Genomic DNA, 72089 nt, shown 5'->3' with positions numbered 1-72089 from the left:
CATTGTCTCAAAGAGGGGCAAAATGTACACACCTAAAATTGTCATGTCTAATTAAATAAATATTTTATTTATTTAATTATCTAAGCTTAATTCTTCTATTAATTAAATAAATATTTTATTTATTTAATTAATTAATTTATCCTCTTCTAGCCTTATTTCTAATTTAAATAAATACATTTATTTATTTAAATTATCATTTTCCTAAATTAAGTAAATATCTTATTTATTTAATTATCCCACTTCTTCTATTAATTAAATAAATCTTTATTTATTTAATATATTCATTAACCTTTTCTACCTATGACACATGTCATTCATCTCTTAATTCATACACTACCTACCCCTTTCATTATTTTATTATTTCTTTTACCTACCCTCAAATCATAGCCAACCTCCTTTTACGCCTCTCAATCTTATCCCTCCATTTCATATAGTGTCTTCTATATAAGGAGATGCTTCCTCCATTATCAAACCCTAATGAACTAATGACTTGATCAATTGACTACACTACGATCCTACTTGCAACCACATTCCGTTCTTTGTTGAGCTCTTGTGCACATAAAATCTGAGAGCAAATATATATCAAGTAAGATCAATGGAGATAGGAAGAATGAAGATTCAAACCCTATTGGACATGTGATGGTATAATCTTTGTGATTTCATTTGATTTGCATAGTCTTAGGTAATCTTCATATGTTATGGTGGATCTTTGTTGTTGTTAGGCTAGGGTTTTGTGGTTGAATTCATTTAGCCTTTCAATATTGTTATCATTGTTATCCATTTTCACCATATACAGTATGATTTAAAAGAGTATAAAGATGTCGGTAAAAGACACGGGAAAGAATATGATGAATAAGGGGATGAATTAAGGTATTCAATGGACAACTACTACCAAGTCAGACAATGATGAGATCATGATGTTTAGATTGTTTTAACATCATACATATGTTGTAAATTGTAAAGGTTAATACTATACTATGTTACCAAGCAAAGAACCTAGTCGGTAAACCCTAAGGTTATCGCTATCGGTTAATGGAGGCGGAATGTCTACTGAGTGAAGTTTAGTATTCACTGAGTTATAACTGAGTTGCTACCGAGTTGTAACTGAGCTATAACAGAACGCATTAAATGTTTGCATGCATTATTTAATGAAGGAAGCTGATGAGCTGGAACTGATTAAATGATTGGTGAGCCGTGGATGAAGTTTGTTAACGAATCTAAGGCAATGGAAAGTCAACATGAAGATCTACAGCACAGATTGAACCGCAATACCCTGGCACAAGTTCCAAGAAATGTATGCAAGTTCCAAGGCAGGGTAAAACATTTTCAGATCGAAAGATGCATTGAGCCTGGACAAGATTGAAGATCTGATGGCTATGATTGATCATGGGAAATGTGATCAAGGAGATTAAGCGGTTATCTAATTGTTTATAAATAAAAAACTGTTGATTAACAAGGGATGCGGGCAAGTGTATGCACAGGGATGCTACATAGTGATTAGCGAGCACAGAAGCTTGAAGACCTGTTAGAATAACAGAGTATAGAAGCCCAACATATAGACAAGATTAGTTCTATGTCTAGATTGTATTGAACAAATAGAAATCTGCTTTAACATTTTAGATGTGATGTTGCAGATAGATTTGTATTGCTGTTATTTTGTGAAAGTGACATAAAATCTCTTAACCGAGTGGACTTAACAGTCTTATTTGTAAAACCCTTTAGCAAGGTGACATTCTGATTGAGTGTTTGAAATCCTTTAATAAGGTCACTTCTAACAAGGTGAAGATCCTAACAGATCTGAGGGAAATCTCTTAACCAGGTCACATCTAGCAATGTGTTTGTAATCTTTAACAAGATTTTCTTTTAACCGAACATACTCTAGAAGAGTATATTTCTTAGTGGGTCCGAAGTCCCACAGTGGTTTTTCCCTATTTGGGTTTCCACGTTAAATCTGGTGTTATAAGGTTTATGATGTTTATATGCTTTTGAGTTTGCATGTTTACATGTTTGACAGTTTTGGTTATATTACTATAGTATATGTTACTGAGGTTAAATCTGATGTTTTAATGGAAGATTAAGTTTGTATGATTCACCAGCCCCCCTCTCATCTTATTGGCTATTGGATCTATACTTATATTAAGTATCAGAACTATCACATAGTGTTGTGGTGTTTGACCTGTGATATGTCAAACATGTAAACTTTATTACATTGTGAGTTGATAAAGATATGGGTGATTAGTAAATTTATACGTACCTATTTATCTATTAAACCATATGCTAAATCAATTTCCCTTTGCGTAACGTTGGAATCTCTATTACAATGTGCTTCTTTAACCAATGAAGCCACACCTTCCCATGTTAATGTGCGTCCAAAATGTTGACAACGTTCAATCCATACCATCATCCAATCAAGATTGTTTGCAATATACAAATGTAGTGCATCCCACTCTCAACCAACTGTACAAAAAATAAATAGACATCTTACAATTGATTTATTTTGAAGATTAAGAATTAATTAACTACAATAACATCTTATAATTACCTCTCACTTTCCTCAATCTACCTTTCCCCGTCAAGTACTCCCCTTCGAATTTGTTAATGGTGTTGGGATCCCAAATGCGATCCACTTGGATCTTTGCTACAAACTTATGAAGATATTCGGAAATGTACACCATAGTCTGGTATACCATATATCCCTCCACCATAGAACCCTCAGGATGTGCTCTGAAAAAAGCCTTCAAAAATTTCAAATGCCTCTCAACCATCCACATTCACCTAGTGTGTATAGGTCCACACAATTCAATCTCCTCAACTTGGTGTATGAGGTAGTGTTCTTGTGCATTGAAAAAAGCTGGAGGTAGACACTTTTGCATTTCACATATTGAATGAGGAATTTTTCTCTTCCAATATTTTATATCGTCTTTATGGATTTCTTTACATGACAACCACCTACAAGGTATTCAAGACGCAAAAAAATATATTACATAAGAAGTAAAACAAATCACAAATATAATATCTATACAACGAACTAAACAAATATCACTACTTACCTCATGTATTTTCCAAGATCATACATGACTTGCTTGACATCATTGTCGAAGTCGTCTGGGAGAGATAGAGGTAGAACGTACTGCAACAATTATAAAATTATCTTTTCATTTTTTTGTAACATAATGAAAAGTACACATACGCTCAGTACTTAAATACATACTAAAAACAAAAGAACATGAATTACCTTAATGAAGGTATGCCAATCATGCATTTTCATCCCTGGCCCAAATTCACTTTTCTTTGATATGAGATTGTTTATGTTCGCAGCAAATCCTATGGGAAATTGAATTTTTCGTATGACTTCTTTTATAGCATTGCTTTGCTGGTTCGTTAATAACCAAGGAAGCTCACTTATATTAATCTAGTCTCCGTGGCTATTTGATTGAATGACATTTATCATTGCATGATTGGAATCCTGAATGTCACTACATATTTTGACAATTTTTTCTTTGTCACGCCTTCCATCCAATATTTTCCACAATGTCTCTGTTATATTCTTTCCAATATGCATACTATCAAACAAATGAACAATTTGTAACTGCTCGTAGTAGGGCAACCTACTAAATTATCGGGGATAACTTTTTATTCCCTTAGGAAGGTGGTCATTTATGCCTTCACGACCTTCATGATCATCAATCACATCATCAGTAAACAAAACAAAATAGAAAAAATGTTTTATGACAAACCAATAGATGGAATGGCATTACCTTGATGATTAATTCTATCATATTCCAACTTCCACAGGTGAGGTGTCATTCTTCGTGGCTTTGATGTATTCTCTTCTTTCCCATTGAATAGATGTTTTTCAGTATTTTGATACTTATGATTTTTGTGGAGAAAGTGCCTATACTCATCAAACACCTGCTTTCTTAAACTTTTTGAATGACGAGATTTCATCTTTGGACCACAAACAGGACATGCAAATTTTCCCTTTGTTTGAAGACCTACAAGATACTGTATAATTGGATTAAATATGATAATTTTTTGAATTATAATGTTCATGCACAACTTAAACACTATAACATACCACAAAAATGTGTTAGCCCGGGGGCATCGTCTATTGTCCATAGAAGCATCACATAGAATTGAAATTGTCTTTGTCCTATTGGTCTAGAGACGTCATACATAGTGACACCATTCCATAACTCTAGCAACTCATCGATAAGAGGCTCGATATATACATTCATATCTTTAACTTGGCACTTACCTAATCGAATGAACAAAAACATTACATAATTATTATGACCATTTTACTGCAATATTTATAATTAAATTTAGACGACTATATTTAAATGATAAAATACCTGGAACAATCATTGCCAACATTATGTGCTCCCTCTTTATTGACATCCATGGAGGAAAGTTATAGTTGATAACAAAAACAGACCACATAGAGTAAACATATCTCATCTCTCCAAATGGATTGACATCGTTTGCTGCCAATGAAAGCCTAAGATTACGAGGTTCTTCTTTAAAGTGTGACCACTTTTCCTCTATGTCCATAAATGCTGAAACATCCGCAGGCATTCGAATAATGTCATCTCGACTTCTATTGCATGCATGGTAATCCATAAATTGTGCCAAGCTAGTGCACTTGAATAATCGTTGCATACGTGGAATAATGGGAATATAGCGAAGAATCTTGCGAGGAACCCTTTTTGTTATTTGATCTATTCAATATCTACTGATATGACATTCAGGGCATTCAGTTCAAAATTCATGTTGTTTGTGATGTATAATATGATCATTGGGACAAGCATATATTGCTTGATACTCCATTCCAATATCTTTCATAATGGCAGATAATTCTCGGTATGAGTGAGGTAGAATATTTGATGGTGGTAACAAAAACTCACCTATCAATCTACAACAACAAAATATAATTTGTTATAATAAAGAATATTAATGGTACAACATGATTCACAGTTTACTATGACATATATGACATGCCTTAACATATGTGACATTGTTCTGTTGGATAAACCATTCATAACCTTCAAGTTCACCAACAATAATACATTAGAGAGAAGAGTTACCTGCGAGCCTTCATAAAGGGCCTTAGATGCCTTCTCAAGTAGAGGGACATCATGAACAACATCAAGGTCATCTTCATCATCATGATCAACTGTGCGAGTACTAAATGAGTCATGGATCAATGTATTTGTACCATCATCTTCAATTGTGTTTTTTGGCTCATGATCGTCATCTTCCATGGGAGCATTATCTTCAGCTTTGATATTCACACCTCCATGTTCGTCCACTTCGAAAACCATATTCTCAGGGTTGTGTTGATCCATACCATGTGCTCTGGGGTGCTCAACCTATATAAAATTGATATACATAAATAAACTGTAATCATGATCTCATCATCGCGTGATTTATTATGTATATAAATTGTCAAAATGATATAATGAAAAACTTACCAATGGATGATAATCATGTCCACCTTCAATGTGACCATGCAGCCTACAATATTTCTTCATTGTTTTGATTAGAAGTCTTCTAGTCTTTAACCCCTTACAAATTTTGCACAGACAATAACATTTTCCATCACCTTTTCTTTTCAAGTTAGACCACAATCTAGCAATTGTCTCCTTATTTTGTTGTTCGTTGATATTGTCTGACATGGTCTTTCTTCATAGGCAAGAAAATAGAAATTATTGTCTGACATGGTCTTTCCCTCAGGAGCTGACAAATCTTGCTTCCATACTTTAATTCTATTTTCTCAAAGGACAATCCTAAAAATCCATGCATTGCAAACAACTTTTTACACCTTTGTTGGTTGTGGTGGCGTCACAGAGAGTTTACATCAATAAATGAAGAACATGCCAATGCTTTTAATGCAGCAGTGGAAGTCTATCTCTTATTCAATATCTCTAGTGAAACCCCCATGATCTTTTGTTGGAGTAGAATTTTTTATATTCTAGAAAAGGTCTTGTCCTTTGTTGATGGGATATTCATCTACCTCAAGAAATAACTGTTCTTTCTCCAACAAGAAGTGGAACTAAATGAAGATCTAGCACCATGAAATGAATCCTCAAAAGGATTACTATAGTTAGTTTTGGTAGATAATGATCTGGGTAAAATACTAATGTGGCTTTACGAAACATTATGTACTAGCTTAGCATACTCTAACAACTTTGGTGCGACATGCTACATCCAATTAAGTCTCCATCGGTATCTCTATTGTGTTTGTGGATTGGGATTCAATGTGCTCTTTTTATATACAGATTTTACTTTCAACTAAGGAGGTTTGTATGTACTTACTTGTCTTTCGATTATATCCCTATTTCAAGAATTTCTTCTATCAACAAATCATTTGTTGTAAGTTGTACAAGTGGAAGCTTGAACATGCCTTCCATGCTAGCCTTGTTGATATGTTCAACACCATCTTGTGCAACAAATCTTTAGAACTCCATTTTTCCGAATTGAAGAGTGAGTAGTAGGGACAATCTAGGACACTTGCAGAGGTTTTGCAAGAGAGATAAATACACCTAAATATTATGGCTTAATAATGATCAATAGGTAAACAGATAAGAAACTCTCAATATCAAAACCACTTTCTCGATTGTCTTTAGTAAAAATGGATAAATCTGCTAATAATGGCTTTATGACTGTATGTCAACTTTAGACTCAATCCAAGAAGAGCTATAACTAATATGCGATATCTAGATTTATGATCTCTATAATATAACAATCCCATAATTATGTTTCCATGCATCTATACCACAACACAAACATCATGCTAGTGTTCAGCCATAACAATTGATATCCTACTTATAGAATGTGAAATATGCACATAACTATGAATAAAGATTAAGAAAAACAAAGAAAGATGCTTATTGCAAACATAAATGACTAATGGACAAGAATTGAATTAATTGTAGATAGTTTTGAATATCAAATTCACTTATTTCTGTGCATTTAGTAACTCATGTACTTGTGGCCAACCATTTATCTCTTTCATAAATTAAACACTTATTAATAACATTAAATGGCTGAGTAATTATGTTTTAGTTGAAATTGAAAATAAAATATTTTATTTCAGGACAGCTCACACTATTCCCTATCATATTTTAGACTCTCGGTTTTGTTAGTAGTGGTTTGATGTCTTTGGAGATGATCATTGCATTTCTTTAGTTACGTTTGCCAACCTATTCCTAGCCTGTGCCAAAATGGGAGCTTTGGAACAGGGTATGGACATCCATCAAAGCATAAAAGATAGAGGAATTTTGTCAGATGTAGTTGCAACTGCACAAAATGGATTTGTTGAGAAGGCTTTAGAAACTTTCAAGCAAATGCAATCGACAGGTGTAAAGCCAAATTCCATGACCATTGCTACTATCCTCCCTACCTGTGCCAAAATGGGAGATTTGGAACAGGATATGGACATTCATCGAAGCATAAAGGATAGAGAAATTTTGTTAGATGTTGTAGTTGTAATTGCCTTGGTAGACATGTATGAAAAATGTGGAAGCATAAACAAGGCACATGAACTATTTGATAGAATGCCTGAAAGAAATGTTGTCTCGTGGACTGCAACGATTGCTGGATATGCACAAAATGGATTTGTCGAAAAGGCTTTAGACGCTTTCAAGCAAATGAAATTGGAAGGCATAAAGCCAAATTCCACAACCTTTGCCAGCATCCTCCCTGCCTGTGCAAAAATGGGAGCTTTGGAATAGGGTATGGACATCCATCAAAGCACAACGGATGGAGAAATTTTGTTAGGTGTTGTACTTGCAAATGCCTTGCTTGATATGAATGCAAAATGTGGAAACATGGACAAGGCTCGTGAATTGTTTGATACGATGCCGCAAAGAGATGTGATCTCATGTGAACAATCAACACGCGCGTATACAGGAGGAAGGGATTGCTGATACAAAATTGAACGCTCACTCCTCAATCACAGTTCTATGGTTTTACGAGATTAAACTAGGACAATTAACCACCTCATGTATATTTTTTGCAACATGAAATTAAAAACTAGGGCAATTTGAATCTACCTCCTGCGTGGGATTGCCTTCGACACGGGTTTGATGTTCTTGGGGGTTGAAGTTGCCACAGATGCCTACGTGGGATTGCAATTCACAAATGAATTCCCTGCCTCTTTTTTTATTTTGTAATGGCCACTGTCGTCGGATTACGACGAACTCGAGCACTTTTTTGAAAAAAAGAAAATTCTCATTGCTAATGCCTTCTTCGTCGAAACCAAATGGGTAATTTCCGTCGGAATTACGACGAATGCGGGCATTTTTTCAAAAAAAAATCAAATTTGGCCACAATATACCTTCTTCGTCGAAAACCTCAGTCGGAAATCTAGTCCAAATGTATTAGTGAAGGAAATATTTTTGGTTGATGCAAGATTGCTCATTGACCGGGGATGCTCTTGCATCACTTATATAATATATATATATATATATATATATATATATATAAGTGATGCAAGAACATCCCCGGTCAATGAGCAATCTTGCATCAACCAAAAATATTTCTTTCACTAATACATTTGGATTAGATTTCCGATTGAGGTTATCGACGAAGAAGGTATATTGTGGCCAAATTTGATTTTTTTGTTGAATATATATATATATATATATATATATATATATATATATATAAGTGATGTAAGAGCATCCCCGGTCAATGAGCAATCTTGCATGAACCAAAAATATTTCTTTCACTAATACATTTGGACTAGATTTCCGATTGAGGTTTTTGACGAAGAAGGTGGCCAAATTTGATTTTTTTGTTGAATATATATATATATATATATATATGTATGTATGTATGTATGTATGTATGTATGTATGTATGTATGTATTTTTTATCCATGCACACACACACACACACATCTATTTGTCATATAACACACATATGTATATATACATACGTAATTATATATTATCCTATTTTATTTATACATAAATATTCATGTATTATTTTTCTTGGCAAAAAGAATAAAATAAAGATTCATGATTTTTTATTTGAGTATTTTTAATTATTAAGAAACTTGAGTCTCTATAAAAACCTTAACAACTAGACCGATCATCTAGGGTAGCTAGTATAAGTACTTAGTTTACGACATCACACCCTAAAACCTAACTCAACATAACATAACTACAACTTACATGCCTTTGGTTTTAGATAGCATTAGATCCTTCATCTATTTACCTCTTGTTCTCGATGATACTTTCCCTCCCTTCTCGGAGGATAATGAATTCCCTGCATCCACTAGGTCAAAACAATGTAGTTAGTCTAGAATCTCATCATTAAATTTAACACGTTTAAACATGATTAAATAGCTCATTTAAACAATGATTTTACACAAAATCATTCACATATGCATTTTGAATCACTATTCAATAGTATAGAACATTATATATCAATGCATTAAAACATATCAAAATATTAGGGCACAAGAGGGATGTAACACATTGCATCCAGTTGATTTATGTATTTGTTTCATGTTGTTATTTGTGACTCCTCCATGTTGGACTCTTGCACACTAGAGCTAAATTTTCCTTTGAACCCTCATGGTTAACCACCATTTTTCTCTCTCTTGTGCTTTCTACCAATTTAAAAGGAGATATGCAAAACTTAAATAAGTGGAGACAAAAAGAAAATGAAACAAAGAAACTCGTGTGGCACACCTGTTCTTGTCAAATAACAGTTTGGGTTTGACAAAGACCTTGTATATTTAAACTCTTGTAGTTTCCATAGTTCATAATGTTTAGTAGTAATTTTTTGGATTGAGCCATGTATAGATTTTTCTCATCAACATTTCAGATCATACTACATGATTAATCATCAAGATGAAATGAAAACAAAGCATAATTATGAGAGTAGTTGTAGTCCAAGAAGACTAAAAAGATGGAGGAATAAGGTTCTAAAACAAGGTAGTGAGAAAGGAAAAGAAAAAAGAAAGAAAAAACCAAAAGGGAGAGAAAACAAAATCAAAAAGGACTACATGATAAAAAACAATATATAGTAGTCTTCGGACGTGTAGTGTTGCAGCTAAAACACTTTGTTGGTGAAGCGGCCACCAAGGTTCAAATCCTTATTGGGCCATTGAGCTTGCATGCCTTGTGCTTTTGTTGGGCCATTGTGCTCACAAGTTTGATCAAGTGAAGTGTGGGTCCCCTGTTTGTGGCCTCAAGCGTTTCACGTGGCGCTGGAGGACGTGTCATGCTAGCATCACCAGTCACATTAAAAAGTTTACCATGCATATTTCTTTTTTAAAAATAACACATAGTAAGATATATCTACAACTATACTATGTGTATATGAGAGCAATTATAAATATAAGAATATAAAAACAAAATTGGGATATATAATGTATATGATTGCACATATTCATCAAAATATATGAATTAACTTAGAAAAAAGTAAACATAATTAAGAAAAGAGAATAACAGAGAACAAAAGAAATATGTAACTATTAAAGGAAAACTAAATGAATATAAATAATTTATAATAAGAAAATAAATATATAGAATAAGAAAACAAACAAACTAAAAAGAACTATATGAATAAAGAATAAATAAAAATACTATAAAAGAACGTAATTATAGAGTAAGATATAAATGATTTGTAATTGAATTGAGAAATGTGAATAAAAGATATATAGTAAGATATAAAGAAGAACAATTCAGTCTTCGGACAGGTAGTGTCACAGTTAAAACACTTCGTTGGTGAAGCGGCCACCAAGGTTCAAACCCCTGCTGGGCCATTTTCATTGGACCATTGTGCTCGCGGGTTTGAACAAGTGAAGTGTGGGGATGAGGTCCCCTGATTGTGGCCTCATCGGTTCACAGCTCCGGGTCAAAAGCGTTTCATGTGGAGTCGGAGGGCATGTCATGCTAGCGTCGTCGGGTCACGTAAAAAAGTTTACCAGACATTATTTAAAAAAAAAAGAAGAACAATTCAATTAAACGAATCAAAAGGAACAATTAAATAAAAGGACTAAAAAACAAACAAAGGGACTAGAGAACATAGAGGAAAGAGAAGAAAATTAAGAACAAAACAACTAAAAGAAAGGACAACACCCATCTGGTTTTTTCCTTGCTTTGTCTTCTCTTTCTCGACTTGATGTCTTCCTCTTCCCCCTTGTCTATCTTCTTGTCCTTTTTTTTGATATTTTCTTTTAGTTGTTTTTGTTCTTAATTTGCTTCTCTTTCTTGTGTGTTCTCTAGTCCCTTTGTTTTTTAGTCCTTTTTATTTAATTGTTCCTTTAGCCTTTCTAGTTTTGTTCCTTTTAATTTGTTTAATTGATTTCCCCTCTCTCTCTCTCTCTCTCTCTCTCTCTCTCTCTCTATATATATATATATATATATATATATATATATATATATCCTTTCCAATATTTTTTATTCTCTTTTGTTTTTATTTAACTTTTCTCCGATTTCTATCAATTCTAAATACTCTTTCTATATATTCTTTTTAATATTTATTTTTATAATTTTGTTTATATATATTTTCCCTTATTTATTTATTTGCCCTATTTTAATTTTTAATTTCATTGATCTTTTTCTTCTATTTTACATCTTATATACATATACATATAGAATTTGTATATCTTAATTCGGTTTCAATTGTAGATTCAATTTTATTGTTTATTTTTTGTTATGAAAAATAAATTTTAATTTTAATTTTACTATTTATAAGTTTTCTTTCTATTATTTTCTTTTCATCTTACTGTATATTTACATTCTTGTATAGTATTTTTATTTATTCTTATTCTTTGAATTCATTTTAGTTTGTTTTCTTATTCTATTTATTTATTTTTTCATATTAAATATTTATATTCATGTAGTTTCTCTTTAATAGTTACATATTTCTTTTCTTCCCTATTATCCTTTTTCTTAACTATGCCTACTTTTTCACACACACACACACACACATGTGTGTGTGTGTGTGTGCGCGCGCGTGTGTATATACATATTTACAACTACTCTTATATACATAAAAAATATTTATATTTCTTAGTTCAATAATAGATTCAATTTTATTGATTATTTTTTATTATAAAAAATAATTTAAATTTTTATTTTATTTTTAATAACTTTTCTTTCTATTACTTTCTTTTCATCTTACTTTATATTTACATTCTTTTATAGTATTTTTACTCTATATTTACATTCTTTTATAGTATTTTTATTTATTCTTTATTCTTTATTCTTTGAGTTCATTTTAGTTTGTTTTCTTATTTTCTTATTTTTATATTTTCCTATTCATTTAGTTTTTCTCTAATAGTTACATATTTTTTTTCTTCTCTATTATCCTCTTTTCTTAGTTATGTTTACTTTTTTCTAATTATATATATTTTATATTTTATATTTACTACTCTCATATACATATAACATAGTTATGGATATATCTTAGTATGCATTTTTTATATTTTTTTTGCTCTTTTTGGTTTTTTCTTTCTTTCTTTCTTCTTTTCCTTTCTCCCTAACTTGTTTAAGAACATTCCAAAACGTTGATGAGAAAAATCTATACATAGCTCAATCAGAAAATGGTTCTATCCCCTACATGTTGGAAATTAGATCCCTTTGGAAGCTAAGCTTCATTTTGGAAACCTTCACAGTTGGGCCCCTCTTGAAACTAAATCTAGAAAATGGGGAAAACTTGTTCCCCTAGCTGGGTCCTTCTGGAGTTAAAACTTGGCAAGCCTGTTCTAGCCTTGAAAACTTGTATGTTGGCTAACAACCTTTTTGAGATTAAGTTTTGAAGCACCGTGGAGGAGTTGAAGATGAGAACATGCTAATTTTACAATAAAGATGTAGTGGAGATAAAATTGTAGTATATCATGAAACACATGGCCTACAACAACATCCATATCAATTATACATAAAAACAATCTAAAATATCTTATTTGAGAAAGCCAATGTAAACTTTTTTTTATTGAAATCGACTACAAAACATATACCATTAAAAAGAATTTACAAACCTTATAAAACTTTAACATCCTTACATCTTAGACTAGACTTACATACTATTCTTGATTTCATAAACTATTTTAATCTCGTAAACATTGATTAAAATATTTCATTCATTTATTAAATGACACTTAATCTCGTAAACATTGATTAAAATATTTCATTCATTTATTAAATGACACTTAATCTCATAAACATTAATTAAAATATTTCATTCATTTATTAAATGACACTTAATCTCGTAAACATTAATTAAAATATTTCATTCATTTATTAAATGACACTTATCAATCCTGAAAACTATTTATATAACCGCGTTAACACTATAGTCACCTCCAAAACAAAAGTACTTTTCTTTTACAATTTTATGTCTGAGGAGCTCGTTCGTTTGCCTTAATTTAGAGTTTGTTTAATTTAATTTGGGCCGCGTTACAACGTGGAGAAGTATTTGATCGACGGGGATTCCCAGGCAATCTTTCAAGGTGGTTGGGAATCTGGAAAGAAGGTAAGATGCTTCGGAATTTATCGCGCTGATCGCCCGGATTCAATCGCCATGGAAATCTTTTTTTAACATTTTCTCTCGTCTAAAATGGTGATTGCTGCTCATCAAACATAAGTGTTTCTGTAAGCTAATGGTTTCTAGCTGAGCAAGGGTTCGATTCGCAGAAAGTGTTTTCATGTTAGTTGCTGGATTTATTATCGCTTTGTTTTGCTATAGATTTTGTTTTATAATTCTTCACAATTCATAGCTTTCAGGGCATTTGTATGAGAGTGTGGCAGATGTAGGCTACAAAGGTTTAAACAATATTTTTAAAGAATATTTTCTTTTAACCTTCTGAATGTTGGTTAAAGTCGAAACCCGTTTGAGGTACAGGTCTGCTACTTTGCTCCTTGGGGTAACTTTTCTTTAGTAGTAAAGAGGGATTGTTGTTGGTTGGATGGTTTCCAACTGTTGTTTGTTTTTCTGTTTCAAAGACTGCGTATATTGCTCCTGATTTCGGTGGTTTTCTAATGTTTATTTTGATACATATGATTCTGTTAAGAAGACATTTCCATTTTTGTTTGGCAATGGGTATAGTTGAGGTACATTCTTTTTGGAGGTTGTGAGATTTAGGTTTTCCCACTAGCTTTGACAAGAAGTGAAAGTTTGTAACCCAATAGTTGAACTGTGCCAAAACTAACTAAAGTTGAAAAAAAAACAAAAAACACAACTCCTATTTCTGGTTGTTTCCTATTTATTTGTTGACCATGGTTCTTCTGCTACAGATTTTGATCAAGTAAGTTATCTGTTCTTCTTTGAACAAAGCTGTTAAATATTCTATTTTTAGAGTATTGGCATAATTGGTTCATATGTCCTCGTATGCCATACATTATATGATGTGATGCCATTCTGTTTCTACTGATCTTGGGGTGCAGAGATGGCAAACCCTGTCAGCACACTCGTGTTAGGGTGTTTTGTACCTTCCAGTTTCACACTTGAGATGGTGTGAGCTAGTTCTCAACTGGGCTATCAACATTTAGCTTTCCATTTTATATCTGTCCCTATATAGTGCTTTTGCTCGTGGTTACAAGTGGGATTAAATTGCTTGATATAATATTTGTGTTTTTGCCTGAGTTGTTTGTGCACATGCTTGTTTTGGTTTTTTCTCTCATATACCTTTTGATTTCCACATTTGCCTTAGGACACTCGTGCATGTTAATTCCCATTTATTCATCCACATGGAGATTTGCTACATCTACGTTTTCTTTCTTCTATTTGACTTTCCCCCGTTGTTGTTTTGGGCCAGCGGTGTCTTTCTGTGTTATCTTTTCTCTTCAAATATCCTAGCAGCCGTTTTATCACTGCCGCTTCAACTGGAAAAGCTTCAGTTTTGGCTAAGATGATATTGTATGGGATTATGGCTCTTATTTTGGAACTGTTTCTGATTAAATGTCTTTGTAACCTTTCTGTTTGTCTCCATTTCAATTTTGACATGCTGCTTCCACAAGCTTCACATCCATACGACACCACTGATGTAACAAGCAGCCCAAATAATATCTTCTTTTTATTCCAATCCCATATCTCAGCCAATTTGCATCTGTTTTGAAGCATCTATAGAGCTTTCCATCCTCCTTGTATCCTTTTGTCCTACAAGTCTCCTAAATGAGGTTGCTCTGAAAGTCGGCCTAGGTATTTGTATTCATTTACCACTTGCAAGGGGGTTCTTTCGAATTGTAAAGTCATTTGCTTCTTTTTTCTTCTCAAGGTAAAGATGATGACCTTAGTTTTGCCAATTTTCACTTGCATTCCCACCTCTTGACAGAATAGCTCTAGGGCTCTAAGGTGTTCATGCAGACAATGTGCTGTTTTTGCTGTTAGGATGAGGCCATCTGCATAGAATATTATCTTTATCACTAATGTGGCATGCGTGACACCCCCACCTCTTGACTTGTCTATCTTCTCCTCTAACTTGTTTGTGTATAGCCCAAACAAAGTGGGGGACAGTGCGCACCTCTGTTTGACACTGATGTTGCTCCCAAAATATTCTAATAGGCCTTTCTTTGTTCTGATTTTGACTTGGACCATGATCATAAAGCTCATGGATTGCAGCCCTATATTTTTCTGGTATTTCCAACTCTTCCATCCTGCCTCAAAGTTTACTTCTAGGCACCTTGTCAAATGCCTTTTTGAAATAAACACGAGAAAAAATCTCTGGTATTCTCAACTTTTTGTTTTTGTTTTTAGAAATATCCATTTTCTTCTTTTTCGTTGATGTATTTCTTTTAAATGATATGGGCTTGTAAGGCGGTTCTATTCAGAGTGACATACAGCAAAGTGGGTTTGATTTAGTTTTCAGGTTTTTTATGATGATTTTTGTGTATATATACATTCTAGTAAAACTGTCTCATCTTAGAAGCCATAGATGCTTCTGTTTTTGTTGGCCTCGTAGCTAGCTATTCACTGTTTTTCATTGGGGGATTGTTAATAGGGCAATTCTACGCATAACAAGAACAGCTAAACTTTTTCCTGGGTTTTGTTTCTCTTTCAGACCATAGATCTGGTCAGTGGTCTCAATACAAATTTTTATTGCCTATGCGATTATGGATGTACTGTCAAACAATGCTATTTTGTGATCTTTTCCAGGTATTTTTCCTTTGCTGATCCTCCCTCTCAAGGGAAAAGTACAGTGCTGTGGGCAATTTGGTTTTTTGGCTCTTGTAATGGAAGTGATTTCATATTTACTTTACTTTTTTGGTTCCGGGGCATTGTTTTAAGCCTGGGTTGAGTGTTTAGCTGTACAATTGATTTGTTTTTCATCCAGGTAATTTTGTTAGCATCTTCACAGAGCAGCAAATAGCAGAGTTAGTCTCTTCCCTAGATATCAAGCTGTCTGATGCTGGATGTTCTTTAGAATGCTGTGATGGGGGTTTGATCATCTACAGTTCTAAATCTCCTACCTCTCTTGTTAATGCCTTGATGGGTTTTAATGATTAGCCATATTGAACATGTTTCTCTCTTGATTTTCTCCAGGGATTGCAGGATTGCTTTTTAGGACCTTTGACCTTAACATCTTCAAAGCCTTGAGTTGCCTTAAGATCATCAGTTAACCTTGTGGTTCCATGCACCTGCATTGCTAATATATTTTAACTGGTGCTGGTGAGATAATCCTAGCGCTATTAGTTAGAATTTAGAAACTTAGAAGTATTTCCAGAGTTTCTACAAACAAGGTGTTGTCAATGTAGAGAAAGATGAATTCTTTATTTTTTATATGTTCGCAGATATAAAACTAGGCCTCTATATGGAAGATATGAAACTAGGGACTATGGAACCGTAGCGTAAGCCCCTGCCTTTACTGTCCTTGTCCTAGCTCATGCCTTTGCTGCTATTACTGATGCTGGTAGTGGATTAATGTCTTTAAGGTTTCGGAGTCTACTTTGATAGCTCCTTACGGTTTGTTTGTTCGCAGTAGAATCCTGCAAAATTGGAGACTCTAGATATCCTACATTCAACTCATTTTCCAGGTTTGGAATGAGAGTAACACTAAGGAACATACAACTGCCCAAATACTAATTTTGATTTTTTTTTGTGTAAATCTCTTACTTAACCAACTAAAGATGGATCTCTTCTTGTTAACAATCAACATAGTACAATTCTTAGTCTTGTCATCTTATCTAAAAATTGATGATGAAATTCATGACCAAATACAATTTGTTTGCCTTGGAGCATTCCTAATATTTCAGAATGAGTAGGTTTGAGTATTTCGAGGCTGTGAAAGTTTGTATGCATGATGGTAGTTTTTGTGGAATATTAATTTGTGTTTTGTATTTTGTTTGCTGAAATTGTTTCATAAAACCATAGGTGAGATCAAATTTATTCCTTTTAACTTTCCATATATTATGTTAAATAGTAAAATATCAAATCAAGTCTTTGGGAAATGCAAGGAATTTTATTCTCGTTGACACTCGATGAAATTTGCTCCCTTAAAATACAAAGTTTATGATTTCCTTTTCAACTTTTAAAATTTGCTTTGTATTTAATAACAAACATCATCTTGAACGTTTCATATTATCCTACTTCCCAAGTCATTGTTTTGTCATTTGTGTGCAAATAAACATAAAGATACTCAAATATAACTATTCTTCATTGTATCAATATTGCACTCTAACCCTCACATCTATGCAAAACAATCTCTATCGACTATTGTTGAACTCTTGGTCATGTCAAAACCTAGGGATCTCTAAAGACACATTAGCATACTAAAAGATTAGAATATGTAAGAGCTTAGGAGATAGAGATTTCAATTCCCTTTGGGTTGTTACTTAGGAAAAATTCAATAATGTCCAATGTGACCTCTGGATCAGGCAATGGCCCTGAGGTGAGAACCGATCTTTCATTATACCATATTTCCAAACTGCAGAACAAAGACACAAATATTGAATAAATTGCCATGAAACAAAGAACCCATTAAACAAATCAGTGAAGGGCTAGAAAAGCGGTTTACTTCTGTGTATGATTAGGCCACAAATTAGAAGACTGTAAGATAAAGTACTCTCCAATTGGACAAAGTTTAGCAACCATTTAAGCTTCATAGAGAGAATTATATGCATGCTAATGAAATTAAGTTCTCCATGACCTTTTCTATGGCACACCCATTTCTTTTGTTAGGTGTACACAATGATTTTATATGATTGGTCATTTTTGCAACATGTGCCATAGCCATCATGCTGTTGAGAATCTTGCTTGGAAGCTCCCTATTCATTGAAGATTTTTAATCCTTTGTTCTTTTACTTGTTTCATATGTTTTTACTCGGTTTATATCTTCTTTGACAAAGAAAATATAATATTTCTTGTTGCTGTCTAGAAGCTACTCCAAATTTGAAGGAGTTGATAATTTACTCGTCAAACTCCTTTGACAAGACTCAAGTCTTTTGACTTTTTAATAAACTGCCGAGTCTTCCATGACCTCACATAAATGGGAGACCTTTACTTGCAATGCAGAAAGACAACACTTGCTGCAACTAGCAAATCTTCAAATGTATAAAAATATGAAGTGTTGTTTGAATGCCAACTTGTTAGTTTAATCTTTGTGAGCATCACGTAGTGATGCAACAATTTGAATTTTGGTTGAAAGAGCAAGTCTTATGTCATGTGAGGAGCATTGTTCTTTTGATTCTCCCTATACCAAACATTTGTATCAAACACACACACACACACACACTATATAAATGAAAGTTTGATTATTCCATGCTCCTTGTCTTATAGTTACTTCTGATATCACTGAAATTGCTATTATCTTGTTTTGTAGAATTCAGCAGTAAACACAATCAACTTTCCACTAAAGGTAGGCATAGTGTTTTTTTAACTTTTCTTTCTCATTTGTAGTTGATTCTTTTCTAGATGTACATTTGAATAAGTTTCATTTGTAGGATTGTTGACATCACAATGGCTTCAAATTCTTGCAAATTTTGAACTTTTAGCATTCACTTCCTTTGATTTGGCTGCTCCTTGGGCCTTTGTAGAGGAAGGCAGACTATCTACCCCAAGGTAGTGAGTCATAGATCATGCCTCTCCAATATTCAAGGATTTGGAGGGAAATACAAGACTCCATTGAACTTCATGAAAACCTTCTCATCCTACACATCTTTGTTCATTTGGACAACCCTTCTTCAAAAGCCACTAGTGTATACCTACACACTTTGCTTGTCTTTCTATTTCAAAAATTGCTCCTTCATAGATTTTTCTTCTCTATGGCATATTGGGTGATGAGTGACAACTTCCACAATCAAACAAATGCAAACTATCTCTGCCTCCAAAGGCGACAGGAACTCAGAATGAAAACAGTTAAAGTGACAGGAAGATCGATGACATTAACTTCTAAGTGTGATAGAAACTAAAACAGAGCAATGCAGCATATCATTTTATTATCTGACCAAAGAACCAATCAGCAAGCTAGAAGAACAGAAAGAACAATCTATTTCTGCATTATAAATAACATTGATTACAAACTTCGATTGGCTGTGAACTTATCTCAATCGTGGCAATCCAACCAGAACTTCTCATTCTTCCTTCCCCGAAATCGATGCCACTTCTCACCACTTGAATACCAGTCCCAAAACCTCCTTTCTGTGTACCCTGTTCTGTCAGTCTTGTCTTTACCCGATTCCTTGACTATCATTTCTACCTCCCTTACTTTCTTCAGTCCGATTCCTTACCAAATTGATGCTTCTTCCTTCATTCCATTCTGCCCAAAACGACACCCTGTTTGGTCATCCTCCTCCGATCATTAACTCCCTCACTCGATGTCCGATTAGTTTCTTTTCTCCCCTTTCCAACTGTTTCACCATTTTTCCTGTGGACAGTTTCCCCAACGGACAAAACTGCCACCAATCGAATTGTAACTCGATGCTCCTGCATCAGGCTCCCCCAGAGACAAAAGGAATCATATGCTCCTGCACATGGAGTCATCAATGGAATGACATGATATATTTCTGTCAAGGGGTTCTCTCTCATTGACTCCCTAGGTATGCACATTTGATTGCCATTGAATAGGAAAGGGTCCAACAACACAAAAATAGTCCAGGGTCCGCTATCTTTGCTGATAGAACTGCTGCAAGCTTCATATGCATCTGTGAAATCGGGATCATCCACATATAACTCCTTGAAACTATCAACCCCAACACTATTAGCTTGAATCTTATGAAACAACAAACTGTTTCAACACAATGTATCACCAATTTCACTTGCTTGCCAACTTAAATAATTCATCAAGTTTTCCGTTCTTGGAATAGAGAATCTATATCTGATAACAATTTGATTAATGTCATTGGAATCCATACACATGCTCACCGTAGGAACAGCATAAGGGCGAAGACTCTCTTTTATCATTCCTTCCTCAAATTCTTCAACCTCTAACTCTTGAATCTCAACTTTATTAGTTGCTGCAATCTTTTCAACTGCTCCAATCTCATTCTTTGCTTCTTCATTTTCAGCCACTTATGCATTTATCTCCTCATCTTCATTCGTTTGTTTCATGCCTTCCAAGTGACATGTCCCTGTTGCAAGCTTCTTAGTTTCTACTTCTTTTCCATTTCCTGCAAGCATTCCATTATCAGGAAAATAATTCTTTTCCAAGGCATGCATTCTACTTTCAATCCTTGCCAGTTCTTCACAAAGCTTTCTAGTCTCCATTTTGTCCCAATGCTCGTCCCAAAATGGGATTATTACGGATCTCTTCATGACCCATCGTATCTTTCCCTTCGAATTCATTCTCTTACTCAGAGACTCTCACATCCCTCACAAACAAACTTTCTCTCACAATCTTATGCAATCTTTTGTGCCTCCTCCTCTCTCCTCTGCAGTTACAGGTCTTCTCTCACCTGCAACAAATCTTTCTAGGACTTAAATCCTTTACAATTACAAAATCCGCCTCCACAACAAACTCCTTCTAGGGTTTTCTTGAGACACCTTCAAGATTCTTCTTCTCATAGGTCCTAGTGGATTCTCTCCACTCTCAGGATCTTGTGCTCTGATACCAAAATGATAGCAGCCTTCTTGAACTTATGTCGACAAGAATTTTAAAGTCAAGACGGTAATAATTTTAGTGACAGAAAGTTTAGTAATATGATAGGAACTTTACAAATCAAAACAAACACTGCAACGTGCGACAGTAACTTAAAACACTGACAGGCTCAAACAGGGAATTTAATTAGTAAAACCATATGAGCATTTTATTCCATGTTCTATCAAGTTTAGCAATATTACAAAGAAACATCATACCAAAATTTCTTTGCCCAAATGGTCGAATACAACTTCAAGTCAGACCATCCAATCCTCGGCCTGATTTCTTTCCTGTCATTATCATTGGCTTTCCTTCTTTTTCCCCAATTCTTTTGGCTCCAACCAACCCCCATTCTCTGCCCTTCACAGGCTATATTTCCTCTACCTCCTGTGTTCTGGCCGCTCAATCGGGGTCTCTGTTTCACTGTTGCAAGCATAGGACTTCCTAACCGATGCCGCCTGTCTACAACGTCCATAACCACCTGCCCACAACTGAATCCTGCAATGAGGAAACCAAATGATTGGGGATTCCAGATCCTCCTCCATTCTTTCCACCAATGAAAATCTCCTCAAACCTAGGTGACAGAAAGAGGACTCAGACAAAAACAAAGAAAACAAAAAAATAATTGGGAGCGATGCCCCTGCATCGTTGGGTGAAAACATTTCTTAATCATTTTTTAAATTGTTCCTTTGAACTAATTGAAGCTTACTTTTTTTAAAACCAAGGAATGTAAGACACTTTCAAACCAAGTTAAAGCATGCTTTGCCATTCTTAATCTAGCAAAGAAAATGTTTTGTTCCACTGTAAGGATATTCTTGCTTAAATAAACCTACGAATCTGCCAACATATGGTCAAGCTTTTCCACATCTACGTCACCCTCAAATGATGGAATTTTGATTTTCACTTCATTGTTGAATTGGAGTGTCTTTGTTTGATCTGTTGTGCCATGGGATTGCTCTTCTTCCTTGTGGGATTCCCCTTTGGTCTTGGTGTCTTCCAATGAGCACAACTTTTCTATGATGATTTTCAACATCTCCATTGAATTCGATATGCTTGGTATATCTACTTCTAGCTTGAGAAAACTTGCTTACGCATCAAGAGGTTTTGCATCTGTTTCCATGCTTCTCAACTCTTTCTTCCAACTATAGGATTCAAAATTTATTTGAAAAGGCAACAACTGTTTCCCACTTTATCTTGTTGTGGGCAGCAATCTTCAAAGGATACAATCCAATAGAGATGCAACCGTTTGATTTATAACCCCCCGAATAGTGAACGAGGACAAATATTTCATAGATAGCTTGTCAAAGACAATTTTAATAAGAGGAATGAAAGTATTGCAAGATTTAGTTAATCGATTGAACATGAAGGAACAAGAGCAAGCCAAATAAGAATGGAAGACAAAAGGATTTACCATGGAGAATCCGAATTTCGAGAGACTACTCTAGCAAGAGTGAGGTCTCATAACAGTTCACCATCTTCAATCCAAATGCAATCTTAAGCCCCACTTAGGTATACAATGAGGAAAAAGAAACGACATTTTGCCCCTAATAATTTGAAACACACAAGAAACCTAACTTGAAGAGCAGACTGCTGATGCAAAATCAGCATTGGGAGTGAATTCATCTTTCTTACCTTTGTCGAGCTGCTCATATAGCTCTTCAAAATCCTTGTTATGCTCATAATCCTCTGCATAAACTCTTTTGCAGAGGGTTCAAGAAGAGATTTAAGTAATGACCATGCTGTCAAGGATGGCGGCCTTGACAACAAATCAACAAGCTTAGTTGTTAGTGTTACATGTCTCTTATATTTTATGACCAAGTGGAATTGTTGAAGAAACCCCATCCACTTGTAATGGTATGTTTGCTGGAGCCTCAATTGTGCTTGCAATTATTGCAAAATGGTTGGTGGCTTGTGTTTATGATGGTCTCTTTGGCCAACAAATAATGCTTCCACTTTTTCGCTGCATGCAGCAACACACAAATCTCTTTTCTTGCAATGTCCAAGAACAAATCACTTTAAATTCCAAATAATAGCATACCTGCTTACCTCCTTGCATTAGGACAATTCCCATGGCATAGTGCACCAACTCAGACTCCACCCACGAGGAATTCTAGAAGAAACCCCATCCACTTGTAATAGTGTGTTTGCTGAAGCCTCAGTTGTGCTTGCAAATATTGCAAAATGGTTGGGGGCCTGTGTTTATGATGGTCTATTTGGCCAACAAATAATGCTTACACTTTTTCACCACGCGTAGCAATGCACAAATTTCTATCCATAAGTGCAATGTCCAATAACAAATTACTAAAAATTCCAAATGATAGCATACCTGCTTACCTCCTTGCATTAGGACAACTCCCATGCTATAGTGACTAACATCCATCTCCACCTCAAAAAATTGTTGCAAATTTGGAAGAGCCATCATGGCTGTATTTCTAATTTTCTTCTTCAACACCTCAAAGGCTTGATGTTGCATACCACCCCATTTGAAGCTCTTTCCATGACCTATTATTGCATTTAAAGGTGCTGCTATAGAACATGACTTAACAATCTTCCTTAAGTATTGAGCTGCCCCAATAAAGCTTTTTGTTTCAGTGATGCTTGTGGGCTTGGGTCAATTCACTATGGCCTCCATTTTTGCTGGGTCTATATGAATGATGTAAACTTTGCTTTGCAGATTCACACTTCTTATTATTCAACCCAAGCTTGTTCTCTTTCGAAATTAGAAACTCTCTCTAATCATGCAAGATGTTCCTCATTTGTTTAGCTGAAAGCAAGAACACCATCCAAGTATCTTGTTATGCTCAAAATGAAAGAGAATCATGTTTTATTTTGGGTTGAACTCCAATTGACTGTTTGAGATTGATCAGGGCAACACTAAGCTAGGGTTTTTGGTAGTTGAAAGTTGGGATCAATCAAAATTCATTTAGACTCTAGCGTGTCTAGTACCCAGATGTAATTGTCCTGAAATTTTCAGAATTGGTTTTAGGGTGTGAAAGGGGTCTGGCAGTCACTACTATAAATCAGTTCAAAACTTGGGATAAGGGTTCTAATCAAGGCAAATGGTTCTAGAGAGTACCTAGGGGAGTGGTCACTAGAACAAATGATCATGGCTACATCTTCTTCCAACTCGCCGAACCTCACTTCTCCTTCATCTATAACTTTGTCCCCTTCTCGTGCCATTCTGCTTTGCGCTCTATTGCTCTCTTGGGTACCTATTGTAGGCTCAGAAGTGCTCGAATTTTCACTTTCACTAGATTTTGCAGTGGGCATTTTGTCTCACTAAATGATTGTATTTGATCAAGTTTCAGTTGTCATGAACTTGCTTTGAAACCAATCTGATCCATAAATTGAGTAGGATACTCCTAAACAACTCATCAAGAATTGATTCTGAACTCTGAGTTTTCATAATATGCCCATAACATATATTCTTAGTGCTATTGGTTGTATACACTCAACATATATTACGAATCTAAATTCATACAACATCACACAGAGCACGGATACATTAAACGGCAGTAAGCAACTGCGTGACACTGATTGAACAACAGTTTTGACCTGGGGAAATCCAAAACAAGGGAAAAACTCCAACAAGAGGGGGCAAAAACTCCTCATCTCCACTATTGAAAAGTCAAATTATATTATAGTAAGGTCATACATCGGCCAACCAAGCTCCACTCCCATGAGCAAGAGCTTTTACAACCTACAAAATACTGTGCAACTCCAGGAACCTTGCTCAACAATGACAGTGACTTGCAAAAATCTTTGTTTTAAGAGGAAAACATGGGTGTCAACCTTCGCTCCATGCTCCAATCCGCTTCTAATAGACTCCTTTACATCCCTTTGGAGTACAAGCAGGAAAACTAATGCCAAGAAGTTGAAATGAATAGTCAAACCCCTTCGCATTCCAACCCCTACCTATCTTGAAATAAATTCAATGGTTCTGCTAAAGGGGGAACACATTTTCTGCAGTCTAGTCAAGTTTGCTAGGATGTTAGTAGAGTTTGTTGTGATAGTCTCCGAGTTTTATGTTGTGCAAGCCTTCTCATCCTCAAGCAGATACATGCTTGTCCTTCCCTTCATTGGAAGAGTTTTGTAAGACCCCTCTCTACCCTCAGTCTATTCTATTTTATGGTTGAAGCCTCTATCTAGTACATACTGTATGTGATATGACTGATGACCAGTCTTAGGTATATAATAGTGTACAGTAGTATCACATCTAGAATACTTTATTGGTATGACATGTAGAATAGATGGACAGATGCATCTATGTATTCATGCTTTACTGCTAGAAGATCTGATTGGGTATCTCTGAGTAAGGGCCTTTAAGTCAGTGAAGGGCGCAAATGACTTCAATCCCTTAATATAATCAGAGACATTTGATATTTCCTTTGTACTAGTTTATCATAGGATCTCAAGTCTTTGAATTTGTAAAATGCTTCATCCTTGTGTTTGATGTAGTAGTATAGAATTCTTGAAATCTGGAGTAGTTGCCAGTAAGACGCTTTGTGACATTTGTTCTTTTGAAAGACTTCTCGATGGTTCTTTATAGGAAGCAACCTTCATAGGCTTTGCTTGGGGCTTTATGGAAAAGTAGTCCCTGAACTATGTTATGAGTTCTCATGTGTTGCTTAGATTCATAAAGGTTGTGACCCAATATGTGATCCGACAGTGAATTGATGCCATCTAACTTTGTGAATATAACCACAACCTTTGATGATTTTTATGTTGGACATGAGTTTCAAAGTTTATAAATCCAGTGTTCATGCCTTCTACAATTCACTTATCTGGCCAAAACTGGACCTTATTGGTCTAAGTAGGCTTCACCTTTTCCAGGTTCCTTCTCAATTCACTCTGAGACATCACAATCTTAAATAATTCAGCTCATTAATCACTCTAATGTTTGTCTTAAATTGAACATGTATTCTTATTTTGTCTTACTAAAAATAAGAACAAGTAAAATATAGCAAACTTACCCAAGTAAGGTTTCAACATTTTGTTCATAATCTTAATGGAAGCATATGGTTTATTGGACAAACCAAATGGCATTACCAACACTCACACAGTCATTCCTTCATTTTGGAGGTGTTCTTCCATTCATCTTCCTTTTGAACTTTTTTCTAGTGACATTTTCTCTTTAATTTCATCTTGGAGAAGTACATGATTTTGCTCAAACATCCATAATGTCATACTTTCTAGGTAACAAAAACTAGTGGTTAATTGTTATCTAGCCAATGGCTCTAGAATTATTACATTACCTCTACTCATCATCTTTGTTTGGTGCTAACATTGTTGATACAACACATTGGCTTGAGCTCTCTCTTGACATCCCTTATCTAACAACTTATGAACTTGTTTATTAATTTCTTTGTTATTCACAAGTGTCAAGATGTATGCTACAGGTTGTTTGGAAGACTAAACTCCAATACAAGTCCAAGTCCATGTGATGGATTATATTGGTAGTAAAACTTTGGGAAGGTCATAGGAAATGATTTTCTTGTTCTCCATCAACAAGCCCTTTGCTTCTTTCAATATCTCAGTTATTTTCTCCATTGCCCGAACCTTGAGTAGTTGGGAAATGAAAGCATAACATTTGTTTTCTTTCCTTTTAACTTTCATGAAATGTTTCCCTTAAAACAACAATATCTTGTTGCTACTTCTTATATTTTCATATTTTTGCTTCAAAAGTGTCAATATAAACCTCCTTGCATCCTTCTAAAGGTTAATGTTGTTGTCTCTACCATCTTTCATGGCTTTCCTAACATATTTGCATGGTCTTTCTAACAAAACATGACAAACGTGCACAGGTATAATAGCACACCAAACTATATCCTCATAAGATACTATCTAAAAATGAACTGTACAGTACTCATCAACCAATAATTAATGATTTTTTTAATCCTTGATACTTTATAGACACTTGTGTAGTGTCCTAAATTGTACTTGTTGCATTTCTGACACTTGTGCATGACGCCTAAGGCACTTATGATGACCCTATGATCGAAATTGTAACATTTTGCCATCATAGGACCTTCATTCCAAGGATCATTGTTTAGCCCTGTCAGCCCTTTGGGACCTATTCCCGATGGACGACAGTGCGACGTGGGGACATCCATGCGCCACGCTAACGTCCCAGAAAATGGTCGGATTTTAAAAGTGTCGGTGACTCAGATGCACATCGATGCGTGTCCTTTGGCCTGCGTTGTGCCGCAACGACTCTCCACGCTTGTTTCGAATTAAAAACCCTTTGCAACTCATTTGGAGGGGTTCCCACTTTGGGTTCTTGGCTCTTGATCTTTGCGCTCTCTCAAGCTCTCTCAAAAGCTCTCTTTGGCAAGCTCTTGGCTCATGCAACATCAACATCAACATCAAAAGCAACCTATCAATACCAACATCAAGCTTCCCGACCTCGTTGTGGTTTCTTACCAATTTGTTTATCAAGTGGGCTTCATCACGCTCACAATGCCAAATATCAAGGAGGGTTTGATTTCCAAACTTACTCTCTCTGTTTCACTTTCATGCAATGAGTCCTTTGCATTAATAAGTGTATTTACCAATATTTCAATATTTATTTGCATGCAATAGGAATTAGATTTCTTTTTGCATGTATTTACCAATTTACCAATTTACCAATTTGTTCCAAGTTATCTATTTTTCAATCTATACCAATTTGGCTGTCCGTGGTGGTGGAAACACCTAAGTGTGGGGGTCTGACTGAGGCAGGCCCCTATACAGCCCCAACATTTTCCCCCTTTTTTGTGTGTGCAGGTACAGGTTCGACCCAGCGTTTGGACTCTGAAACTTATTGCTTTCTGGACGCACAGACGACAGCGCAACGTACTGGTGTTTGTGCACCGTGCTGGCATCCTAAACACGAGAACCTCCCAGGTTCCCCATTTGCTTTGTCCTTTTTGCTTCATATTTTCGTTTAAGCAGATTATTTCGTGTTTGGTTAGCTCGTTAAATAGTTAGTAGTTTAGTTGTTTTTGTTTCTGTTCTGTGTTTTGTCCATAAGAACCTGTCATCTTTGTCTAGCTCTGTGTTCTGTCCACCTAGGACATTAGCGCATCGCACTGCAGTTCGCAATCTGCATTGCAGTCTTGGGTTTGTACTATCGCCTTGGTTACAGAACCTTGTAGAGTTCGCCAAAGGTTCGTCTTGGTTCTCTGACAGACCCAAAGCATTCCATTTGCTCCTGGCTCAGCGTTACGCCTGTTTGAAGAGGTAATCAGACGGATAATTTGTCCTTGGGGATTCATCTTTCCTAAGGTGGCAAATTCCATCCATTACATTTTGGTGAACCTGATGTGAATGGTCTAGATGTCGGATCTCTTCCTTCAAAGTTTAATGCCTTTGATTAGGCATTTTTGAAAGATGATTTCGATATGTTGGATGAAGTTTTAGAACCTAATGTGAATGGTCTAGATGTCGGATCTCTTCCTTCAGAGTTTAATGCCTTTGATTAGGCATTTTCGAAAGATGATTTCGATATGTTGGATGAAGTTTTAGACGACTTCCTTGATGCATCTCCTCCAAAAAGGATTGCAAGGGATTAGTCGCCTTCCTCAACATCCTCATGTGAAGAAAAAGCATCCGTGATTGTCATTGTCGTCTCCGCAACCCCTCAAAGGCCTAAGAGACCTTTCATTCATGTGACAGCGGCTAGCCCTTCCCCCAAGAAGGTTAAGCCCATTAATGGAAAGCTTTTCAAAGGAGAAACTTCTGATCTATATGCCAGATTTATGCAATCTAGACAATCGTCTTACAACACCATTGCACACATGTATAACACTCGTAATAACAAGCAAGTTCCCGGACAACAACAAAAAATTTCTTTACCACCTTCTCAACCGACTCTTCCTAAGGCACCCGTATCGACGGACAAACAACCGAGTGATTACGATCTTATCGAGCAACTTAAGGTTACTCCAACTAAGATCTCATTGTGGGATTTGCTTTAAACTACCCCGGTATACCAAGGTATGCCGCAGGAAGCTTTTCAGAAGATCTTGCTACCTTCCTCTGCGAGACCGGTTGACGTGAATGCGTTGATGGATCATATTCGTGTGGATTCGCCGAATATTACTTTCTATTCGCATGAACTTCCGCCTCCCGAGGTGGGGAATCTAGCGGATCCTTTGATGATTATTGTCCTCCGAAATCTTTTGTAGCGTCCTCTCTGTACATTTGAGGTTTTGACAACTGTGGAAAAACCGCTTGTAGGAATTGTCATACTGTCCTTGAAGGTTGGACCGGTAACCATTCCAACCTTGTGCACGTTATGCCAGGTCTTTTATCATACAACCTTCTCCTAGGTAGACCTTGGCTTCATGCCTTGGAGTCGTCTCTTCTACGCTTCATGGAGCGGTGAAGTTTGTAGCTGTTAACACCGTGTCACAGTTAGGGCTGACCCTGAGGCTATGTAGTTATGTTAGATTGCTGCAGTGGATCAGGCTGCTGCTACACCCTCGTTTCATAATTGGGTACCAAACTTATCTTCTTCGGTGATAACTTTTGCTTCTGCCACCTACCCTAAAAAGGAAGAGTGCAAGAAAGAAGAGATCCCTAAGGAAGTTGTTAAAAAGGAGAAGTCATCTGAGTCTCTCACGATTGACACTCCTAAGACGGAAATGCTAGAGCCGCCGCCTAAGTGACGATCTCCAGTAAAGTCGTCTTCTCCATTGAAAGTCAATGCATGCTTAGGCGACGACTGGGGTTCTTTGGACTTCATTGATTCCCACGGAGGTGAATACAAAGTAGATCCTGTCCACTTGAGTTTTCCAAAGATAGCATTCAGTTCGGCTACAAAGGATGATTATGCATCCATAAAGCCGGGTGACGCTTACCATGTGGATCATCTTTTCTATACCAAACCATCATCAGGGAAAGAGCTTCAAGAGATCTATGGTCCTGTATACAAGATGGTCTCTCAACTTGGGTACGATGGAAGGGGTTGTGGGCCTAATGAGCAAGGCATTCAGATCCCTTTAGAGGCCGAACCTCGCCACTACAACATTGGACTAGGGTATCGTCATACAGGACGAAAGGCAAAACCATGGTTGACAGTGAACATGATTTCGACCGATCCCCTGCCTTTGGAGCTTGTCCATCCATAACTCATTGATACTAGTGCATCGCCTACTGAGATTCCTTTGGACTTATTCCCTTTGGAAGAATCCTTGAAGGAATTTCTAGGTGTCTACAAGGAGCTGCCCTCTTATCAGCATAAACACTGATTCCCATATTGCTTGAACACTCAAGCCTACTTTGGAGAATCCGCTGCATAGGAGGCACCTCTTTCCCGTAATGTAGAGCAAATATTTGTTTCTCATCCGGACGACGGCAGTGCGCTCCTACGCGGGGAGACTACTGATGTTGTCATAAGTGATAAGGCTCCCGATAAAATTATAAAGATTGGGATCTGCTTGTCTTCTGAAGAATCGATAGAATATTCCGAGTTGTTACATCGATTCCCCGACATCTTTGCTTGGTTTTATGAAGAGATCCTTGGCATTGATGAGTCAATTGTGGTACACAACATTGTGCTTAACACTGATGCTAAGGTGGTGAAACAAAAGATTCGAAACTTGAATCCTAAGGTGGCCTTGTTGGTCAAGACTGAGATAGAGAAGCTCTTAAAAGCTAGCCTTATCCGGCCTATTGACTACTCGCCTTGGATCTCAAACATTGTACCGGTGAGCAAACCCAATGGGAGAATTTGCATTTGCATCGACTTTCGGGATGTGAATAAGGCATCTCTCAAAGATGACTTTCCCCTCTTGAATATTGATATGATCGTCGATTCGACCGTAGGGTATGCTTTGCTTTCATTTATGGATGGCTTCTCGGATTATAATCAAATCCACATTAACTCGGAAGATTAGTATAAGACTGCCTTCACGGCCCCATGGGGGACCTTTTGCTATGTCTTCATGCCGTTTGGTTGAAGAATGTGGGAGCAACCTATCAATGAGCTATGACTTTGATCTTCCATGATTTCATCCGTAAGATCTTAGAAGATTATGTCGATGACATTTTGGTAAAATCCCTAGCATGAGGAATGCATGTTGAAAATCTATGTTTGGTCTTTGAAAGACTTCGGTTGTATAAAATGAGACCAAACCCTCTTAAGTCTTCGGTGTTGACGTAGGGAAACTCTTGGGGTTTATCGTCTCTCATCAAGGAATTGAAATAGATATAGATAAGATTGATGCTATCGTCAACATGCCTCCACCTAGAAACATCTCTTAGCTTCGTAGTCTGCAAGGGAAAATTCAGGCCATCTGTTGATTTGTGGCGCAACTGGCTGATCGAACTCTCCCTTTCACACGATTGTTGAAGAAGGATGTTCACTTTAAATGGAATGAATCAAGGATTACTTGGCTAATCCTCCTATCTTGATGCCGGCTGTGTTTGATAGACCTTTCTTCTTATACATCTCCGCCATATCTCATGCTCTAGCAGCATTGCTAGCTCGGTGTGATGATGAAGATCGAGAGAGAGCTGTCTATTACGTTAGCCATACATTGATAGATTATGAGACCCGATATTCTACCATAGAGAAACAGTGCTTAGCTCTCATGTTCATGACCCAAAAGTTAAGACATTACATTCTCCATGTAGAAACATGGGTCATTGCCAAAAATGACATCCTTAAGCACCTCTTTGCTAAATGATCTGTCAGGACGGTTGGCTAAATGGGTAATGCTACTCTCTGAATTTGACCTGAAATTCATCTCTCTTAGAAGTCAATTAAGGGACAGGTTATCGCCGAGCAGTTGGTCGATGCTCCCTCGAGCAAATCTTTTCCCACCCTAGACCTCTTGCCCAACGAGGACGTCTTGATCGTTGATCAAAACCCTGTATGGGACTTGTATTTTGACGGTTCAAGATGTCAAACTGGTTTCGACACAGGTGTAGTCTTTGTTTTACCTGAAGGAAAATTGATTCCCCTTTCATTCCGCTTGGAATTTCATTCCTCCAATAACATTGCTGAGTATGAGGCTCTGATTGCAAGACTTCGTGCCACGATTGCCATGGGTGTGAAACATATCCGCATCCATGGAGATTCCGAACTCATTGTAAATCAAGTGACAGGTGCTTATCGTGTGAAACAACTGAAGTTGTCTCAGTATAAGGATTTAGTTCTGACTATACTGAAACAATTCACTACTCACACGATCAATAGCATCCCTTGGAGAGAAAATCGTCACGCAAATGCAATGGCAAGCGCGACTTCCCTTGTAGGCCCCGATTTTGGCCAGGATGAGTACCACTTTGTGGTGCAAGTCCTCAACTCCCGACTATTTCAGATAGCGCATATCAAGACAATCTCATATGTGCTCATCTCTACTCAGGAGAATGGTTTGCACATATATTCAATTATCTAAAGACTGGAAGCTTTCCCGAAGACACTAGTAAAAGTTCGCGTGTGCGAATTCGGAAATTAGCTACTCGTTATATCCTCTTATCTGACATATTATACAGGAGATCATATAATGGTCTTCTTTTGCGATGTTTAACAAAAGCCGAGATCCCTGTGGCCCTTCAGGAAGCCCAGTCGGGTTCTGGAGGTGGTCATTTTGGTGGTAAATCTTTGGTGTACAAACTTATTCATATGGGGTACTATTGGCAAACGATGGAGCAAGACTCCTTCACTTTTGTTAAGAAATGCCCTCAATGTCAACAACACAGCAACTTGATTCGAGCCCCCGCACAGCTACTCCGTAGTCAAGTCTCTCCGTGGCCTTTTCAGACTTGGGGACTAGATATTATCGATAAAATATCTCCTCCGTCGTCTAAAGGTCATATCTTCATTATTACCGCCACAAATTACTTCACGAAGTGGGTTGAAGCAGTACCACTGCGTTCGACTACTGCTGGCATGATTTGTGGTTTTATCACGGATAACATCATTTCTCGATTCGGTATACCTACTACCCTCATTTCTGATAATGGTACGTTGTTTAAGAAAAGGAGGTCAAGCAGTTCCTCGAGAAATTCCACATTCAGCATTGCTTTTTCTCTCCTTACTATCCACAGTCCAATGTTCAAGCAGAAGCATCTAACAAAACCATCGAGTAGATCTTATGCAAGACTGTCACTAAGCATGGTAAGGATTGGCATTCGCAACTGATTTATGCATTATGGGCCTATCGCATGAGTGTTCGTATGGCTACAGGAACGATGCCCTATAACCTCATGTATGGCGTTGACGCCATCACGCCCCTCGAATTGGAGATCCCCTCTTTACGTATCTCCTTAAAAGGGGTTATCGATGATGATTCTTATCGCACTCTTCGTCTGAATATTGATGATGATTCTTATTGCACTCTTCGTCTGAATATCGATGATGATTCTTATTGCACTCTTCGTCTGAATCAGCTGGAGCTGTCAGATGAGCGCCGCTTGAAGACCCTTCAACATCTCCAGGCTTATCAGAAATCTCAATCTCGTCAGTATAACCAAAGTGTGCTTCCTAGAACGTTCCAAATAGGTGACTTGGTCCTCTATGAGAACCAGAGAAATGTTAATGCGCCACCCGACCAACGTGAAAAGTTTAGTCCGAATTAGTTAGGTCCTTACATCGTCCCTTTTGTCTATGGTTTTGGTGCCTATGGTTTATCTTCCATGGATGGTACTCCTCTCAAAGAGCCTATCAACGCTACGCACCTGCGTCGATACTATGTGTAGAAAAATATGTAATATGTGTCTTGCACGTGATGCCTAGTTCCCTACGACGGTCACGTCCTGATGCGTATCCTTTGTCAACACAAATCTCCATTATTGTGTTATAAAGTGACTATGTATAGCCATATCCACGTGTGTGTGTGCATGTGTACATATGCTTTATTCTTAAACTCATAGATCATCAGAGTATTTCACCATGCATGTATGAACACAACGACATGTAAATGAAATCATGATAGCCATCTAATCTACATCATACATCACATAAACATGTAATACAAATGATAACATCTATCCATGATAACACAAGAGAACAGATCAAAATGTTGAGCCACATCATATATATACATGTATAATGTATCATGTACATGTATCGCATCACTACAAAAACATGTGATGTTGTTGTATGTGTAAAATACATCTTGTGGACATCTCAAAAAGAATGCTATACATCATCCATCTAAATCAAAAATATATCAGCCCGTTGGTGCTGACGGATCCTGGCCTAGGGCTGGGGGACGTGTCCCTTAGTTGGCTGGCGCCGGTGGATCTTGGTCTCTCCTCAGAGGCTGCCGAACTGAAGTGGACTGCGATCTCGCGGCTGTAGTGCCTTGTGAGCGCAGACCCCTCAGCTCCCTTCGTAGCTCTGCAATGGTCTCCTGCTGCGTCATCAACTCCTCCCGCAGGCCGATCTCTCGCTAGCGTGCGACATCTAGGTCCGTCATCAGCTGATGCACTCGGTGGTGGTCTAGATGACCTGCGACACCCTTCTGAGCGGCATCCAACTGTCGCTGAAGGTCATCAACTTGGCTCTGTAGAGCGTCAGGTGCCCTCTCGGTACTCTCAGCTCGCGTCACTGCTTGGTCTCTCTCTCTCAAGACAGCTCGTACCTCTTGCAGGGCTTGATCCCGCTACCCTGTCATAGTGGCCAGCTGTGCTGCTCCTTGCACCAGCTCCACCCGACCCTCCTCATAAACTGTCCGTAGTCGTGCTACAGGCTCGAATAGATGTGCATGTCGTCCTGTCGACTAGATGGGCCGATAAGCATCCAGTATAGGACCCTGAGACTATACATCCGGGATGAACTCTACGAGTGACTGATAAACAAAACTCAGCCACTCCGCCACGCCCTCGGCAAACACCAATGGATTCTCCATCAGTACCTCATCATATCAAAAATTTCTATCTATGCATATGCGTATCAAAAGAAATGAAAGTACATAAACAGAAAATAGCATATACATACCAGGATCACCCGCCTGCCAGTCTGGATCTTGCGGAGGAGCCCAACTACTAGACCCCTCTGCGCCAATTGTGGCAGCTGGTGGTGGTATCGCCAGTCTTGGTGGGAGTGCCCACCCGATCGGCCTATCTGGACTCGGGCTCCTCATCCGTCGCCGCTGGCCTGGTCTATCGTCCTCTGCCTCCGGCGAGCCCTCAGAATCGTCCTCTCCCAGCGTCCTCGCATCTCCTCCTGCTGCGTTTGGTGGGAAGAGCGGTGCCGGGGCAACCCTCTCTCTCACCACTTTGCGAAGTCAGCAGTGACTCCAACATCGTCTATATCTAGCTGTGGATCGATGTCGTCATTGTCTCTACCCTCAGAGTTGTCCTGCACGTCCTTGGTGGTGGGATGAGGCCGGTCCTGGGGTCTCAGAGTGCTCCTGGCTGATCGTGCATAGGTAGGAGTGACGAGTGGCATTGTTTGCACCTGCACCTGCCCAAACTGCCTCATGCATCGGTGCTAGTAGTAGGGCATGACCACGTAGTCCTGCCACTCGAGTAAGAATCAGTCTCTCTGCATCCGTGGTAGCTGCAGTCGGTCTGTGACCCAGACCTTCATCTCCCGGTACGATTGCCAGACGACGTCACTGATCCCAAGCTGGTTGAATGAGATGCACTAGAAGGTCAGGTCTCCCGTGCGCCACGCTCTGCGTCATTGAGGATAGGCGTGTGCCCATGGCATGTCCAAGGGCATCGGCATCGGAAATCCTACAGGTTAGGTGCATGCGATGTGCTCGAAGGCCCATACCTGTAGTAGAGTGCACACAGTTAGACTATGATACTCATGGTGCACGTATTGTGAAAGCTCATAGTATAAATGAGCCAACATGCTGCGGCCCCACGCATATACAGTCTGGCTCTCCTCCATCTCTTTAATAAGTGGCACAAACCCTGCTGCCAGCTTCGATCCTCGACCATTTGTCAGGACCCACAGTGCTATGGTCGCTATCATGATGTGCCGGACAAGGGGAATGACGACTTAGCCTTGGCCTAGTGCTCGCAGATACACATGCCCTGTGCTGTCTACCCGTCGACCTAAGGCCCACTCTTGCTGGGCGATGAGCTCTCGTTGTGACAGGATCGCCGTGGTGACTTGCTCCCCTTTGATGGGAAGCCGTAGAATCTGGTAGATGTCTACTAAGGTCACAATCATCTCCCTCGTGGGTAGGTGAAATGACATGGTATCAACATCCCAGTGCTCCATTAGTGCCTGTAGCATGGGGGCATGGAATTGGAACTTAGGGAGCATATACGTCCATAAGCCGACCTTGCGTAGTAGTTGCCGCTTGGCTTGAGTGAGATCCTCTAATCTGTCTTGAACCATCTGCAACAGATGCCCCGCGGTGTTCTCTTGATCTCGGGCAATCTTTGCACATGCGAACAACAAAAAAATATTCCATCAGTTTCCTTCATCATCATTTTCGGTGGATGCTAGTGTGCCCAGAAGACGGCATCGCATCTTCTAGACGACAACGTCCAGAAGGGACGACAGCGCATCCTCTGGACATCAGCGCTCATCTGGGATAGATGCGTGTTGGCGGGAGGACCACACGTCCTTTGGATGCCTGTGTTGTGGTCCTCCGAAAAATCCTAAAAACATGTATAAAACAACAAAAATGAGTATGACTCAAAGCGTACCTGGTCAGGCTCCTCGCCCTGCTCGATTGCGGTGCAAAGGTCCTCGATCATACTCGCTCTAAGCTTTCGTCTGCGAAGCATTTTCGCTTTGGCTCTATACAATTCTAAGCTTGAATGCCTGCAGTTCTTTGGGACAATTTTGGCTTGTTTTCCTTCTTGTTTTCCCCCACTCTGCTGGAGGCAAAACATGAGGGGGCATATACTCGCCTACATTTGATTTTTCACTTCTTTCTGGACTAATGCTTCTTAATCATTCTTCTCGCCTGAGTAGCTTCCTCCATTTTTCGTGCTGACACATTTGTTTGTTTTGTAGCACGTTCTTTGTCTTTTCAAATGATACATTTTCTTCGCAGAAACTTGGGGGTATCGTTCGTGATCGCGGACCTGACCTCTGTGACTCCTGAAACGTCTCTGAAGTGCATTTATTACCTTGGCCGCATTTATTGCACTACATGAGCTTGGCAAATATGTCTTCTAAACTACTTTAGTGGGATTGATCCCTGAGGCTGATTAGTCCACTAAAGTGGGGGCAAAATGTAGTGTCCTAAATTGTACCCGGTGCATTTATGACACTTGTTCATGAGGCCTAAGGCACTTATGACGACCCTATGATTGAAATTGTAACATTTTGCCATCATAGGATCTTCATTCCAAGGATCATTGTTTAGCCTTGTCAACCCTTTAGGACCTATTCCCGACGAACAGTAGCTCGACGCGGGGATGTTCGTGCGCTGTGCTAACGTCTCGGAAAATGGTCAGATTTTAAAAGTGTTGGTGACTTAGATGTGCGCCAACGCGTGTCCTTTGGCCCGCGTCGTGCCGTAACGGCTCTCCTCGCTTGTTTCGAATTAAAAACCCTTTCCAACTCATTTGGAGGGGTTCCCAGTTTGGGTTCTTGACTCTTGATCTTTACGCTCTCTCAAGCTCTCTCAAAAGCTCTCTTTGGCAAGCTCTTGGCCCATGCAACATCAACATCAAAAGCAAGCTATCAATACCAACATCAAGCTTCCCAACCTCGTGGTGGCTTCTTACCAATGCGTTATCAAGTGGGCTTCATCATGCTCATGGTGCCAAATATCAAGGAGGGTTTGATTTCCAAACTTACTCTCTCTGTTTCACTTTCATGCAATGAGTCCTTTGCATTAATAAGTGTATTTACCAATATTCCAATATTTATTTGCATGCAATAGGAATTAGATTTCTTTTTGCATGTATTTACCAATTTACCAATTTACCAATTTACCAATTTGTTCCAAGTTATCTATTTTTCAATCTATACCAATCTGGCTGTCCGTGGCGGTGGAAACACCTAAGTGTGGGGGTCTGACTGAGGCAGGCCCCTTTACAACCCCAACATTTTCCCCCTTTTCTATGTGCGCTAGTACAGGTTCGACCCAGCGTTTGGACTCTGAAACTTATTGCTTTTTGGACGCATAGACGACAGCGCAGTGCACTGGCGTCCGCGCACTGTGCTGGCATCCTAAACCCGAGAGCCTTTCAGGTTCCCCATTTGCTCTTTCCTTTCTGCTTCACATTTTCGTTTAAGCAGATTATTTCACCCATATTCTGTATATTCTATACTTATTTATTCGTGTTTGGTTAGCTCATTAGATAGTTAGTAGTTTAGTTGTTTCTGTTTCTGTTCTGTGTTTTGTCCGTAAGAACCAGGCATCTTTGTCTAGCTCTGTGTTTTGTCCACCTAGGACGTTAGCGCACTGTGCTGCAGCCCGCTATCCGCACTGTAGTCTTGGGTCTACGCTATCGCCTCGGTTACAGAACCTTGTAGAGTTCGCCAGAGGTTCGTTTCGGTTCGCTGACAGACCCAAAGCATTCCTTTTGCTCCTGGCTCAGCGTTGCGCCTGTTCGAAGAGGTAATCGGATGGATAATTTGTCCTTGGGGATTCATCTTTCCTAAGGTGACAAACTCCATCCATTACAACTAGGATACATTATCATCTTCAAGCCAAGTTTGTGTACCATCTCCTAATGGCATCAACAAAAAATCCTCTGTGGGACATCTATTCTTTCACAATCCTTCTTGTTGAAATATGTTGTTCTCTCACTATTAATTTCTAAATCTTTTCTCTCTAGCTACCTTCTAAAAGTTTAGAACACCTTTACACTACATTCTTCTCATCTTATACTTTATTGAATACAAACCCATTCTAATAGCAACTAATATAATCAAGGTTAGGGGATTGATTAATTAGGTATACCTATCATGGTAGTTTTTGAAAACTCAAAACTACACACTTTTAGCTAGAGTGAGGTTGCATAGTTGTAAGCAATGATCATAGGTGTTTTTGAAGAAAATTTTGTGTGCTTGTGAGTAATACTACTATTGTTCAATACACTCTTTTAGACCTACACCTCACATGAAGTTATTGCAAGTGACCTTCTACACTTTATGTCATCCTTTTTCAATTATTATGGGTCACTCAACTTGAACTTTGTGCTCAGCTGCTCAGCCATATTGTTGCAAGCAACAAATGCACATAGATGCGTACACACATACTTTTTAAAACCACAAGTAAACAAGTATTAGAAAAGTGGGCAATGGAACCTTGAATTAGGCATCAACGGTGACTCACAACCTTCACTCTAAGAGATAAATAAAATAACCATACAGTCGTTTACATGGTTCAAAATCCAACTTGCAAGAATTTGCATGTAACTATTATATTACAAAATAAAAGTGAATAAACCTTCCCTACCTTAAAATAGCATATAGGTACTCTTCTTTACATGGAATGTATCCCTTTCTCTCAACATGAAGCTCTTGTTGACAACCAATAAATGTAGCTCCTTTGTTTATCAAGGGCTTACACCTTTCAAGACCAAAACTCTCAAATCTCATCCTCCTTTGAAGCTTTTGTCCCACTCTTTTATATGCCCACACAAAGTACAAGTGAAGATCTCATCTTTTAACAAAACATTTGCAACAATTGCATCCTTCCCCTACTCATGGCCTACTTTGAGTTATTTTTCTTCTCATGTGTCTCTTTTCATCCAAATTCTCGTATTGTGTGTTTTCTTTGCTTCATGTCCTCACTTATGAATAAAGAATCAAACTTAGAAATGTGGCTTCTTTTTCCATTCTTTCCTTGGAATATTTTTCTACCAAGGATGTACACCCTTCTATTGTTAACTTCAGCCCTCACATTTCCTTGTCATCAATTCTTGTAGCATAAAGATAAAGCCCATCCTTTTGGATCAGAGGTCTACTGTTTTGAGAAACATTCTTCCTTCTTTCTTCTCCTACATGACCTCCCATGATCTCATCTTTGTCTTTATATTTCATTTCACGCAACTCCCCTTATTGTTCTCTCTTTGGTGCCTTGCTCTTCACCTTCCTACATGTTTCTCTCTTTTACTATCCTTTATTCTTCCACACTCATCTTTATTGTTTGCCCTTGTTGTTAAAAGACAAAAACTCAAAATTAGAGCGGTCATTATCTCTTCCCTCTCTCTTTTCTCATGCAACTCCTTCTCAGAAACTCTTTTCAAACATAAAATCTTGCTAAAGTGAGGAATTCCAGATTCTTCCCCTGATGCGTATGGGTGCCAAAATCATGCCCAAATCCTTATCTGAGCATCAAAATGGATGCTTTTATTAATAGGAGTGGCCTAGGTAGAATTCAAACTCATTTACTCTTGTACTCATTCTAGCTAGGTTTTAATGTGACCAATTGTGTTAGTTGAATGATTCCTAAAACATGCAATATAATCTAAAATTTCAAATTATGGTACAAAATGGGGTTGCTTCTAGTCAATTGGTAGTGTGCCTACATCAATTAAACAACAACCTTTATATTGTAGACGTATGATCCAACTAAAACAATGAATTATAACTACATATCTTATGATGATAAAAAAACTATCTATGAGGAATTCAGACCTTCCATGAAACAACTTAATCTCTTTCAATTTTATTTTGGCATCAATAGTTCACAAAATCTCGTATTTGGTAGAAAAGGCCATGTTTTTGGGCAATAAGATGCACCTATAAACACCTATATAAGCTATTTCCTATTCTTTGAAGGTTGGAAATTCATTAAAAAAATTGACTTGAAATGTCTTCACTTTCTGCGAAAACTGCTCAAATTAATCTTGTAGCCACTTGGCTTTGCTGATGATCTTATTTGGCCTCCATGTTTAGACTTTATCACCATTTGTGGCATTGATTAGAATTTGTGTGTTCCCTTCCACTGCTAGCTTTTTCCCACCCTTTTAACATAGCTATTTGTCGACCTTCCTTAAAATAGACTTAGATTGACTAGAAATGGGACATGACAAGGCTGCCCCACTCAAAATTGCTTGTCATCAAGCAGTTGCAGTTTCAGATGTTCCAAAATCTGTGGGCCTTCCCACATTGTATCCTCCATTGAAAGATCTTTCTATCGAATCAGGTACTCCTTGGTGCTTTTGTTTCTCAGCTTCCTCACCCTTACATCATGACTGCCTTAGGAATAAAAACTAGTTTTCCATCTTCATCCATCGGAGGCAACTCATTTGAGAGTTCTATATGTGTATCTTACTTCCCTTTGTTATCTCCAACTCATAGGCCACTTCACTAATCTTTCTCAGATTTCATTAAGGCCCATAGAAAGACAGTTTGAGATTTTTCGCCCCACTTGCCTTCAAAGAATATTGCTTGCAAGGCTGCAATCTCACATAAACCATGTCTCCAATCTCAGATTTTTGCTCAATCCTATGATGGTTTGCTTACATTTTTTATTGGTTTTGAGCTAGTTAGAGATTATTCTTGAGTGACTTTAGATTGTCTTGGCTTTGTCTGATCACATCACTTGCTCTTGGTATCTTGCTATTCGCCAGAAATAGATCAACAAAGTTTCGAGCTTCATACCCATACAAAGCCATGAATGGTGTCGTCTTGATTGAATGTGGTAGGTGTTGTGTTGTAACATTGCTCCTCTAAGTAGAGCCACTTGATCCAATTCTTGTGCTGATCAATAACATAATTTTTCAAGTAACCTTCCACCCCTTTGTTCACAATCTCAGTCTAGCCATTTGTCTACAGGTGGTGGGAATGAGTGCAGTTCCTGCCAAAAGAAAGAGCCCTTGCCAACACAAGCCCATAAAGTGACTGTCTCTTATCAATCATGATGCTTTTGGGTAATCCATGGAGTTTCATCACTTTGTTAATGATGATGAAGAAATCAGTCACTTGTGACACTTTAAAATCTGTAGAGATGTCAAAGAAATGTGCATACTTTGTTAGTTTGTCCACATCAACATATATATAGTCTTTACTTTGGACATTAGGAAGTCTTATGATGAAATCCATTGATATACTTTCCCATTTTTGCTTCAAGATACGTAAGAGCTGCAAAAGATCTGTCGGCATAGTCTAATTTTTTTTATTCTTTCGACAAATGATCAACATGTGATAGGTGTTGTGTTGTATCACTGCTCACCTAGGTAGACCCACTTGATCCAAGTCTTTTGCTAATCAACAACATAATTTCTCAAGTAACCTTCCACTCATTTGTTCACAATCTCAGTCTAGCCTTCTGTCTATGGGCGGTAATTGGTGTTGGGAGTGAGCTCAGTTGACACCAAAAGAAAGAGCTCTTGCCAAAACAGGCTCATGAAGTGAGTGTATCTTAAGAATCATGATGCTTTTGGGTAATCCATGGAGTTTTATCACTTCCTTGAAGAACAAATCAGCCATTTGTGATGCTTCAAAATCTCTAGAGATGGCAAAGAAATGTGCCTACTTACTTAGTCTGTATACAACAACATATATATAGTCCTTACCTTGGACATTAGGAAGGCTCATGATGAAATCCATTGAGATACTTTACCATTTTTGCGCCGAAATAGGTAAGAGATGTAAAAGACCTGTTAGAAAAGTCTATTTTGTTTTATTCTTTTGACAAATGATTGATATGTTGTAGGCGTTGTGTTGTAACAGTGCTCCCCCAAGTAGAGCCACTTGATCCAAGTCTTCTACTGATCAACAACATAATTCTCAAGTCATCTTCCACAGTTCCACCCATTTGTTCACAATCTCATTCTAGCAATCTGTTTATGTATGGTAATCGTTGTTGGGGTTGAGCTTAGTTCCTGCCAAAAGAAAGAGCTCTTCCCAAAACAATCTCACAAAGTGAGTGTCTCTTAACAATCATGATGCCTTTGGGTAATCTATTGACATGGAATTTCATCACTTCCTTGAAGAACAAATGAGCCACTTCTGACACTTTAAAATTGTATAGATGGAAAAGAAATGTGCATACTTCGTTAGTCTCTCTACAACAACATATATATAGTCTTTACTTTGGACATTAGGAAGTCTCAAGATGAAATTCATTGAGATACTTTACCATTTTTGCTTCGAGATAGGTAAGAGCTGCAAAAGACCTATTGAAAAAGTCTTTTTTTTTTAATTCTTATGACAAATGATGCTTCTTTGATGTGGGAGAGGACATCATCCTTGAGCTTCTTTCATGCAAACCTTTCTCTTGATATGTGTGTTGGTCTTGAAATACCTAGATTGGCTTGGTGTCATGAATTGTCTGCAAAATCTTTCTCTTCATCCTTGATTTTGGCACCATGAAAACTCTTCTCTTATAGAGAATGAGCTCATTGTAGATGGTGTACCTGTCATTTGATAGCTTCCCTTCCAATGCATCAGCTGCAAATGCATTTTTAGCATACTCTATTATGATTTCATTCTTCCGATTTGTGCAGATCTGAGATATGGAACATAGATTCAGCCTTTTGGATGGTACACCAGGAACAACTTTCTTCTTACCTTTGACGTACTCAATGTCTAAATCATATGCTTGGAGTTTGCTGGCCCACTTCTGCTGCTGCTTATTTAGATCCTTCTAATTGAGAAAATATCTCAAACTGTTCTGATCAGTTCTGACCACAAATCGGCCACCTACCAAGTATTGACTAAATTTGACCAATGTGTGCATGATAGCTAACATTTCCTTAGCATACATGGAGAAACATCTTTCCACCTCTGTGAGCTTCCAAACCTCAAGAGTAATTGGGTGCTTGTTTTGCATTAGCACGGTCCTAATCCCTTCTTTTGATGCATCACATTCCAATGTGAAAGGAAGAGTGAAATCCAGAATTGTTGACACGAGATGAGCTTATTACATCTTTAGTCTGTTACACACTCGCTGTGCATCTTAAGTCCACATGAAAGCTCCCTTCTTTGTTAGGTTAGTTAAGAGCACAGGTAGTCTAGAGAAACCCTTAACAAATCACCTATAGTAGCTACAGAGGTTGAAGAATTCTAGTAGTTGTGTCAAGGTCCTTGGGGGAGGCCAGTCTTGAATTGCTTTAATCTTCTCCATGTCCACCCGCATTCTCTTTGCGCCAATGATGTGACCTTGGCAAATAGTGTCCATACTTCCAAAATTCCCACACATCATGATAGTGTCGTAGCTGATCCTCCCACATTTTGTTGTAGATCAAAATGTCATTAAAGAAGACAAGGATGAACTTTATCAATTGCTTGCAGAAAATTTGATTCATTCATGACTGGAGAGTTGTTGGAGTGTTTTTCAAACCAAATGACATGAGTAGAAAGTCATGCAGTGACATTGAAAAATTGAGATCTATTTATGAGAAATAGATCTTTCTGTGAAACTTATTTATCTACTCATAGATCCCATGAATGGGTTATGGGTTCTTGATAGTTTTCTTGTATAGTGCTTTGTAATTGATGCACATCCACATGGTGTCATCTTTCTTCTTCACCAAACCATAGAGGAAGCAAAGGGACTTAAGCTAGGTTTGATATGCCCCATTTCTAAGGGCTCCTTAATTGTCTTTTTGATTTTCTCCTTATATCTCCTAGAATGGCAGTAGGGAGTAGTGATGAGAAGCTTTTCTTAATGCAGTAGCTATGGTCGAAACCTTCCAGCCGACATAGCAGTTGGTAAATGTGTGAATGGCCTATCGGCCTTACACATTTACAAAGTATGATTCTAATAATTATCGATTTCTTATGTGTATTTATCTAACCCGCCACCCTTGAACAAGACATGTTAATTATGACTTAACTAATCCCTATCAATGGCGTGTTGATTAAAATATAAATCGCTCCTAATGAAGAGGTGTATTGGTCAATGTAAAATCCGACTTGATGAAGGAGATGTGTTGGTTGGTGACACCTACACATAGGTATAAATATCGATCTTGTCTTACTCCATAATGCATCGAATGAACACAATTATCATCTCCAGCAGTTTGTGTTATCTACAGCAAGCAGATTGTGTCTTCTTCATTGCGTTCGAAGTTGTTCTAAGGCAGATCGTATTCATCTCACACTTCATATTGATTACGACTTGTGTAAATATCTACATCTGCAGATTGATCTCATAGTACTGCTGTATATCCCCATCTTCAAGGCAGATCATCTAAGATAGAAGGCGGAATTATCAGTATAGACTGATATACAGTAGTTCGGATTTCTTACTGCTATCAAGGGTGAATTTGTATCATCCTTCAGCTTCAAGAGTGAAGCAAATTCATTGTAAAACTTATTGGGACAATTAAGAAAATAAAGACATCTTTCATTGCTGGGTTTTTCACCTTCAAGAGGAAAGTTTTCCCGGGGTAAATTCTGTGCATTTGTGTGTGAACCATTGTCTATCTAATCTGATCTTTAAATTTAACAGCTTTATGCCCTCCAACTCCATGATGTGCTCAAAGCCTCTATTTGATGGCGTTCCTAGAGGAATGGGGTAGTGGTTCTTGGATAGGATAAGGTTGAATCCAGGGACGTATGTGTAAATGGGGATGACTAAAGTATTGGGAATGAGCGAAACTTAGTATAAGAGTGTGCCACTCATTGATATGTAACTATTCTAAGACATTTCATCAAAATGGGCCCAAAACTATTTGGGAATTAGCATGGGTATGCAAATTTCACCATCACAAAATAAATATAAATATAAATAGATATAAATTAATTAATAACTATTTTCTCTTTCCTACAAAATGAAATGTATTGTTTCTATGGGCACTTAGTCTTGTTTTAATGTTTCATTTTGAAAGGTCTGTAAATTTCTAGCGTAAATTTCTGTTTGAAATCTGGATGAACATATAGAGTTCTTGTTTGAGGTCTGTAATGCTCTGTATCAGTGCTTTAGAAACAGTTTTGGCTGAAGACAAAACTACTTCAGAACTAAATATATCTAGGCTACGTTGTTTTCAAGCACACTCACATCATGAATTACTCATTTGTTGCTGTGTTTTAGAATCTAAACTTTTGATAGCTTTGATTTGTTCTCAAAATTTGCTCTTGCATTCCAGGTTTTGATTTCAAGGAGCATTTAAGCAATTCATAGGATATGAGTACAAGCACTGTTCTTTGGCAAACAGCTGATAAATTGGATGAGCCTGGCTATAGTAATTCAGCAAGTGGTTTTGCTGAGAAACATGCTGTATAGTTGAACTTAATTTGTCAAAATAGTAGCTTAAGGAAGAACATAGTGTCAAGTTTTTACGTGGTTTTCTGGACGACAGTGCAGATGGCAACGACAGTTGCACCTCTTTGCAGTTGGCTTATTGCTGCATGCGTTTCCAGGACTGTATTTGAAGTTTCTGGCAATGAGCCAAAGGCTACGTCTTCTCCTCTGGGAAGGAGAGCTAAAAGGGGAATTGGTCGCTCCAGACGGTTGTCAGCAAATTGCTCAACAGCTCTGCTTTGTAAGGATCATGCAGAAATAGGAGGAAGTTTGATTGCCCGCTGTGGTTCGAGTCTTCAAGGTTTGGGTTTGTGCTTTTCCTTTGAAGCATGTCCAGAGTACAATAATTTAAAGGGGTCCCAGTTTTTTCCAGACAGCTTCTTTGGGTCCAAGCCTATAAATATTGGTCGAAGACAGCGGAAATTAAGAGCTACAGGTGGGAAATTTGATCTTTGTTACAGATGCATACATAACTTAAGATTGCTACAAGAACTAACAAGTACTGTATTGTAGGAAGCATGATATGTCTACTGCATTATAGGTGTACACAATTTATTATCAATGCATAGAAAGTTTGCCTTATTTATGCTGATTCTAGATAGGAATCCATAATCTTGACTGATATAAGCTCTCAGAATTTGAGACTCACTTTTTATCTGAGAAATATATTTTCTAATGTAGTCGATTCAATTTGCAGGCAGAGTAATGGCTGTTGCTGTGCAAACTGTAAAGGCTGCAGCAGAGAAGAAAATTATTACTAAGCAAAGAAGGGTTGTTGTGACTGGGATGGGTGTGGTCACTTCCCTTGGTCACGATCCAGATACTTTCTACAGCAATCTTCTTCAGGGGAAGAGTGGTATCAGTGAAATCGAAAGCTTTGACTGCAAGGATTTTCCAACTGTAAATAATCTTATATTTTGCTTTTTAAAGGATGCTTCTTGTAGACTAAAGTGCAACTGAACAGTGCAAGATGGCAATTTCTTTGGATACTATAGTACACTCACACGATTCATTCTCTCAAAATTAGTTATATATAATTTTCTAGTATGGTGCTAAGTTATTGAATTAGCAATCTAGTTCAGCGCCCAGTTACCAATCGAGAAGAACTTCATGAGAGATAAATCTCAATCACTTCTTGCCAGAAATTCTAGAGTTAAATTTTATATTTGACATGGAAAGAGAGTATAATGGATATATTTAAAGTGTTTTTGACAATTAATAATCTCTTTAATTTTATTGATGAAAGCTTGTAATTATTGTTTGATTTGCTGGCTATGTTGTCCAGAGAATAGCAGGTGAAATAAAGCCTTTTTCAACAGATGGTTGGGTTGCACCAAAACTTTCAAAACGAATGGATAAATTTATGCTTTACATGCTTACTGCTGGAAAGAAAGCATTGGCAGATGGAGGAATGGATGAAGAAGTACTCAAATATTTGGACAAATCAAAATGTGGAGTTTTGATTGGTTCGGCATTGGGTGGAATGAAGGTAATGTCAAATTGATGATAACATTTGCTGGTTAATATTGATTAGGTGTCCATGCACTTCCATGATGAGTATTTTTTTGTGGTACCTGTTCTCCCATTAAGTTGAAAATGTTACATCAGGTGTTCAATGATGCAGTGGAAGCACTAAGGATTTCTTACAGGAAAATGAACCCGTTTTGTGTACCTTTTGCAACAACAAATATGGGATCTGCAATGATGGCAATGGATCTGGTTAGTTGAATTCATACCTAATGTTAAGAAATATGCAAAATTGATCCACACTCTGCATACTGAATGCGTTGATTGCAGGGATGGATGGGTCCAAACTATTCTATATCCACTGCTTGTGCAACAAGCAATTTCTGTCTCATAGCTGCTGCAAATCACATCATTCGAGGAGAAGCTGTAAGATGTTTGCTTTTCTCTTCTTACCCTTTAGTTCTGAAAAGGAGATGCATGTTATTGTGGACACACTAATCTTGTAGTTTTCAAATTGGTGTGTTTTTAGGATGTCATGCTCTCTGGTGGTTCTGATGCTGCAGTTATTCCAATTGGTAAGTCATGCAGCTAATTTTTTTTCAGTGTGCCTATTTCTTTTATTCCTGGATGGTTTACATCTTCATACATGCTTATGCTCTTGCTTTTTGTCTGGTAGAACATTATTTCATGGGAAAGGTGTTTAAGTTTTGTTTGCTAACAATTCAACATCTCTATTATTATTTTAGAGTTTTTGCTTTAAATTAGATGATTTGAAGTTCTCAATATTGCTAAGAGGCCCTACATTTTCTTCTCCTATTTGGGTTGTGATACTGAATTATATTTAACATGACTATACCATGGTTGTATATTGATCATTTTCATATATTTAGTTTTAATTGTCTTGACTGCTTTCTGGTCACTGCCTGGAATGATTCTCTGAGTTTTGATCTTGAAGACATGACTACCTATAGGTCTTGGGGGATTTGTAGCTTGCAGAGCATTATCAGAAAGAAACGATGATCCCACAAAAGCATCACGTCCATGGGATGCAGTATGATTATTTGTTCATCATTATGCATTTTATGGCATCTGTTTCATTGAGTTTCTTCGATTTTGCTATGGTCTCAAAACATCTTAGGAATCTTTGTTCTAAGACAGTTATCTAGGCTGCCCAAATAATTATTTTACATTTAACAGGATCGTGATGGGTTTGTCATGGGGGAGGGAGCAGGAGTTCTACTTCTCGAGGAACTAGAACATGCAAAGGTACACCCTTTCACAAAAGGCATCTTTTGCTAATTACTGTTTTTGGGATTAGTATATTTATTTACAAATTTAAGCTAGATGAGTTGGAGCTTGCTAATTTTCTTTGTTTTGCCAGAAAAGAGGAGCAAACATATATGCTGAGTTCCTTGGGGGAAGTTCTACATCTGATGCTTATCATATGACAGAGCCCCATCCGGAAGGTATGAGATTCAGAAATGTTCAAAGATATTTCCTGGTATTATCAGGCCCCTGCGAATGAGAATTCTTATTTGAACATTTGAGAGTTTTCAGGTACAGGTGTCATCCGATGCATAGAAAAGGCTTTACATCAAGCAGGTGTAAGTAAAGAAAGTGTGAACTACGTGAATGCTCACGCAACTTCAACTAAAGCTGGCGATTTGCAAGAGTACAAAGCCTTGATTCGTTGTTTTGGAAAGAATCCTGAGGTGCTTTATTTAATCATGACAGTTTTAAATTTAAAGTGTTTTTTAAAGTGGTTTTGGACAAGTCAACTGGGCATTTCCATTTTGATCATTAGGTTGGATTTTTGATGTTTCAGCTGAAGGTGAACTCTACAAAATCTCTGATTGGACATTTGCTAGGTGCAGCTGGAGCTGTAGAAGCTGTTGCGACTGTCCAGGTAGCTAATTTCATCTTATACTCTAGAATGACTCTGATCTGTGAAGTTAAGACAGGTGCTATAGATAATTTTTTTGAATGGATCAATCAATGGAAATGTCTATCCCAGAAGTAGAATGAGAGAACTGAAATGCTGATCGTTATGTGGTAGATTTTTTGGTACCAAGGGATATATGCTTTCTATAACAGATTAACTTGTGAAAACCTGAATACTGCCTATGTTTCAGATGGCTAGAAATGTGCTCTTTATTTTGCTGCATTTCGATGCATTTTTAAGTTTTAACTGTTCATATGGACAAACCATTGAAAAGTCAACTCTCTTGCCATTTTACACGAAGTGTTATTGTTCTAGATTTTGATTGTGGGCCTGTTCCTATAAGTACTGATAGACATAGCCTGACAAATATTGACATGGTCCATGGTCAGTCAGAGATCAGGGATGCGTATTGGAGGGGGAGGTGTTAATTTACAGGAGGCTAAGATAAGGGTGTACTTATATCATGTTTTGAACATGCTTATCAAGATTTGGGCAAGGGTATGTCTATGAGCCGTAGTTTCTGGGTGACTACTGACAGACACCTAATTGTAATAACTAATATCATATATGCATGGACAGATGGCAGTAAAGACATGCAACTGCTGATTTGTTGAATGCCATAAAATAGTTTGCCTGTATATGGTATCTACTTCATTAAAAATATTCTGTTGATGCAGTATTGAACCTATATAGAATGATGATTTGTCTTAAAACACCATATCATAACTGACACTCATCTTGAGACATTCTCTGCATTTTGTTGCCACTTGTTGCATTTCCTTAAAAGATACCTTATTTTGTTTTCCCCTTCTCAAATATGTCAATATCTATACCTCTGTGTAGACTTGCATTTATGTAAGGAGATGTCCATGGTAAGTTGTATATGTTTACCTGTGCGTAGCAGGTGACCAATACAATGTCTGACAGCTTATTGCTGAATGCATATGCAGATGACAATGCAAACTTGTGGCAGCCAATTGTTGATCTCGTAGGCAGATGCTAATTAAAAAATTGTGAGAGATCATAGTTAAGATAGTGCCTTTTTATGCAATCATATGATAAGGGTGCTGCTATATAAACTATATTTACAATACTTTTCAAAAAATCACAAGAAATTGTGAACTAGGCCATATGGTGTTTTTTTATGTATGTCAAACAATTGCCAAGTTTTTCAATTAAATCAGGTGAGCCATTTTTTTGCTGAAATGTTGTGATTTAATTGCCAAATTCTTGCCTTAAAATGAATTAACTTACATTTTTCACCGATTTTCAATTTTTCAGTGAGCTTTCCCTGATTTTTCTAGGTTGGCTGATTTTTCTCTGTTCGAATACACTTTTTTTTTTGTTCCCCCCCCTCATTTGCAGGCAATTGTTTGAGAAATCAGAGCTAAAGGATGCGAAGTGAAGTTTCAAGAATGACTACATGCTACATTGTTTTGGTTTCATTCTTTAGGTACAAATTAAAAAGTAATCCTCCTTAATATTTATAAAAGATAGTTAGAAAATATACTCTAATAGTATCTCTTTTGCAAAAAGGACCCTAACCCCTAACCCTAAACTTTCATTTTTTGAGCGTTTGGTTCTTTTTTAACCAAAAGGCCCTCACCTTATCCATAAAATTGAAATATTTTTTGTTTTTGGTTAGGGTTAGGTGTTTTTCCCCTTTTAATAAAAAAACCCTAACCCTAACCACTGAAATCTATGATTTGGTTAGCAAAAAGGCCTAGCCCTATTTAGGGTTTAGTGTCAGGGTTATTTTTAGTTTTTTTAATGGAAAGGTCTAACCATGATATTAAATGTTAATTTTTTTAGTGTCTAGGATTATGGTTATGGTTTTTTGTGAAAAAAAAACCAATACCCTACCCCTATATACTGATTTTTCACCTTTTAGGGTTAGGGTAAGATTTTTTGTTATTGGAAAAACCTGACCCTAACCCTAAACACTATTTTTTTTCAGCATTGAGGGTTAAGGATGGAGTTTTTTTTTGAACAAAAAAGCCCTAACCCTTATCCATAACATTGATGTTTTGTGTGTTAGGCCTTTTTTTAGTAAAAACCCCTAATCTTAAATAATAATTTTTGAAAGTTGAGGGTTAGGGTTAGGTTTTTGTAGACACCTAAATATGTCCTCACTTAATTAAGTTAATAGTTATTATTTATTAATTATTTTACCGTTATTCCTCTATTAATTAAATAAGTATTAAATTCTTTAGCCTTTTCCTCTATTAATTAAATGAATTTATTTATTTATTAAATTAATTCATTAACCTTTTCTTTCCTATTGTTAAATAAATACTTATTATTTTTTAAATTATTCCGATCTCACCTTTTTCAACTATTAATTAAATAAATTTATTTATTTATTTAATTAATTAATTATCCTCTTCTTTCTAATCCTAGCCCTCCAACTTGTTCACATGGATTATATCTAAATTCGTAGTCATATGACAAGTGTCTCATTCTCTCCCCTTCACATGTCTAACCTTAGTCTTATCACACATTCATTAAACTTAGACACCTATCAAAAGTTAACCCACCTCTTAATCTCATTCATCCATCCATTTTAACCTTTTAATCCTATTCATTCTCCTTTTACCTCTTAATCTCGGCCATTCAGCTTTTAACCTCTTAATCTAAGCCCTAGATTCTCTTGGAGATTTCACGTACCTAGTATACATATAGAGTACTTGCTCAGAGCTTCATAGTATCCATCTTGGCTATCATTGCTTTCTTTATCATACTTGCATCATCAGTCAACTGCACTTCACTTTTTATGCCAACTTGTGCTAGTGCTTAATGCTGAGAGAAAATACTATCATCCACAAGATCTTAAAGGATTGGAGAACAATGGAGTCAAGCTTATTATGTGTGTGAATGTATACTTTGTTTATTTCATTTACATGCACTTGATTCAGAGTTCTATTGGCGTTATTGATTTGCTTGTAGATTCTAGGCTTGTGGTTGGGCTTTTGACGAGTTTACAATAGGTTTACATTTCAATATACACAGTTTCATTTTAGCAATTGTTTAACAATGCATATGTTGTCTTGTTTTGTTGTAGAATAATAACATTTGCAAAGAATCCAATATACATAGCAGAAAAAAATTAATCCTTAAGTCTGTCTATAGTGCACCAAACATACCATTTCACAAGATTACCCTCTTGTACTCTTAGAATGGATGCCTTAGAGGTATATTTGAGGGATATAGAAGTTTCAGTTATAAGGAGACTGTAAATACTTTACCTTATAAATATCTTCTACTACTATTCTTATCTTTTATCTTTTGGTGATTTTTGTTTGACAATAAATTTGGAGTATTGGGAATCGCAATGTTAGATAGACAACGGTGCCTACACGCTCTATACTATCTCTTGTAAGCAGCTATACTATTACATAGACTTGCGATCATTTCATTCAATGATAGTCTACTTTCTTGTATCACTTTGCTATCACATACATTTCTTTTCCACATATCATCAGTACTCCATATATCTTGGGCATATGAGAAGATGAGATATATCTAAAGATTTGATATATTTAGAGGATTGCTCTTCCATACTATTACTCTTCCGTATATCTTTGGTTATATAGGGAGGTGTGGTATATTGGGGTGGTTTGTCATTGGGATTCTAGTTATATTGAAAGGTGGGAGTGATAGGCTTGCAGTAATAAGGGTTTGTTGTGGGAGTGATAAGACAAAAAATGATAACCTTTAAACATATGGAATACCGAATTCAATTTTAATTTTTTTTGTCAACTTAGTCATTGTGTTGCATGAGAGAGACTTTGCAGGGACATATGTCACATTATGTAATGTCCCCTTCTTAGCCAGTGTCAGTCAATCAAGGTTAGCCTATCACTAGGTCCTCATAGACTAATAGGATGGACAGAGGACCCATGATTGGGTTGATTTTCTCTTGGTTTAGATGGGCTGCTCGATTGGATTTGGAGGTATCAGTTATTACTTATTAATTATGATGTCTTGATGTTGCCAAGCTAAAACTATATTAAAACCCAAGTTATGCTCCTCCAAAGTTCGCTTAAGTCTAGAGAAAGAGTATGGACGCGCCTTAGGAGAGAGAAAGTGGAGATCACTACATGTTGGGGTTATTTGTAATATTGCAAATGATATTAAAAGGTGACTTTAAAAAACTAGAATTATAAAGTTATGAAAATGACTACATAATAAAGTTACTTTCCTTGGACACCACCCCAAGTGGAGTTAGAAATGATAAAAAGGTGTTAGTGAGACATTCAAATTAAATAAACTTAAATTAAAATCATAAAGAGAGCTTGGGAAGGAAACCCTAATTAGGGCGTATGGTTTTGGAGTTTTATAAAAAGGCACTTGGAAAACATTTTGGGGTAGGATATGTTATTTCACTCTTACTTCTTGAGAGGAGCTTAGCTGAACCCTAGGGTTTGGAGCCAGCTTGTCTAGACAAAAAACTACACAATTCATCACACCTGCAGTTGTGGAAGATCTTTTCAGGGTGTGAGGAAGCTCTACTTTTGGAGTTTCATTTGGGCACAAAGAAAATCAGTTTTGAAGTGTATTTTCTGGTTGTGGCTGAGTGAGGTGCCTTCTTGCTAGGACGACCCCTTCTTGGGCATATTTGGAGCAAGGCAAAATCATAACCTTTGCTGTTTGGTGTTGGATGTAACATTTTCTCTTCATTGACAAAGAAAGAGGCATATTTTGTAAGAGCTTCCAAGATTTATGAACCTTTAAAGCAAATTTCTAAGTGAGTTGTCTCCTTGTTAGGCTGACCCCTCTTGGACAACATTGGAGCTCATAGAAATCATTGCAACTGCTGTTTAGTATTGGTATTGGCCAGTTTCATCCTTAACAGTGGGAAAGGGTAGATTTGGTAGCTAATTTCAAGGGATTGAAGAGATTTTGTGGAGTATTTTCTGAGGAAGCTGCCTACTTCTAGCCAACCCCTTTCTTGGCCATATATGGAGCTGGGGTGACAATTTGATGCTGTCCAATCTTTGTGTTGTGTTGGTAATCAGATTTGTTGCTTTAAGAAACTTTCTTGAAAAACTCTGTTTTGCCCTGTAATCAGCAACAAAGCGTTCACAACAGTTGAAGAATCACAAAAAACAAAAGAATGGTAATTCTTCTCTGCGTTTGAGAGGGGCAGCTCCCTCGTATAATGGGGGTATTTGGATTTTTCGAAAATTTAAAGAACGAACAATAAAGAAAGATTGAACGCCATACAAGGTATGAATCTAGTTTAAAATAAATTCCATATAATCAAGTTTGAGATACCACAACTTGAAATAATCTTCTTCACATTCAATGTTAAAGGGAAAGCATTAGGTAATCATCAATTAAACATAAGAACATTGATAATAACCCATGAGAATAAGTTGAACACACATCCAAATTGATCTCTATTGCTTAATTTCTTGAATAATACTATCCAAGTCTCTCATACAAAGCTTGTGAAAAAGTGGAATCTCCTCTACATTGAATAATGAGGTATATATAGGTGAAGTGGTAACCACTTGAGGTAACTACCCTAACCACCTTTATAACTACTTTATAACTTCCTCAACTACTTGAAATAACTTCCTCAACTTTGGGAGAAATAACTACTTACAATAACTACCCAAAATGAGAACTTAGGATAACTACCTCATATGAAAAGAGCCAAGATTATCCTTTATTACAATACAAAAATAGAGACGAGAGAAAGGAAACTCGATCATGAGAGTTATTTACAAAGAAAGACAAAAACATGATGCGAGTAACACAACAAAAATGAAGACTATACAAAATGCAACTCTGCACTTATTCTAAGCTAACTCCTTGCATTGCTGATGAGGCTGTTGCTTCTGTAGGCACATTAGGTTGTCCAGGTCCTTTGTCTCTGAAGATTCTGAAAAGTCGAATGGCCGAAGTGACGGATTTTCCTTTGGGAATTAGGATGTTAGCTATCCTCATTTTCCATGTCTTCAAGTTTCTATGAATGCCACTTAGTTCTGTCACCATGCTGAGTGTTTGAGGCATAGAAGTTCTCAAGGAATAGTAAATATCAATCAACCTTTCGATGGTATTTTCACTGAAATTTGTACTGTTAAAAAGCTGCTGATCTACCATGTTCTGGAAGCTATTCTGTAACACCTGCAAATCTTCCATCAATGTCACATCTGGGAGAAGAGTAGTGAGTTGTCCTTGGAGTTTGGTACACACTTGATCACACGAAAGCATGAGCTTTTCTAACTCTGATGAAACTTGATCTATGATCACTAGTTTCCAGTTAATGCTTTCTTTCCATATCTTTGGATAATCTTTTTCATTACTAGGCAAGATTTTCTCGGTTGCAAGGGTGTCCATTCCAATTTCTATCATTTGTTTAAAATCATTCACAATTTCTTTCCAGGCTGCCTCCTCTTTCTTGACATTCTTCAAGTCTTTCTCAATAGTATTTTTCTTTATTAAGGCCTCATCATGGATAGATTTTGCTTGGACTAGGAATTCACATGCGAGAGTTTTGACCTTTTCTACCCATCCTTCAGTTACCTTTCCATAGGCTTGGTACTTTTGAAGATTATCCATAACATTCTTTTCAATTACTCCTTCTGGTGTAAATATAATTGGCTGGCGATCTACACTTAGTGGCATAGTGGAGGTATCAACTACGGATCTCAAGTAAGAAGACAAAGTGTGCACTTGTTGTTTCAATTGATCCTTGGATTGCTTATCCTTTTCACTTCTCTCCACCATTCTGGCTGCCATCACATTAAAGTTCTGAATATCAGACTCATGAGAAGAAGGTCCCATATCAATCTTTGTCACAACAAAGTCCGCAGAGGTGGCCTCATTTGTATCCTTCTCAGATATGGGTTGAGCAATCTCTAAGCACATATTCCTTGAATTTGGATCAGTCTTTATTCTTGAGGATACTTTGAGTTTCTTTGGTTTTTCAGCTCTTTCAAAAAGATCAGATATGCTACTAAATTCAGGTACCACTAACTTTTCTACCTTCCTCTTCTTCAATAGACTTTGTTCTAACCATGGGAATGAAGAATTTTCTGTGGACTCTTGGATGTTTTCCTGTCTTGCTACCAGTGTTGTAGTCACCTCTCTGATTTCTTCAAATTGATCGCTTGGATTGCTTGGAAATGATGAATCCATGACTAAAGTATTTTGTTGTGCTTCTTGTCGTAGGGATTCAATAGGAACTGAGAGAGATATGGAATGCATTCCATCATCAAATCTTGTGTCATCCAGAATTTCCACTGGAACTTGATCCTTTACTTGACTTGCAATAGAATTTTCTTCTATGTCTTTTGCTCTGGATTTCTTCCTCTTTTGTCGGGGTTCATCACCACATGTGTTTTGAAGATTGTTCCTCCTTGGAGGGTCTTCATCTCCATCACTTCCTTGAGTATTCTGGTAAGAAGGAGTATCCCTAGCTGGAGTATGGGAAGAATGCAGCGACGTAGAGCTCTCAAGCTGACTTCCTTTCCTTCTTGGAGTTTCCTTTGTTGGTCTGGTAGCAGTCATTTGAGTAATCTTCTTCTTAATCCAGGCTTCAGAATTCTTGATTACAAAACTTGTTCTTTCTCTGACATCTCTCATTTCCGGATCTGCCCAATTCAAACTGGGAAGTGGCTGGGATTGGACTTGCTCAAAATAGATAGGATCAATCAAATCAGATCCATCATCTTCAATGCCTTCTATGGTCCAATCCATCTTGAAATCTTTCATTTGCTTCAAAGTTAACCTGGTCCAATTTCTTTTTCTAACCTCGAACTCGTCTTCGCAATCCTCCCAAAAGTCTTAAAGATTAGGAAAATGAAAATAGCCAGGGCCTAACTTTAAGCTGCTCTTGACATAATCCTTACTATCAAAAGGAAACCTCATCTGATATGGATACAAGTTGACCTTGGATAAAGCTTTTTTTGTCTCATCTGCTCTTGAACTTGACTCACATCTATAGTGCCCGAGACAAATGGGAAAGGCTACCCCTTTATTCTTTCTATCTCTGCATTTCTTTTGAACTGAAACCAATTGCCGACAAAGCTCAACTAAAATGAGCTTATCATCAACATATCTGGGTAGCTTGTGTGGATAACCTTCAAATCCTCCTACTCGAAGATAGTTAAATCTCGGAAACTGGATGAAGAAACTTCCATATTTCTTTATCAATTTAGCGGCTTCCTTTGATATTCTGGTGGCAATGTCTCCTTGTAATAACCTTACTGCCCACATTGTGAAAGCATCATTCACCCTCCTGAAATACACAAAGCTTTCCTCAAGTTGCAATTGCTTGTAATAATGGTAAACTTGAGTTTCTTGATTCAGGACACCATTAGTACTCAACCCTGGCCATGACCTCAAATTAGCAATAGCATATATCAAGTAAGAGATCATATGGAAACGTTGACTTGTTTTGAAGTGCACTAACTGGTCATGTATGCAGTTGCTGATGAGATGGCCCCAGTCAATGAATTGCTTACCGGCAGAGATGACTGTTATGAAGAGATACATCCACATTTCAAACTCAGTGGAGTCAGGACTTCCTGTCACTCTATGGAGTAACAAAATCAAGTAATAAATCTCTTTGATGAAAAGAGAACGATGGAGTGTTTTTGGAAGCTGAGACTGTCCTCCCCGTGGCGCAACCATCCATTCTTTAGCCAGATTGTTGAGGCATTTGCTTCTATTGTCGCTGAAGTATTTATAAGCTTTTTGCTTATCGATGTGAGTGAACTTTTCCTTATATTGCAAACGAAGAATAATAGCTATTGAAATTCCGTCTAGTTTGGCCATTAAGGATCCGTCTGCAGCTCTTATCTCTCTTGCATCGGGATTATATCTTTTTGAGCATTCTAGTACCAAATCTGCACATTGAATTGATATGGGAAAACATGCTGCTTCAATCAAGCCACTTCCCGCCACTCTACAAGACAATTTTGATCTGTCACCTTGCATGAAGAACCTTTTGATCTCCTGCAAATTTATGTGCCCAATCTTGGTATCATGAACCTCTGGAATCATGGTGGTGATCATTGGAGCGTACTCATACTCCTGAGCCTTGTACTTCATGATGGTATTTTCGCAGACCCTTTGTATTGAAGTCCTCTATGTCAATGTTACTGAAACTTTGAGACTTTGAAGATTTGCGACTGACTTGATTAAGTGACTATGTCTCGCCCATAAGTAAGATCTACCCACTGTCTTTATCATGGATGATCCATTTGTTCCTCCTTGAATGGCTGCTCATAGAATTTGATATTACTTTATTGGCCTTTAAGTGATCATCATAATGATTCTTAGCTGGCATCTGATATTAATCTGCTCATGATTATCTTGACAATCAATGACACAATGTTACCTTCTTGAAACTGAGGTCTGTGATTGACCTCTCTGTCACTTCTTTGTTTTGATCTGTGTATTTTGTTGAGACTGTCTTAATGATCTTTGTGTTGTCTATTTGATGTTTTCTTCTTTGAATGGAAAAATGACTTTTCCTTTGGTGTTTTGGGGCTGATTATGACAAAGACTCGGATCATTATCTTCTCACTGTTTATTGAACTGTGCATTAGATCTATTGGGGTTGTTGTGATAGCTGTGACCATGCTTGATAGATTCTCTGCTCATTGATGATTTCTATCAACCATTCATGTTGTCAATGTCTTCAGTATTGTGAATCAATTGTCCAATAGCTTGGACTGCACTACTTGAGATGTAATGTATGCACTGTCTCAGATCTTTAGATTTGTTAGCACCGTTCTTTATGACTAAGGTTTACCTTTATTCATCATTCAAAACTTCATACCTCTGTTCACTGACCTAAGGCTGATATCTCCTATAGATATGCTACTCACTGTTTTGACAGGTCTATGGTTGGCTTCTATTTGAAATCTTTGGCACTGTATTTACTTTGTTTCTCATTGTATTGGACTAAACCATTGTGTCTTGTTTTTTTCTGTCTAAGCCTCTTATCACTGTCTTTGCAACTTTATCGGGCTATTCCTTTGTCAAAATGACTCTGTTTTCAAACTATCTTCTGTCTCTCACATGGTGCCTATGACATTGATGTGCCTCTGGGTCAGTGTAAACTCACTATCCTTCATATACGACTGCACTTTGCTACCTTTAGATTGCTCACACAAACCCTTATTCTTTCTCGTGGCTATGAAGTGCTATCTTCTAAAGACCCTAGGCATTCACTGTCATGAAATATGCAAACCACAACCATTTTGGATTCACCATTATTCTTTGTGTGTGTTCCTGCAAAAAGATCTTTTGGTGACTCAACATTTTGTACTTGTAAGAACTCCCATATTCGGTGCAGTCACAAAGGAATCGCAGAGCCTGGCACTATGTTTGCAATTCCATTCACTTGGAAATGAATACCTCTACACCCGCCAAGTGCATCTGCGTGAAAGGAGCCATCCGGGTATCTGCAGAAATAAGGCGTTTAAACATTTCTTATTCAATACCTGCGAGTGGAGTTTAGAGAGCATGATAGCATGCATATCTATCGGCATGCAAAACAAATGTTAATAGGTAGTTATAAAACAACTTCAGCCTTCTTTCCTGGCCATGTGGTAAGTTCCTTCCGCTAAATGGACGTTTAAGGTGAGCTTGGTGGTGCGATTTTGTAGTTAGAAAGGTATCGGCGTGTTGATCAACTTTGCCAAGTTGCCGATATCAACCAAGTCAAGAATCAATACGTAACATGAATCTGCCGCCCAGTTGGGAAGAATGCTCAATATAGCGACTCCATCGCTAGCCCGAGAGTAAGAGTCAACAAGCATTGGACTCCAAAGAAGCCGCGTGTCAATCCTCTACACTTTCGATTCGAAGTCTTCCATTTTGACATCAGTGGAAAGAATATTTGGAAAAGAATTTGGTTTTACATCCACCAATTGCATCAACTTGAAAATTTCCAAAGACTTCTTAATTTTAACAAATCGATTTGTGCATATTCTACAATCTTTGCTTGTCATGAGACCACATTTCTTTGAGTTATGTCGCCAAACTGTCCAAGAACCATGTCTACATTGTCAAATGATTTTGATGCTTTGTCTATGATTCCTCATTTTGCATACACGCCGACTGGAGCAATTCCAACAATAATATATGTGCGCTGCATTTGCTTGATCATTTTTGAAGCATGCACAACGAATCCATTTTGTGTAATTCCCTGCAATCTTTTCTTTTATCTTTCCTTTTGGTAAGTTGGAAAATAGTTTATGCACCTTAACTGTACTTCTTCATTATGCATGTAATCACGATGTGCGAGCTATCTTCACAACTTACGTGTGTCGGCTTGTTTATTCATTTCACCAACGTGCTTATTCTTTGCGGCTTCCATCATTGGTTTGCATAAACATCTTCGGCAACTTAGAAGTTATTATCAAAATATCAAATTGTTTTGAAATGATATCGGTGACTTTTAAAAGTAGCACAAGCTACCATTAAGTTTTCTTCAAATGTTCTTGAGTGCCTTTGTAAACTAGACCAAAATTTGCTGATGGATAAATGAAACTTTGGAAACATGCCACATGCAAGTATATTGGCCTTTTTTGAAAGTAAACCAGCTCGCCGATGATGAATTTCTCACTTGAAAGTGTTTTAACAAACCTCCAACTTTGCAAACTTAGGTGAACTGTCGATGATGGTGCAAATAGAATGAAATTGCCAACTTACCGCAAATACATATCGGCCCCTTCATCCTTCACTCTAACTCATCAGTGTATCCTTCTATTGTCAAAGTTTTCCACATAGGCAGTTTCATGTATGCTTGTTAGTTGATTGAATTGGCTTACTTTATTCTTTATTCAGCTCAGCAGTAGGCCGATTGGAGTTAACCTTCTCTTGCTATTGGCATTTGATGGACTTTCCACAACTTGTGTTAGAAACTCAAAAGTCAATTTGGCAATAAAGACCAATCCAAAATTTCTTAATCCACACTTGGAATTGATTTCACAAGTACCTGAAATGGAACGTTGTCTTGAACGAGATGAATGCTCATTACCTTGACGTCTAACAAAATAAAAGTTTTTTTTTTGTTTTTTGTTGGAAACTCTTTATATCAACATGATTCCAATTGTGGATGATAGGAAACTCTCTAGGCGAACATTTATCACACGCAAGATTTCAAAGGCCAAAATTTCAAAATTTTCTAATTTTAAAATTGGAGCTGACATGTTGCAAGGCTCTATCATTAACAGCGGTTCATAAAAAGTATTTCACCATACTTCAGAGGGTTTGAGTGATTACAATAGCAAAATCAAAACTACATCAGACCAAACCAGTTCTTACAAAGTGAAGTGTTTCTAGGGTTGAGCACCTAGTTTTTAGAGACACACTTCAACACCTTTGGGCACCTAAACAAGACTTCACATTTTTGAATAGTTTGGGAGTGGAAAGGACAAATCTGCAGCTGCTGCAATTCATTTGCTGAGTGACCTACGTGGCTGCCACCTTCTAATTTAGACCTACAAACGGCTCTTCCAGCCCATTCTTCTTCAAGGTCTCAGACAACAGTTTAGGGGTATGCCTAAAAACTGTTTGTAAAATCATATTGTAGAATTAGGGTTCAATTCATACAGCAAACTTGTATTTCAGATATATAAATAAATCTGGAAACTTCCTTTCCTAAGTTGCAAGTTATGTTGATTGATTTTTAGGACTGATATTTGAAGGCATTATTTATTTTAAGTTCATATATGTTTATCATCTCAAACATTTTAAAACACAAACAAAAAACCATTCTGCAACTTGTCTAGATTTGAAAGATCACACACATAAAAGAAACTTAATACATTTAATAAAAAAACAAAAACAAGACAGGTCGCTACAATTTAGTTGCCAATGTTCCACTATAGGGTGGGAAGGTGTGATGACTTATGAAAGTTTTTCATCTCCACAAGCTGCTCCAGACCCTCAGGTTCATATAAGCTTCTCTCAGGAGGCCAAAGTGAAAAATAACCATTATAATATATTCTACCCCAAAATGTTTTCCAAGTGCCTTTTTATAAAACTCCAAAACCATACGCCCTAATTAGGGTTTCTTTCCCAAGCTCTCTTTATGATTTTAATTTGAGTTTATTTAATTTTGATGTCTCACTTACAACTTTTTATCATTTCTAATTCCACTTGGGGTGGTGTCCAAGGAAAGTGACTTTATTATAAAGTCATTTATAATTCTACCTTTTAATATCATTTGCAATATTACAAATAACCCCAACATGTAGTGAACTCCACTTTCTCTCTCCTAAGGGGTCCATACTCTCTTTCTAGACTTAAGTGAACTTTGGAGGGGTAGAACTTGGGTTTTACTATAGTTTTAACTTGGCAACATTGAGACATCATAATTAATAACTAATACCTCGGCAACATTGAGACATCATAATTAATAACTAATACCTCCCAATCCACTCGAGCAACCTATCTAAACTAAGAGAAAATCAACCCAATCATGGGTCCTCAGTCCATCCTGTTAGTCTACGAGGACCAGGTGATAGACTAACCCTGATTGACTAATGTTGGCGAAGAAGGGGACATTATAGTCTGCCCTCCCCAAGATTGCTTGCCCACAAGTAATCACCTGTATCAACTCTACATTAAGCTCAATTATTTCCACCAATACCTGGATCCCAAATTAATCTAGGCCCTTGGTACATCTTCCCCTTTATATCTCCTTCAAACTTCCACTGCTCCACTTTGACAAAAACATCACTATGCCTCAAATTGTGAAACAACATATCATGATCCACATGAAGTACTGCACTAAACATGCCAATGCCAGGATCCCAAATCATCACGCTGTCATATTCATCAAGTATGAGAGGATAGAAATATCTTGAAGAGATATTAGCATACAACTCTCCTACTCTAGATGATCTGGTGCAGGAGCACCTAGTGGACTTTATGCCCCCATGAGGCCATTTTGTAAATATTTGCTTTACATGGTGTTTGTGTCATATCATAAGGTCATTTAGACCATATTTAACATGTTTGAGTCAGTCACTAGGTTATTAGGTGATTATGGGTTCATTTTGTTAAAAGTTGTAAAATCTTGCAAAGTTGTCAAAAGTTGTCAAGTTGCAAGAATACAAAAATGGGGAATATGAAAGGTCATCATTTGAAAAGTCATGTGGAAATTGGTTGGACAGTTGAAATGTGGTTGTAATAGCATAAATATGCCTTGTAAACATGGATCCCAAGTAGGGAAGGTTTTGGGAAAGAATGGAATGAAAAAAAAAAAAAGTTTGCATGCCCAAACAATGTTTTTCCAGATAATCTGATTATTATTTGGTTTTGTATGGACTTTGCTTTGCATTTAATGATCTGAAATTGATTGGATATGATAGAGGATTGAATCACCTTCCAAATGCAACTGGTTTGGTGGTTTTTCATTAAGTATTAAGAAAGTTATGATTGTTTTAATGACTGCAACTTCCAGATTTTCAGGTACCAGTCATGTTGCAGCGAATAGTATGGATTTGTACGGATGTTCTATGATCTGAAAGTGGTATGGTTGGATAGAGCATAGTTGGACTACTCGCGACTCGGCTCGACTCGCCAAGCCCCTGAGAAAAAAACTCAGCAAAAAACTCGGCAACGTAAAAACACGCTTAATTTTAATAAAAAATGCATTTTTTTTGCAAAATTTAATGAGAAGATGCATCCAATGAGTCAATAAATGATAACACAAAAGAAACAAGCTGATTCTAGATATATTTAAATGCAAAGTGTCTACAAAATCGCATCCTCATGAGGAATGCTAATGGCTGGAAGCAAAATAGTAAATAGTTTTTGTAAAACCAAAAGTAAATACATCATTACAAATTACAATTACAACTTCCTCTTCCCAGCTCTAGCTAAAACTATTTACTATTCCTCTTCCTCTTCCCAGTGGAGATCTTCCCAGTTCTAAGGGTGAGAAAAAGAGGGGTAGAGAGATAGGGCTAGATCTTGGTGGAGATCTACAAACGCGCAATATTTGAAATTTCATCATTCATACTGATAGTTTTAAACTTTCAACTCTAAAATGTATAATACCAAGATTTCTTCAATGCTAATTATGTTGTGTTATATGGAGCCTAATCAGACTCGGAGGTTAAATTTTCCCTACTTCCATCAGCGCAGTTTCCCCCTATATTTTTCGACGGGGGTTTGGGGGCAGCGCCCCTTGCACGCTCCCTGTCGCAATACAGAGCGGGGTAAAAATACTTTTATTATTTTATAAAGGCGTCGGGTGTTATAAAGTATAAGAAAGGAAAAAGACATATTGAAATGCCACTTATACTTAAATGTTATATTTCATGTGTATATTCTGATGAAGAGAATGAAACTGACCCGAAAAAACAAAAAATGATAATTTTTTGACATGTTTGGGCCTCTTTTTTTAGTCTAGCCGAGTTTTTTAAAGAAACTCGCCGAGTTTCTTGCAAAAACTCGGCAAGTTTTTGAAACTCGCCGAGTACTTTGCGAGTGTGCCATCTATGGGATAGAGTATTGAATAACATTTCCATTGTGCCGTGTTTCTTGCAAAAACTCGGCAAGTTTTTGAAACTCGCCGAGTACTCTGCGAGTGTGCGATCTATGGGATAGAGTATTGAATAACATTTCCATTGTGACTGGTCTCACCATTTTTCATTGAGTTTTGAGTATTTTAGAGAAACAAGGTCTGAAAAACCCTTGGTGAATGAACCTAATGTAGATTACCAGTCAATTTTAGGCCCTTGTGTTACAAAACAACCTACCTTGATTTTGATATATGTTGTATAAAGCCCAATTGGGTATCCAAAAGTGGTTTTGGATCCTTTTGGTTGGGTCTGCATCAAAAGTTATGCTCAAAAAACTCAATTTGGTGTACTAATTGGACCTAGTTTCAGTTTACCGGTCAATTATTGAATCATTTGTTCTAAAACAACTCCACCTCATTTCTTGGTATGTTGTTAAACTTCCAAATGGGTATCCAGAAGTGTTCTCATATTTGCCAAATGTTGTCCGTACAGGAAGTTATGCTTAGAAAATCTTTGTTGGAGGGCTACTAAGGAAATAGTGAGATTGTGAGTGAACTTATGAAGTTAGGGTCCCCCACATTTATAAAGTTTGTTTGATTTGAGTTAGTTTGTGTTTCGAACCCCTGCTTTGCATCATGATCTCCCCTGGATGTGAAAAATGATCATCCTAAGTGCATGATCAGTCATGCCAATCCACCATGTGCTACCGTTATCAATCAGAGTGACATTTATCCAACTGAGAACCTCGCTCCAAATGAAGCAACAAGTGCCTCTAATGACAAGGGATGATGGGGGCTCATCAATGTGCCAACCTCCAACAAGGAAAAGATGATACAAATCTTCCCAATTCCTCCAATTAGCTGCTGTCCTCAAAGGATAACATAAAATCTTTGTGATCAGCAGTGCAGAACAGCTGTCTAATACCAATGTGTGGACTGTAACCCAATGAATTAGGGTTGAAATGCTTCTTTTAATGTGTATTTCATCGTGCCATGTTTCAAGGCTCAGCTGAAACTTACCCACTCCAAGTAAAAACCACTCAACATGAATAACAATGATCATGCATTGTAGGTTTTCGCTTGCAAGTACTCACCGAGTTTGTAATCTGTGGTTTGAAACTTCAAGCGGCTTGCATGTACTCATGGTGAGTGGTTAACCAGTTAGGGTGTGAGTAACATGTTTCTAGTTTATGCTGGCGAGTACTGGATGAGTTAGTGAGCGCTCAATGAGTTTTTTATGGTTTGAAGTTTCAAGTGGCTTTTGGATGCAAGCTTTTCAAACACAAATGACACAGGTCACTTGTACAACATCCCTCTCCTTGAGTTGCCAATCAGGTACTGCAATTCCCTTGTTCCAGGTCCAAACATTGGGAGATGATGGATCTTTGGAGTACAAGGCTTGTTTGTGCTTGCCCAAAATCCAGGCTACAGAGGCAGGTGTGCATTACCAGTAGTCTTTGCATCTCTAAAAGATAATTGACCATGGATGTTAGGAGGAGTTCTAGTTTAAATACTGATTCCTTGAAGGGTTGTCCAGCCAAGCCTTCTAAGCCCAAATTATTCCTCATGGACATCAGCAAATGTATCATGGCCATTTCATGGTGACCGATGATGATATTATTTTTCCTCTTCTTGCTTGAGATGTTGATATTCATTTAAAGTCGTTGGATTTTCAACTTTGATCTGCCTTCTATACAGCATTGGTCTGTGGTCTTGACTTGATCACCTCCATTTGCTTCGTTTGTGAGTGCAGCCATTTCCTCACATGGTCATCTATGAATTGTTCTGTGTGATGTTCCTTTCTAGCATTTAAAAGTTCTTATCCAAGTTGGATTCACCTCCTCAAGTTACTGTTTCTGGCTTTTGTTTGCTTCTCAGCTTTTTGATTTACTTACCACTAATATCTTCTACTATTACTTGTACTTCTGAGTCCTTGAGATTGTCACACAAGATCTTCTGTTTTATAGTTACGGTGTCTTCAAAGCAGAGGTTGAATGTTGTGTCCTTGACATAGCTACATAATACTATGTAAGCTTCTATTGTTTGAGATAAAATTTTACAGAAGTCAAGGATTCTTCCATTCAAATTTCTGTGCCTTTGACATCCAAGTAATGAAATTGTTGCATACCTTCATTTACAGTTTGCCATTGTGCGTAAAAATAGTTCTAGTAGTTGCCATCTCAATTTTTGTGTGTTTATTTGAAATCCTAAAATGTTTTATTTGATTGTGTCAAATCAGTTTGGTAAATGTGATATTTGAAGTAGCAAATTAGTCTTCAATTTTAGAACTTGCCTTTCTGTATCTCTAAATAGTATGAGGCTTGAGCTACTTCAAGTATTGGAATATTGATTGCATGAATGTGTGCATTCCTATATTTGTCCTGACAGCAAGTCTATTGGTATGGATTTCACAGGCTATTCGCACAGGGTGGGTTCATCCTACCATCAATCTTGAAAATCCAGAAAAGGATGTGGTGAGCTGTCTTTTATCTGCTATAAGTTGTAGAATAAGAGGTTGATTGGTTCATTAATGTGACTGACATTTTGCCAAATTGCTTTCTCTAGGACATGAACATTATTGTTGGACCCCAAAAAGAGAGATTGAACATTAAGATTGCTTTATCCAATTCTTTTGGATTCGGAGGTCACAATTCCTCTGTGCTTTTTGCTCCTTATGAAGAATGCAATGAGAATTAGCGAAGTTACCCGTCCCAGTGATTTACTATGCTATGCCCCAAGGTTGAAATTCTTTGGCCTAGAGCTTAAATTGCATTTAAATTCTTCAATGGAGATGCCTCTGCAGTGACTACTAAGATTTTACAAATGCCATCCCTTTCTAGCATTGACAGGGAACTTACATCCTTATGAAAATTTTGTATGCTCAAAGGAAAGATATATATTTATATGTATCATGCTTAAAAGCATCATTGCAGATATATGAAATACCATGGGGTGAATATGAAAAAAATAGGGGTATACATGGTGACTGTGTTTTGGAGAGAGGAATAACACTACAGTAGTTGTGATTCAAATTGCTCATTGCTATGGCTATTCAATATGATAGATCATCTTGACCAGAAGCCAAATATGATTTTTTCACGGGAAATGTTCAATTTTGTTACTAAACATAAAATCGTTAAAAGTTTTATTTGAATATTATTATATTAATGAATGTTTTGGGAGGAATTCATTGCAGTGGAAGTGAAATGATGGATATATCGCTTGCTAAGACATCAATGCTGATGCCATGAAAACGTTTGTCAAATGCAACTTTAGATTTTTTATGATTACAAGCTATGTACTTGGAATAATTTACAAAGGCTTAGTTGCTTTCGTTGGACTCTTATTAAATGAGGCATACTTTAAGCATTGGCTGCAAGAAAGAGCCTACATCAAGTTTCTGGAATTTTGATTTTGAAGATTGTTAAGATCATATTTTGTTGAAGTCTTCTATCTCATTTATCTTTGCCATTTATCTTCTTATAACTGGGTATATATATATATATTTCATTATTTGCAGATGAAATCAAAAAATGAAGTTTGCTTCGGGATTAAACTCTAAACAGTTATTTGAAAGTGTCTTGGAGGAATCTGACATAGTGGATCCTTCTGTCTTTGATGCTAAGCCAAAAGAGGTTGATGATTTATGCACCCGCTGCTTGCAGGCTATTAAAAAAGTGTTGGGATGTTTATACACCCACTAAAAGAAAACCTTAATGGTTGTTTGAATGTTGTGTTGCATTGTCATCCCAACTATACAAAATCTCGGCAGTTGTTTGAAGGTTGCATTGCATTGTCATTAATAAAATGGTTATAACTCTTTAATAGATTATTATTTGTGGAATGGTTTGTAAGCAGTTTGATTTTCCCTTTACCAATTAGAAAGAGAAGCTAAAATGCCTCACCCCTCAACATAAAATCAATAAATAGAACAACGCAGTTTGGTTTTCCCTTTGCTAGTTTGTTTTTCCCTTTACCATTCATTTTTGCTTTAGGTTCAAACGATCCTCTTAACATTTGCTGGAAGGTGTTTTGGGCCATTTACTCTTGGCATTAAGCTAAAGGAGGTCAAAGTTGCATGCATCCGATATTTATAGCTGCAAAAAGCAGTGTGTTGCTATTCAAGCTTTAGACCCCTCTTTGAGAGAACCTGATCTTTCTACATTTGGTCAAGTAACTTATCAGTCCCTGACAATGGGTAATGGTTCATTGTTATCTTGTTCAACGGTCTATGTCTATATTTAATGCAAAGATGAAGGGACACGTCTTTCTTATTTAAGATCATGGGTATGCTGTATAAAGGGAAACACAAGGATGAATGTGACCACTCTCTAACAACTCTTCCAACTTTATACTTAATCTTGCTAATCTCACGTGTCATTATCTTGTAAGGTGTTCATGAAATGGGTTCAACTATTGAAATTGGGTCAATATGAAAGTCCCAACTTTAATTGGGATGCATCCTTGGTGGCTTTGAAAGAAACACATTTGCATACATTTCTAGGATAGGATGGTCGCTAAGGGAATTCTTAGGTCTTTCATCCTCTGATTATGCATGATGGCAATGCCATTCCTTTTGCATCCTTTGCTTTTGTTGCATAACATAATTCATGTGAAGGGAAATGCACCCTTGTGATCATATCACAAACTCTAAGGTTGTCAAGCACTTTATCACCTTGCAACAACGATTGATCTTGGCTTGATGAGCATTGAGTAAATTTACATGAAAATAACTTAATAAGTTTCCAATTGTACATTCTCAATGTTTGTTGTAGTGTCGAAGTCTAAGGTCTTTCATCCCTCGACTTGTGATTAGTGATGATAACAAACAATTTGCATCTATTTTGCTTTCTTTATTTTTGTTGCATAACATAAATTACGTGAAGGGGGTCATTGCACCCTTGTGAGCATAAGCATGGACTCCAAGGTTGTTGAAGCACTCTACTACCTTGTGGCAAATCTTGGATCAACGAGCTTGGGGTAATTCCATACAAAAACAGCTTAATAGGACCCCAAGTGTATGCTCTAAATGTCTATTGCACTATTGAAGACTCCAAGGTCTAACAAAACCATGAACAAGATAATCTACTATTGTTTTGTCCTATGGCCTTTAGTGAATCATTGCAAGATATTAGATGCCAGGTAAGAGGAATGGTGGGAGATGAATTAGCCATAGAGGACCCCAAGTGTATGCTCTAAATTTCTATTGCACTATTGAAGACTCCAAGGTCTAACAAAACCATGAATAAGATAATCTACTATTGTTTTGCCCTATAGCTAACTCATCTCCCGCCATTCCTCTTACTTGGCATCTAATATCTTGCAATGATTCACTAAAGGCCATAAAGTAGCATGAAGGACCAAAAGAACTTGGTAACATGAGTAACACCAATGATACATGTGATCTTGATAACATACATGGTGCTTGAATGAGTGGTTTTCAATAGTTGCAAATGCTTCATGAGATTGATTGGGTCACATTTTGTATGGTTGGAGCATCCCATTTTCTAATCTCTTATGGTTGCAAATCCTTTTGGGCGCTCACTAGTAATGTGGCTACAACACATATAAAGCAAGAGTTCCTAGGATGATCATGTGTTGGCTAAAACCTTGTAGGCTTCTAGAACTGAAATCTACTTGTGATGGTTTGATCTCCTCTAAAATATTTTTGTGTGCGCTATCCTCACTTTGTGCCAATGCCCTAATATTTTGAGGATCTTGTATTTGTCATGTTTTGAACTATCATGTACCCTATTGTGGTTTGGTTTCATATAGTTGCTTGTTTGGGAGGCTTAGGAGCCATTGCCATTGATCTAAAACCTCCACTTGCTCAATTTAAATACAGTTGCGCCTTCTCATGGGCCTCTTATAATTTCCCCTTGTCCTTAGTAATGCATGCCTTGTCTATTATAGTCTCTAAGAATTTCGTAGATGTCATATACATGATCCCAACCATCTTAGTGTTTAGGCCCTGAACTTGTTGACAAAAAACTGCTCGTCTTGAAGATGGTCTATACTATAATAACTTAAGGAAATTGCTCTTGTATTGACCATGTTGCCTAGTTGGTGTTGATAATAGAACTCGTCTATCAAACATTGTTGAAAGCAATTTGATAAACAATGAGCTTTAAAATGCTTTAGATAGAGATCCCATGTTAAAGTATCAGGGTTTAAATGATGCATTTGCTTCTCCTTGCTCCACTAGGTAGAATAGTCCCTCACTTGGAAAAGGTGGCAGTTGAAGGCACACATTTTAGATGTGATTGCTTGTGTCTTGACATCTTCTAGTAGTGTCTCTAACCTCTTTTCATGGTTGTCCCTAAGCTGATGACTCCCCATGCACAAACTCTACTCAAACCTCATCCACATGCTCAACTTTGTATCATAAAGCACTCTCTATGGGTTGACTCTACATGAATTTCTTAAGAAGGCTATAAGTGGTTGGCATGTGAGGTCTTAGGTGTTAGCAATAACTTCTCATGTACTACTCCAATTAAATTTGAAAGAGCTTGTATAATCCACAATTTGACATTCTGTAGTATTAGATGCGACGTGCCTTTAAATGATGGTAACTTGTAGTGAATCTTATGACAATGAGTCCTGCTAGGTTTAGGTGGCATCTTTTACATGTAACATGCAAGAGTTAAAGTTTAAACAAGGTATGCCCAAATTCCAAAGTTCCTGGGTTTAAAACCTAGGATCTAGTACTAAATGTAATGCTTGTAGTCCAAAATGGACAAAACTTAATACAACACAACCATCAATTTTAAAAAAATATTCAAATGCATTGTAGTATATGTAGTATGCATGCAAGTGTTGCCATACACAAAACACACAAGGGATTAAGAAGGCAAAATAAATTGGATAGTTGGGTGGGATGCATTTCCATGCGAGACACCCTATGTGACAAATGATAACTAAGAGATAATGAGATCACAATGAGAGTGATACTAAAATGAGTGGTATTTTATGGTGACCACTCAATTTTTTAGATAAGAAGAGGGAGGTACCTATTCTCTAATATTGACTAAATTAACGCTCTATTAACCAATTTAACATTTAAGAAAATGAATAAATTTAGAA

General features: G+C 37.3%; 2 protein-coding genes across 6 annotated transcripts; both read left to right on the top strand.

The window, feature by feature from the left end:
• Window positions 1–13323: 13323 nt before the first annotated feature.
• On the top strand, window positions 13324–68092 carry LOC131026842 (3-oxoacyl-[acyl-carrier-protein] synthase II, chloroplastic). Of its 5 annotated transcripts, XM_057956838.2 has the most exons (15): window positions 13324–13497; window positions 16022–16116; window positions 45938–46528; window positions 46790–46992; window positions 47378–47581; window positions 47701–47811; window positions 47890–47985; window positions 48089–48134; window positions 48531–48610; window positions 48757–48825; window positions 48941–49025; window positions 49117–49271; window positions 49385–49465; window positions 67421–67480; window positions 67572–68092. In XM_057956838.2, the coding sequence occupies exons 3-15, from the start codon at window positions 46156–46158 to the stop codon at window positions 67701–67703; spliced, it is 1695 nt and encodes a 564-aa protein (XP_057812821.2). In that variant the 5' UTR covers window positions 13324–13497; window positions 16022–16116; window positions 45938–46155; the 3' UTR covers window positions 67704–68092. The 5 variants fall into 5 exon arrangements, with proteins under 5 accessions (XP_057812821.2, XP_057812818.2, XP_057812819.2 ...); XM_057956835.2 differs by lacking the exon at window positions 16022–16116; XM_057956836.2 differs by lacking the exon at window positions 16022–16116 and having other exon boundaries at window positions 13324–13584.
• LOC131856610 (uncharacterized) lies at window positions 31429–33601 on the top strand. The gene is made up of 4 exons (XM_059208456.1): window positions 31429–31542; window positions 31774–32310; window positions 32421–32985; window positions 33210–33601. The coding sequence occupies exons 1-4, from the start codon at window positions 31429–31431 to the stop codon at window positions 33599–33601; spliced, it is 1608 nt and encodes a 535-aa protein (XP_059064439.1).
• Window positions 68093–72089: the final 3997 nt, after the last annotated feature.

This window comes from Cryptomeria japonica, chromosome 1 (assembly GCF_030272615.1).
Source record: "Cryptomeria japonica chromosome 1, Sugi_1.0, whole genome shotgun sequence".
NCBI lineage: Eukaryota > Viridiplantae > Streptophyta > Pinopsida > Cupressales > Cupressaceae > Cryptomeria > Cryptomeria japonica.
This window is presented reverse-complemented; position numbering and strand designations above follow the sequence as displayed.

Bases quoted from the DNA above. Each gene is read 5' to 3' on its own strand.
- LOC131026842 (XM_057956835.2), top strand. From the start codon at position 46,156: ATGGCAACGACAGTTGCACCTCTTTGCAGTTGGCTTATTGCTGCATGC. The intron at 47,582-47,700 runs GTAATGTCAAAT...ATGTTACATCAG, and splicing joins CGGCATTGGGTGGAATGAAG to GTGTTCAATGATGCAGTGGA. The intron at 49,272-49,384 runs GTGCTTTATTTA...TTGATGTTTCAG, and splicing joins GTTTTGGAAAGAATCCTGAG to CTGAAGGTGAACTCTACAAA.
- LOC131856610 (XM_059208456.1), top strand. From the start codon at position 31,429: ATGCCGGCTGTGTTTGATAGACCTTTCTTCTTATACATCTCCGCCATA. The intron at 31,543-31,773 runs GTTAGCCATACA...CATCTCTCTTAG, and splicing joins GAGAGAGAGCTGTCTATTAC to AAGTCAATTAAGGGACAGGT. The intron at 32,986-33,209 runs GTACGTTGTTTA...GTATGGCTACAG, and splicing joins TACCCTCATTTCTGATAATG to GAACGATGCCCTATAACCTC.